General features: G+C 38.7%; 2 protein-coding genes across 2 annotated transcripts; both read left to right on the forward strand.

Moving 5' to 3' along the window:
* Nucleotides 1–1386: 1386 nt before the first annotated feature.
* On the forward strand, nucleotides 1387–26997 carry LOC120485884 (extracellular calcium-sensing receptor-like). The gene is made up of 6 exons (XM_089135428.1): nucleotides 1387–1603; nucleotides 4317–4402; nucleotides 4510–5295; nucleotides 5446–5667; nucleotides 5982–6105; nucleotides 25904–26997. Exons 1-6 carry the CDS (start codon nucleotides 1387–1389, stop codon nucleotides 26815–26817), a joined length of 2349 nt encoding a protein of 782 aa, XP_088991554.1. The 3' UTR covers nucleotides 26818–26997.
* A 9626-nt stretch (nucleotides 26998–36623) lies between these two features.
* LOC120486001 (extracellular calcium-sensing receptor-like) lies at nucleotides 36624–52496 on the forward strand. Its single transcript, XM_039681837.2, has 6 exons — nucleotides 36624–37226; nucleotides 37541–37835; nucleotides 38047–38832; nucleotides 38995–39216; nucleotides 45674–45797; nucleotides 51362–52496. The coding sequence occupies exons 1-6, from the start codon at nucleotides 36997–36999 to the stop codon at nucleotides 52273–52275; spliced, it is 2571 nt and encodes an 856-aa protein (XP_039537771.2). The 5' UTR covers nucleotides 36624–36996; the 3' UTR covers nucleotides 52276–52496.
* Nucleotides 52497–69980: the final 17484 nt, after the last annotated feature.

Here is a 69980-nt window from a genome sequence, read left to right on the forward strand (position 1 = left end):
CGCTTATTTAACAAAACGCGTTTGGAAAGTGACGAAATGTGAACCATTTGGCTTTCCATAAATTAACGCTCTGCTAACGCGTGCGGTGTGAAACTGGCGTGACAGTTCCGTAGAAGTCACGGATGGTGCGTTGAGTTCCGTCTTGGTGATTTGTTTAAAATATGCTGCAACCGTTTTCACTACACCAGTCACCGAAGCATTTCACTGCACATTGGTATATGTGTGGTTGCTAAGGGTGTTGCTAAGGGCGCAGTGATAACTAGAACCGTTGGGTGAAGCGGTCATTGCCGTGTTTTATCGTGAATAAAGCACAGCTCTTGACCAATCAGAATCAAGGATTGGAACTAACCGTTTTATAAAAATAAATTAAACCTTGAACCTTGACTATTTAAAGAAAAAAAAATGAAATAAAAATCTTTCACATGGGAAGGATATATTGTGTCACTCACAATTTCTCTCAAACATCATTCTTTTATCATGCAGACATGATCCCGGTCAAATGTCTTGCAGTGAAATTTACCAAATGTTCGTAATCACTGTAGTTTCTATGACAGTGACATTTTAGCCTATGACTGTGCCAGGGGGGCTTATTATTATTATTATTATTATTATTATTTAAATATTTATAGAAGAGAAACTGAGTTTAAACAACTTTTTTTGCTACATTTATTCAATATGATTTATGGATGCATTTACAGAATGCCTCACCATAATAGTGTGTCACTGAACGAATATCTTAAAAATAAAGGAAACAACAGATCAAATGTATAGCAATCATGTTTTCCTCATTACATGTCGATTTGGGTTGACAGCTGACCTTAATTAAGTCATAATTTATTTGTTTTAAATTTTGATACACTTATGAGAAACATTCCCCCACACCCCCACCTATTTCCCATCAGGTTGTTGGATATATAAAACAATGTTGACCTCACGTTTGGAGTGGCTGCTTGCCTAGCAGGAGAAATGCATGTTAAACTTTTGACAGTGGCGTGTGTTACCTGGCTTGTTCCTTCTGTGTGTGGGGTTAATTTAGGCACATGCATCCTCCAAGGTGACCCTCAGCGCCCTGCTCTCTTCAAGGATGGAAACTTCATCATTGGAGGGGCTTTCACCATTCATTACTATCTAAGGACAGAAAAGCACACCTATACTAGACGACCACAACCACTGGAGTGCAGTGGCAGGTTAGAATTTGACAAAAGTATAGCCTACAATCTAACAAGCTTGAATGGCCTAAATTGATTGCGCTGAAATTATATTCATATTGTCTTTTTTTTATCTAAACTGAGTTAATAAGAATATAACAAGCAAACGTTCAGATAGGTGCTTATATTTAAAAAAAAATTATTATAATATAGTTTTTCATCTGTGTACTTCAACAGCATGGACTTCAGAGAGCTGCGTTTATCTCGTGCCTTGCAGTTCGCTATCCAAGAGATAAACAACAGCTCTAATCTCTTACCGGGCATCACATTAGGGTATCATATATATGACTCTTGTGCTTCTGTGCCAATGGTAATGAAAGTAGCATTTCAACTTGCCAACGGACAAGATCTGTTATTTAACGACACTGATTCCTGTGCAAAATCTATGGAGCGAAGTATGTGCCTAAACCTCACACACAAACAAAACGTGTTTTACACACACCCAATGATTCACAAACAAACTCAGTGTGGTTTGTAAATACAAAACATCACTCACAAACTAATGCATATTGTTCTGCAAATAAAAAACGTACCTATCAAACAAATACAGTATGTTTTACATATACATAGAAACGTATTTCTTCAATGACCAAAATATCCTGCAAGTACAAACTAAAATCTTTGAAAGTACAAAACAAAATTCTACACGTACAAAACAAAATTCTACAAGTACAAAGCAAAATTCTACAAGTACAAAACAGAATTCTACAACTACAAAACAGAATTCTACAAGTACGAAAAACTGTCACGTGACTTTTGGCACTATTTTTCCGCGTCCAGGCAGAATCAGATTTTCTCACAAATACAGTGGAACGACTTCCTCTTCTAGAACAGTAGATGGCGCTAAGATAAGGGATCAATTTGCTCGCCTTTGCCCATGGGAAAATGAGCGGTGAACAGGTGTGTTTCTGTCTAACTTTATCTATAATTAACCTTATTGAGGTTTTGGAAAATGTTTATTATATAGACAGAAATCCACATTAGCACTTAGTAGTAACGTACTCCACTCTAGGATAAGGGAATCTATAAGCTGAAAGCTGCCATCATGTTGCTTTTACTTTTTGTAAAAATGTTTCATTTACTGAATGACTCTATTTCTTTCGTTCTCCGTAAATTAATGAGAACATTTCATTTAATTGAAAGGGTCCCACTTATTCATTAATTTTGTTGGAATTCAGTCAGCGTAACTGTTAATGTAATAAAATAATGAATGAACAAAACAATAAAGGCCTACAGTTGTTTCTTCCTTGGGATGTATTGTCCAAATTATTATTTTGGACAGACAAATGAAACCCTCCTTTCAATTAAATTAAATGGTCTCATTAATGTATGGAGAACGAAAGTAATAGATTCGTTCAGTGAACATAATCACTAATTTAGTCATTTTACACGCGTCTTATGTAGATTATTAGCCTAATATTATTTTTTTAAAGCAACATATGACATAGATTTCAGCCTAGATTCCCCTAGAGAGAGTGAAGTGCTAATAGCGGTAATATGGATTTTTGTCAAGAAATAATTAACATTTTGCAAAAGAAAACCTCAATAAGGTTAATTATATAAAGTAATACAGAAACACACCGTTCACCGCTCACTTTCCTCAGCTGTAGTAGGCAGTGTTGGGAAAACGTATTTCGTTACAGAATAAATGCCCCAAAATGTCATTTGTAACGTATTCCATTACATTAGCTACTCAATCTGAGGGATTACATCCGCATTGAATTGCCTTTTAGAAGTGTAAGAATTGTGGCCATCTAATTCTGTTTACTAAACTGGGCTATTCTGGTGGGTGCGGTGATGCGGTGGTGACGCGTGTAACATGTAGGGTGGCACTGCCAATAAAGCACCTTAAAGCGGTCACAAAGAACCGGCAAAAGATTATGAATAGGCTATGTAAAATATAGCAAGAAGATATTTTAATTGTTTATTAATAAACAAGTGTATCTTTGTCAGTGTGTCGGCTGAAAACATGAAGTTGACAATGCTGACTCGCGATCTTCGCCGTGAACGCGCCAGGATTAATAATCTAGCCTACAAGACGCGTGTGAAATGACTAAAGTAGTGATTATGTATACACTGAACGAATCTATTAGGCTACTTTCGTTTCGTTCTTAATAATGAAAACATTTAATTTAATTGAAAGGAGGGTTTCATTTGTCTGTCCAAAATAATAATTTGGACAATACATTACAGGGAAGAAACAACTGTATATTGTTTGATTTGTTCATTCATTATTTTATTACATTAACAGTTACGCTGACTGAATTCCAACAAAATTAATGAATAAGTGGGACCCTTTCAATTAAATGAAATCTTCTCATTAATTTACGGAGAACGAAAGAAATAGAGTCATTCAGTAAATGAAACATTTTTACAAAAAGTAAAAGCAACATGATGGCAGCTTTCAGCTTATAGATTCCCTTATCCTAGAGTGGAGTACGTTACTACTAAGTGCTAATGTGGATTTCTGTCTATATAATAAACATTTTCCAAAACCTCAATAAGGTTAATTATAGATAATGTTAGACAGAAACACACCTGTTCACCGCTCATTTTCCCATGGGCAAAGGCGAGCAAATTGATCCCTTATCTTAGCGCCATCTACTGTTCTAGAAGAGGAAGTCGTTCCACTGTATTTGTGAGAAAATCTGATTCTGCCTGGACGCGGAAAAATAGTGCCAAAAGTCACGTGACAGTTTTTCGTACTTGTAGAATTCTGTTTTGTAGTTGTAGAATTCTGTTTTGTACTTGTAGAATTTTGTTTTGTACTTGTAGAATTTTGCTTTGTACTTGTAGAATTTTGCTTTGTAGCTACTTGTAGAATTTTGTTTTGTACGTGTAGAATTTTGTTTTGTACTTTCAAAGATTTTAGTTTGTACTTGCAGGATATTTTGGTCATTGAAGAAATACGTTTCTATGTATATGTAAAACATACTGTATTTGTTTGATAGGTACGTTTTTTATTTGCAGAACAATATGCATTAGTTTGTGAGTGATGTTTTGTATTTACAAACCACACTGAGTTTGTTTGTGAATCATTGGGTGTGTGTAAAACACGTTTTGTTTGTGTGTGAGGTTTAGGCACATACTTCGCTCCATAAAAATCAGCAGCAGTTCTTGCATTAGTTGGAGAATCTGGTTCCACTGCGGCTATAACAACGTCAAGACTTTTCGGTTCTTTTGGAATTTCACAGGTGCTTTTTCTTGGTCTTCTATAAAACTTAGAAAAAAAATGTTGGCGCTGTTAACGAAAATAATATTTGAAACCATTTTTGTTTTTCTTCTTCACTCTGCACTTTAGGTGAGTCATTACGCAACATGCGCGTGTCTCAGTGACAAGCGTCAACATCCTACTTTCTTCAGGACCATCCCCAGCGATCACCATCAAGCGGCCGCACTGGCACGGATGGTCAAACGCTTCGGATGGACGTGGATCGGGACTGTGTGCAGTGATTCAGACTACGGGAACAATGGCATGGCGTCATTCTTGAAAGCTGCGGAGAACGAGGGAATCTGTGTGGAGTATTCTGAGGCCTACTACAGGACCCAGCCGCGCAGTAAACTGAAAAGAGTCGCTGATGTGATTCGCAGATCAACGGCTCGTGTAATAGTTGCCTTTGTGGCCGCAGGTGATATGAGATTTCTCTTAGAAGAGCTGAGTCAGCAGCCTCCTCCTCCGATGCAGTGGATTGGCAGCGAGGCGTGGGTTACAGATCCACAAATGCTGCGGTTTAATTTGTGTATCGGTGCTGTGGGTGTTGCAATCCCGCGGTCTGTAATCCCGGGATTTCGTAACTTTTTACTTGACCTGTCTCCAGAGCAGGCGCTGAAATTTCCCGTGCTCACAGAATTCTGGGAAAACTCATTTAGCTGTAGTCTAAAACGGCAGACAGGTTCTTCAACTGGTATGTCAGCATGTGATGGCACAGAGGACCTGCGTGCATTACAGAACCCGTACACAGACATGTCCCAGTTGAGGATCACTAACATGGTGTACAAAGCCACATATGCTATAGCTTATGCCCTACATGGCATTGCCTGTAACGAAAAGTATTGTGACAAAAACATCAAAATTGAGCCCCGTAAGGTAAGTTTTATTTGTACAATACTCGATTTAAAGAAAAAAAAATATCTTAATACAATCTTCCATTTGTATAGACCCGCTAAGCCTAACCACACCCAATATTTCAGATTATTCAGAAAATTACAATCTGAATTTTCTATGCCCTTCATGCAGGTTTTTGATCAGCTCAAGCGAGTCAACTTCACCAAAAATAATTATTCTGTTTCATTCGATGCCAATGGAGACCCCGTGGCCATCTATGAACTTGTGAATTGGCAGCTTCAGGGAGACGGTTCAGTTGATTTTGTTACAGTGGGTCAATATGATGCATCCCAGCCTAAAGGACAAGAATTCAGTCTAAACACAGCTATCATTTGGTATGATGGCAGTGAAAAGGTATAACTAAAGTGTTGCCTATAACGTATAATGTTGTCTATATACATCAGGCATGGGCAGCTTCCACCCTGGAGGGCCACTGTACTGCAGAATTTAGTTCAAACCCGAATCAAACACACCTGCAAGCTAATCAATGTCTTTTGGATTACTAGAAAGCTACAGTTTTTATCAGGGTTGTAGCTAACCTCTGGAAGACTGTGACCCTCGAAGACCGAATTGGCCCATCCCTAAATTAAATTTTAAATAATTATAAATAATATCTATTCGCTTGGTTAATTTTTGACCTTGATAGTCTGTGTTTCTGTCTCCTGCAGGTGCCTGTGTCAGTGTGCAGTGAGAGCTGTTCTCCAGGTTCTAGGAAAGCTGTGAAAAAGGGAAGACCTGTCTGCTGTTATGACTGCATTAATTGTGCTGATGGAGAGATCAGCAATGAAACAGGTACATATAACAGGTGCATCAATCAGACATACTACTGGGTCAATGCTTACATGAGAGTTTAAGATTAAGAACAATTATATTAAAAATGTTCTAAAGATCTAGTTTAAAATACACGCATAGTTAGAAATATTTGGCTACATTTTATTTATTATTAAGGTGTCACATGGAAGCTTGTTTCCGCCACAGAATAAAACATTGTAAATGATAATTGCAGACTTTTCATCTCAAAACTGAGTTCACAATTCTGGCTTTTTTCTCAGAATTGTGAGACTGAAGTCAGAATTACAAGATATAAACTCACAATTCAGAATTTTCTTCTCACAATTGTGAGTTTATATCTTGTTTATATTTATATCTTTATATCTTTTTTCTCATTGTGAGATATAAAAAGTTGCAATGGCTAATTATAAAGTCCAATTCTGAGGAAAAAAAGACTGACCTTTTTTCTCAAAATTGCACTCCCAATTCTGACTTTATAACATTCAATTGCAACTTTAAATCACGCAATTCTGACTTAATAACACACAATTGTGACTTTATATCACGCAGTTCTGACTTTATAACACGCAATTGCAACTTTATATCATAAAGTTCTGACTTTATAACACGCAATTACGACTTTTTATCAGGCAATTCTGAGTTTATAACATGCAATTGCAACTTTATATCATGCAATTCTGAGTTTATAACACGCAATTGCAACTTTATATCATGCAATTCTGAGTTTATAACACGCAATTGCAACTTTATATCATGCAATTCTGACTTTATAACTCGCAATTGCGAATTTTTATGACGCAATTCTGAGATAAAAAAATCAGAATTGCAAGATGAAAACTCAAGACAAAAAAGAATTGTGAAATAAAAAGTTGCAATTACCCTTTTTATTGTTTTATTTTGTGGTGGTAACAAGCTTCCATATGTTACAGTGTATTTATTAGTGGTGGGCATAGATTATTATTTTTTAATCTAGATTAATCTCACTGTAATCTTGGAATTATTCTAGATTAAAATTGCTCATTTGAATTCTGCCGAAGGCATTCAGAATATGTGTGCTACCCAAATAAATAACCTTGCAGGTAGTTTGTAAGATAGGCAGGGATGGAGCTTGACTCTCAGTACAGTGGGGGTGGAGCTTCATCATGGGGCTCTCTGCTACCAATTTTAAAATGAAAACCGTAAAAAAAATAAAACAACAACATAAAATATCTGATGAATGCATATATAATAATGTGTCACTTGTTGATCCAAGTAAGCTTATGTTAAAGGTGCCATATGTAATAATTGAGGTAACAATATCCGAAAAATAAGCTACACGCATCAAAAGAATGAGAAGAAATAAGTGCAATGATGTCATTAAAAAACTGACAAGTTATAGTGCTGCCGAGATATTAACCTGAATTAGCATGCTAAATTACTAGCCCCGGCCCGGCAGGTGTCGTAATACCAGTTCCGGCCATGGGAGGCGTATGCGGACGGGCAACGTTAGCAGCAGCCAAACTGCAATAGACGAGGGAGTCGCGCTCGCGCCGGCTTGTGTGTGTACTTGAACCTGATGTCAGTCGTATGGAAATACAGCCCACTACTACATTTCAGTTCAGGGAAGAGTTCAAAAAATGATTGGTCGACATTATGCATGAGGAATACATTTTGGTAAGTTGTAGCATACTGTATCTTTCAACAGAGTTCATGTCCTTTTTCTATTAGCTAGTAGAGACGATCGGTTCACGTGCGCTAGGGATCTGTGGTGTAACATGTACAAGCGCCAAAACGGTATTTATTCTTTGAATTGCGTAATATAATTGACAGAATCTGAGAGCTTAACTAACCTGCTTGCTAAGTGTCAATTGCGTGTGTCTCACGGTGAATTCACGGCGCTAGCTTGATCAACATCAGCGAATGCTGTCTGTCAAATTAATTCACTAACAATAAAAGTGTAATATGAACAAAACGAATACCATAAACTTCAAATAATTGCCCAAGCTTTTATTTTCCCATATCGTCGAAATGCACCAGCTTGTTTTTGAGACAGGCGTCTATGAGGCGGTCTTCATCATTTAGTGTTGAGATGTTGTTCATTGAGTCTCTGATCTCTAAAAATCTCCAAATGCTCCACGTGAAACTCCGGTCTTCCGACCTTTTACTATCATGTCAAATGATTTGAATAACATGCGCGATGGTAGGAGCACAAGTCATTTTCTGGAGGTATACTGCCCCCATCTGTTATGGAATATGAATAATATTAAATAAAACACGAAGGCTATCTCTCCATTTTCGTAAGTACTCTCTACATTACGCATTCGCACCTCACAGCACCCACTGTACTCCTGAATAGGCCTACATTATACGCTGTGTTTCGGTTCATTTATGACTCGCAAGACGAGCTCCAGTTCACGCACCAGTGCCTCCGTGTCGTGATTATCTATTGTCTGCTTTACTTCTTATTTATTAAATAAGAAATTTGTTAATGAAACATTGATTAAAATTAAGATACAAATGAAATGTCTCTGTGAAAGTTTTAAAGCAGTCTTTCAGTGCTGCTTTCAGAGCGGTCGCGTCCATAACTGGGAACTGTCACGTAACATTGTTTTTTCCCTCATAAATGCGTACATGAAAAATAAGACAAAATGAATATTTTAAGTTCTGTGGAGAGCTAACCCGTCTTCATCCCGTGGGTAGTATTACTTTTTGTACTTTTGCCACCTAAAAGTTTTTTTGTGTGTCATATCTGTTGCGGATGTGTATTTCCCTCATATTAAATATAAAACGCATAGACTGATATTTTTCTAATGTCTGGACTCCTTTATTAAGGGAGTATGGATAAACAGACGTTTCAACAGTGCAATTTGGCTAGGTATAGGTATATCTGCTCTAAAATATCAAGCTGAAACTCATCATAACTTGCGTAATATAGATCCAGCTCCCAACCCAACTTTGAGAATAGATTAGCAGTGATATTTTTTTTATCGCCGGAAAAGAGTTTCCTGTTAAGGCAGCACGTTAATTCAGATAATGGCCCACCACTACTATTTATACAATTAAAAGCTGAGTAATATCATTAAAAAAAAGTTTTGGATTTGGTTTAGGATTAGATGCTTCTAATTTTTTTATACTTTACCTTTATTTATACAGTAAGTACCTGTGTAACAAAGGCACTGTAAAATATGTTCTCAAATAATTTATACCATAACTTTTTAATATTGTTTTTAAAATACTGTAGAGTGGTGTATCCCCTACGCCTCATCCAATGGGAGGAATGATGAGGTGAGATCTGTAGTCAAATAATTCAAACTCAGATATCACACATCAATATCTGTGTTTGAATTATTCTGAAATATTGATTATTACCTCATTTGTCATGTGTGGACTATATTCCATAGGGTTGCACAACATCCCCCTGCTTAGAAAGTGACATCACTATTTTGGATTTACCTTTAGTACAAAGTGTGTGTGTGTGTAAAGCTGTTGACTTATGTTATTCATACAATACCACAAGAACATTTTGATAAAAAAACAAAAAATATTTAAAGTTGTAAATATATACTGTAGATACAATAACATGAAGATGAACACAAAATGCAATGTAAATGAATACAAACAGTTCCTTACTTTATGGCTTTTTTTTAACTGGAGTAACCATGTGATGGCAGCGTGCACAAGTTTTGGCTCCGCTCCTACCCAATGACATAGGCACGTAGGGTTATAAAAGATAACGTAAGAGTAAAAGATGCACGCGCGTGCACAACTATCACCCCTGCGCTGGGTTCGCCCCTTCCCCTTTAACCGAGGAGCTAATTTGTGTGCATCTGTGTAAAACACGCATAGAAAAAAAAGAACGACAGAAAGAACGGCTCCCCTCCAGCCGCGACTCGGCTCCCATCTTCATGTTTATGAGCCATTCAAAAGAATCGGTTCGTTCGCAAACGTCACAACTCTATCCCAAATAGACGCCTGTCTCTTTTACATGCCTGGTGTGGTTGCAGGTTTGGGTAAATAGAGGCCGGGTCTGTTTTTTTATTTTCGGGTAGTTAATCTTCTAAACCGTCAGATCGTCTGCTTTTTGGCGGCCGCCAAAACAAATTTTTGTCCTGCCAAAAAAGCCTATTTTGATGGTTGAGTGATGTAGAACAGAATGACTGCTGCGCACACACTCTTACGTCTTCAAACAACACGAGCGCTCCTGTCTTATTCTCGCATATTAATCAAATCAATTGACACGATAGTGTCACAGTCTTCGTCTTCACCTGTTCAGTTCAGTTTAGTTTATTTATCCCTTAGGAAATTGGTTTTGCACAGGTGCTACACATCACAAAACGCACATGGACTTACATGAAACAAAAAGAAACACACATGGTTACAGACTATTCAGCATTAAAATAGCAGTTGGTATGAATGAGTTCTTAAACCTCCTAGTTCTCCCCCCCATTACTCTATATCTGCGGCCAGATGGAAGGATAACAAACTCTTTATGCAATGGATGTGATGGGCAATTGATTATTGAAAAAGCTTTTTTGGCAACTCGTTTTTTAAAAATGAACCAGCCTGTTTGTCCCGTCATCTGCACCACGCTTCCCCGGCTCCTTTTGTCTCCTCTCCTGATCTCACTCCCTCATCAGCCACCTGTTCCTCGTCTGTTCATCATCATTTTCACCTGTTTGCACTCCAATTAGCCTTATTCCTCTGTGTATTTAGTTCAGTCCAGTTTGATTCAGTTTTGTCGGTCAATGTTTAATGTTACGTGGTGTTACCCAGTCTTCCTGCCTGTATCTGAACTTTATTATTAGTAAACCTTTTGTATTGAAGCATTTTGGACTCAGCCTGTCCTTCTGCCTGCACCCGCACCGTGACAGATTGACCGACCCAAAAGCAACATGGACGCCGTGATCTTCCGGGGGATCCCCTACCCGGTCCTGCGACCCCGGTTACGTCTCTGCGCTCACCGTCAGCCCTGCCGAGTCTGCGCTCACCGTCAGCCCTGCCGAGCCCGTGCTCACCGTCCGTCCTTTTGAGCCAGAATGCTCTTCACCGCTGGTTCCGTCCAGCTCTCCAGAGACTGTATGCTCTTCACTGCTGGTTCCGTCCAGCCCTCCAGAGACGGTATGCTCTTCACTGCTGGTTCCGTCCAGCCCTCCAGAGACTGTATGCTCTTTACTGCTGGTTCCGTCCAGCTCTCCAGAGACGGTATGCTCTTCACTGCTGGTTCCGTCCAGCCCCCCAGAGACCGTCCAGCCAACCCCAGGGACCGTCCAGCCTGCGCCAGAGACCATTCAGCCAGCGCCAGAGACCGTCCAGCCAGCGCCAGAGACCGTTCAGCCAGCGCCTGAGACCGTCCAGCCAGCGCCAGAGACCGTCCAGCCAGCGCCAGAGACCGTCCAGCCAGCGCCAGAGACCGTCCAGCCGGCGCCAGAGACCAGGATCCCACCCAGCCTCCCTCTCCCGCCTCCTCTCATCCGTCCTCGCTCTGCTCTCCTGCCCTTCTGCTCCCCTGACCCAGCCTGGTCCTTGGATCCCCGGCCTTCACCTCACACCTCCTCCTCAGAGACACTTCCTCGGGCCCCGGTCCCATCGGCTCCCCCGTGGCTGCTACCTCCCTCAGCTCCTCCATGGCCCCTCAGTCCACCAGCTCGTCCAGGCTCCCTCGCACCTCTGGATTCCCTTTGGTCCCTCATCACCCGTCCTTCACCTCTGGACTTCCATTTGTTTGCTTTGCCCCGTCATTTCACCCCCCCGCTTCAGTTGGATTCTTCACTCCCTCCAGTCACCCATCGGCCCTCACTCCCTCTGTCCTCACCGTGTCCCTCTGTACCCCTGTCAGCACTTCAGTCACCAGAGCCTGCGGTGTCCCCATGTTCCCACGGTCCCTCATCAGCTCCTCACGTCGTATGTCCCTCAGCTGCACCCTGGTCTCCTTTCCCATCTGCTCCGCCCCTGTCAGTCGGCCCCCTGGTGTTGTCAGCCCCACTACCATCGGCTCCACCAGGGGTCCTCCCTTCATCTGCTCCGCCCTGGTCTCGCCCTTCATCTGCTCCGCCCTGGTCTCGCCCTCATCCTGCCCCGCCCTGGTCTCGCCCTCAGCCTGCGCCACCCTGGTCTCGCCCTCATCCTGCTCTGCCCTGGTCTCGCCCTCATCCTGCCCCGCCCTGGTCTCGCCCTCAGCCTGCGCCACCCTGGCCACGCCCTCATCCTGCTCCGCCCTGGGGGGCTTCCTGCTCCTGACCACGTCCTCCACAGCCTCCAGGGCGCCCACCCCCCCTCCCCGTTGATGTTACGGCGTGAGGTCACGCCTACCGGGAGTGGGGAGTGATGTCACAGTCTTCGTCTTCACCTGTTTGTCCCGTCATCTGCACCACGCTTCCCCGGCTTCTTTTGTCTCCTCTCCTGATCTCACTCCCTCATCAGCCACCTGTTCCTCGTCTGTTCATCATCATTTTCACCTGTTTGAACTCCAATTAGCCTTATTCCTCTGTGTATTTAGTTCAGTCCAGTTTGATTCAGTTTTGTCGGTCAATGTTTAATGTTACGTGGTGTTACCCAGTCTTCCTGCCTGTATCTGAACTTTATTATTAGTAAACCTTTTCTATTGAAGCATTTTGGACTCAGCCTGTCCTTCTGCCTGCACCCGCACCGTGACAGATAGTAAAAGGTTGAAAGACCGCAGTTTCACGTGGAGCATTTGGAGATTTTTAGATATTATAGACTCTATGAACAACATCTCAACACAAAAATATAAAGGCTGGTCTCATAGATGCCTGTCCCAAATACAAGCCGGTGCAGTTCGACGATTTGGGCTATTATTTGAAGTTTTTCGGGTAGCTTGTTCTGAAATTAGCCTAGTTCTGCTTACCACAGTTCTCTGCACTCATTCCTTGCGTTTCATCTCCATCGCTCTGACTATTTTGACAGATACACACTGACACAGCTCACTCACTCAGAGTTCAAATGGGGGGGGGGGGGTGTTATTGGACCAGCCCAGAGTCAATCAAGAAAATAACCAATGGGCCGCTGATGTAAGCGTTTCATGTGCTGGTCTGTGAGAAAGTAAAAAAAACTACAGTATGCCGTGTCTAATGCATTACACCGGCACAAAGATTAGGGCTGAACGATTAATTGCATTTGCGATAAAATCGCGATATGATGAAACGCGATTTTGTAATCGCAAGAGCTGCGATTACACTGGTCACGTGACACGCGAGAGAAAAGCAGTCTGCAAGATAAAGCATCAACTTGCCACGCTACGCGGTCTGGCGTTCAGAAAAGAACAGTTTAATTTTAATGTATGTGATGTGTTATTTATTCTCTCCTCAACAATCCTGGATCGATTCAGAGAATTTCAGAATCGAGTATGAGCTTAGTTTTTAAACATGCGTGATGACGCTGCGCGTGCTTTAGAAACGAGCCTCTCTCGCTCTCTCTCTTCCTCACTCACACACACGACACCGCTCGAACCTTCCAAAACATAGTAACGTCATTTCATAAAGTTCGGGATTGAACCGAATTACAAGGACATTCGCGGGCTTCATTGAACAGGTTTTGCCGCTTTGCTTGGCGTTCTCTCCCGCGGGAATTTTCTTTACAAATGCTTCACAGAGGCATTATTTATGTCTTTTGGAAAGCAGTTGGCTTATATATTAAAACCATGAAAATCACTGAAGGCTGCTTTCATTTTAAAATACTAACGCGTGCTTTGTGAAGAGCGCTCGTGTATGCGGCCGTGAGCGACTCATTGGTAAATGTACTTGCATGTCAAAATGCTTTTATGACGCGAAATTAATGTAACACGGTCAGTTATATCTTAAACCAACAGGACAAACCACATTTACAATTTCAAAAGCGATATATGCATTAGTGTGTGAATGCAGCTTATCGTATCTAAACTGAGGGGAAATCACTCCAGCTCTTGAATGAAAAACATTCAGACAGCCTACTTTTAAATACTGAGAGCACTCTTTCTTTATTGCTTGTAATGTTTTTTTTGTTGTTGTTGTTGTTTCTCTTTATTTACTAGCTTTTATATTTTGAAGCTATATTATTTTATATAGCCTATTTAAAATTCTTAACATGTAATTGGTTTAATTAAATGTTTTTTATATTTATTTTTTAAAATGTGTGTTTTTACACATGTAATTAAATACATATTTTAAGAGTTATTAAGATTAATTAATAAGAAAAAAAGTAGATCGGATCATGAGCTATCTAAAGATTCCCATCCCTACTGTACAATGATTTATTGCTTGTCTTTGTCGACTAATACAGAAGGTAAATAACTTTTTTTTTAAATCGCATATTAAATCGCAATCGCAATATTGGTTAAAAAAATCGCAATTAGATTATTTTCCAAAATCGTTCAGCCCTAACAAAGATCCCAGCGCCGCCAATTAACCAAAACTAAACGCAATGGGCCACCGATGAGCGAGTTTTATAGGCCGTTCAGACAAAATAAAAAAAATAAAATAATTACAGTATGTATCGGCCCACAAAACACGTTGGCCCACCGGGCAAATGGTATGGCCCGGTATGCCCCGATGGCCAGTCCAGCCCTGAGCATTGATGATTAGAGGAAAGAGGATTACAGTGAGCGTTCTCTGACGAGACCACCTCCTTGGAGCCCTCACTCCTCTAGCGCATCGCAAACATGCTGAGACTTGTGTTTGTGGGTGGTTTATGCTCTCAGATGTCGATCGCTGCATCGGAGAGAGGACTCTCTGGAAATGATGATGCTGAGTTCCCACTGTAATGGTGTGTATGCTCATGCTGAATCAGGTTCAGACTTGACACACTTCCCGTGCTACTCTGGGGGCGCAGTGCAATACGTAATTGCCTTGCCCCATGTTGGTGCTGTGGAAAGCCAAACATGCCAAAATCTGCAAAAAGTTTTTTCCTCTCTCACTACCTTTACTGGTGGGGTGGGTTTGCTAATAGCGGACCACCTCTTCTCCACTACAAGTCTGTGTGAAGCCAAAACACGCAGTACACAAGGGTAGTTCTGAGTCGGGGTTGAGCTGTGCATATGGCCCACGGTCAGACAATGTCCACTCTTTTGGTCCAGGTGTGACACCTATGGCTCACCCTTGCGGATGTGGACAAGAATAGGTTCCTGAACTCCCCCATATCCCAGGGTGGCCTCCTCTGTGAGGTGGTGGAGAGCTGCGCCCAACAGTTTTCTGCTGTTCAGAAGCAGTCGAAGGTGATCAAGTATGTCATGCCACAGGGACGGTCTGTGGCTGCCCCCTCCCCACCGGCTGCGCCTCCGGCTGCTTGTCGCTGAGGGCGCCCTCCTGTCGCCGCCCCTGCCCAGCCAAAGCAGCAGCCAGCTAAGCAGCGGGATGTCGTCTGCAGGAGAAGTGCACAGCCCGCTCGGAGTTCATCTAAGCCCCCAGCAAGAGGAGAGGTAATCGACCCTGAGATGGGCAACCCGAGAGACGTGGTGGCTGCTCTTCGCTCAATTGCTCAATTGCCTCGCCGCTCCCAGTCTCTTCCTTCCAAGAGGGCCAGAATGACAGTGTGCACCACCACGTTGCCTCGCCACTCTCATTCCCCTCGCCCAGTGCTCAGATGGCAGTGACACCGCTCCGGCCTCGTTGCTCTCGTCTGTCGCTGGACATGGAGGCGCGGAAACCAGGACCGACGCCCTCAAGCCTCGCTCCTCATTTCCCCTCCGACCTTCGCCTCGGGGCAGTCAGCAGCCGAATGCCCCAGAGAAAGATGGGCCTTCCCTGCTGCTTGCCCCCCTGTGCCCTCTCCCAAGTTCTACAGCCCTTACTTCATTGTACCCATGAAAGGCGGTGGGTTATGACCAATCCTGGATCTGCATGTTTTGAAACCCTTCACAAGCTGCCATTCAAAGTGCTTACGCAGAAACGAATTTTCGATTGCATCCATCTACAGGATTGGTTTGCAGCGATGTCTCGATTCTGTCCTCCTGGACGCTGGCACAAGGTGCCTCGCTGGCAGATATCTGAAGAGCTGCGGGCTGGGCGACACCAAAAATTTTTGCCAGGTTTTATAGCTTATGTGTTGAACCGGTTTCTACCCATTTACCCTCTACGGCTAGTGACGTAAGGGAATATGTTCTGTCTGCTTGCTGTGCCACTACAGCCTTACGAGCCGGATCCGTGCAATTTTTTGCTCTGTTGGTTCCCCAACAAACGGCTAACCTTGTGAGTTCCTCCATCACCCTCCGGCACCAGGTGAGAAGGATCGCCCGGTGCCAGGTCTATTACCTCTCATAAGAAGTTGTTAATAGACTGGGTGACCTTCACGGTGGTTTCCACGTAACCACTCTCCACAATCCAGCTACCCTACGGGCTAGCTCCGTGTCTTCCCCTCGACAGATTCATTCTGTCGTCCTTCCTGAGTACGCTCCCACCCTATGGGCTGGGATTACCTCAAGGACTCCCGCATGTTTTACTACTCTATGGGCTAGTACATGCGTGTATTCCAGTGCCTCCCTTCGGGCGGGCCAGGGGCTCCACAATGTTCCCTCCTACATTTTCTCAGTGTTATCAAAATCCACTGAGTGTGTCTTGCGGAACAGCCCCGCCCTAAAGAAACTAAGAAACAGCTTGTTGGGTAGCTCAGCTGGGCACTGGAAGGGGCCAGCACCATGGCGTTTTATTTGGGATCCCAATTCGTTGGAAACTCCTCCGACGAGACGTAGGAGTTCCCATACGAAACAGAACGTCTCAGTTACGTATGGTAACCCTCATTCCCTGAGTAGGGAATGGAGAGATTATAAATGTTGCATATGTATTGCTAAAACATATTACAAAGACTGTGAACTGTCAAGTACTGAAATGTGGAGTTAGACCGTTTAACAGTTTTTCACCATTGCAATTTTACGGATTTTTTGGGCGGGGCTAAAACAGGGCTCCGTGACGCACTGGAGCCCATGAGCTCCTGGACAAGCCCCTATTTGATGACGCATTTTGCTGATCTCATCTCTCCCCTAACAATAGAGCACATTCCCATTCGCCACTCAATCGCGAGTGACTGTCAGTCCTATTAGTTACTACAGCCTACAGTTTTCTAGCTAGCTATGTGACACAGAAATGCATAGGCTATTACCTGGATGCGATCATGTACAAAACAGATCGGTATCTTTATTTAAATTCCCTAAAAACGATCACATCAAGAAGAGGTTTTTAGAGAGCCAACCTTTTTGATGAAGAGCTGAGGATCACTGCCAACACCCGCCTCTGTAGTGATCGTTTTACACTGGATCGTTTTATAAACTTTCCTCAGAGACAACTGGGATTCATTGATTATTCACTGATAATCCGCTGTTACTGGTGAACGGGGCGAAACGGCTATCTCCCACCTCAGCGTTCATCCTCCCGTCTCCAAAAGCTAATCAGCTAATATCACCGTCGACAGCCTTCTCGTGAGTGGGCGTGGTTTCCACGCAGCCAGCGGACACGCCCCCAGCGTATGAGAGCAGAGAATACTGCTCATATTTTCATGATTTTGATAGCTTATTTAATGTACTTGCCGGCTTTTTTATCATTCAAATTTGTCTGGATGGCTAATAACACATTTTTCTGTGGTGTGACAAACTCAGAACACATACTTAATTTTGACTTTACTGGGACTTTAAACAAATGACATCATCAAATCATCAATCACATCTGATTGGTTGGTAGATCTGTCGCTATTGGTCACCCTGGACCTTTAGAAATACAGGCTTGGGTAAACCCCACCCCAATAATAATGATTATTATTTATAAATTATATATATATATAATCCTGTATTAAAAATAAACCTCTTACTGGAGACTATATTCATGTGATATAGTCATATGATGTTACATTTTGTATTCATGTTAATAACTAGGACATACATTTATGAAGAACATGAAGAATTTCGGGGCAAATGTTGATTAAAACTTTTTTTATTAAAAAAAAAAGAAAGAAAATGCATATTAACAAGCAATAACAAAATACATCAAATGCACAGCTCGGGGATAAAATGTCTGTCTCTGTCCCCCTCTGGGCCATGTGGTGGTGCTTTCTGTCCGAACATGATCCACTATACAGACACCTGTGACGCATGCAGCTGGAAACAATATTTGTGTGCATTGTAAATAAATAGCGTGACCACAGCACATACATCAAAGACAATATTAACATAAAAACAATATACACACCCCACAGTAACAGATACTTACACACAATCGCATCGTCAACACCATACAATCCGTGCTTGCGTGCAGAGCTCTGACCAAAAACGATGTGACCGCTGCATTATAAGGCGAACACAGTCTGTAAAAACAAATGTGAGATTAAATAATAGTAAAAGAAATATGAATCCAAAATTATTCGCTTTCTACACAGTAGATCGCGTGCTTTGTATGAATGTCTTACCCTTGCCCACAGCATAGCGCGCCTGTGATTCGTCTCGGAGTTGTGCAGGCGACGGACGGCTTCCTATGAAACAAAATGATGCAGAACAAAAATAAAATACATTGTGAACTTACTTACTGTGAACACACAGTGATTCTTATTGTTTTTAGTTTAGAAATGACCATGTCTTACCACAATTTTCGGACTGTTCTTCGGATTCTCCTGCTTGACGCTCATGCGCTGCTCCTGCTCACGGTGTGAACGCACACATTGATTAACATGCGCGCCGAAAAAACACACGCTGCTCACGCGCCGCTCATGTGCTGCTGAAGGCTATAAACAACTGCAATAATGTGATACTGACCCTATTCATCACTATTATCATAACCGCGATCCTCAACTACAAGTTCATTGGCGAATTCCTCCTCCACTTCTCCCTCTCCGGCTTCCGCTAACAGATCCCACCCACATACGCAGGGCTCTCTTGCGTGCAATAAAACTGTCTAGAACAGACGATCTGACGGGTTTTAAAAGATTAAATACAACCCGAAACTAAGGCGGGCTGGCACACCAGGCGTGTAGGCTAAGACAGGTGTCTATTTGGTACTCGGCTATTATTTGAAGTTTTACTATGACATGGGTGACTTATAACCTTTCCAGACAATACATCATTAAACTTTCATTATTGCCTTAATCTTGGTCAAATATTTCCTCTATATTATATTTCATGTGCAGTCACATATTTTATGGAAAATATTACAAAGAATTATTTAAAATGAAAGAAAATGAAAATAAGTTACTTTAGTTAAAAATGTTGTAGTCACTTGCATGAACAAATCATTGTTAAAATGTAAGCATCTGGTTACAGAAAGGTAATCACACCTCCACCTCTGCTAACTTACTTGATTTGCATTTGTATGGCTCACAGCGATTTCATTAGGGTGGTGAAAGCCACCCCTAGACCTGGGGGTAGGGGGGTCATGGGGGCAACACTGACAAACAAAGCCCACCTTAATTCCTGGCAGTTCCTGACAGTTTTTGGTGCTGACCAAAAATTCCTGTTAATAGCCGTTAACCTCAAATTCCACGACAATTGTATGTGCCATTAATTGCCAAAAATCCCACTTTTCATGCAGTGTGATAGGTGGGATGCGGAATGCAAATCCCACATGCCAATATTTATTGGCTCGTTTTTATTCACTCGAATGCAGTTTGTCTCCCTAGCGTGATCCCGATTCATTGGAAACTCTTCCGACAAGACGTCTCTGTTCCCTACTTAGGGAACAAGGGTTACCATACATAACTGAGATGTTTCCTTTGGTGCACTTACAATAAAAGTTGCATTTTAGCCCTCTATAGAAGGTTGCATTACCTTCAGCTTCAAAACAAGCTGAAGCAAGCTCTGACTGTTTAAAGTGTTAGTTCGCCCGGAAATGAAAATGATCCCAAATCCCATAATAACTCATACTTAAAGGGCATATTGCAGGTTAGAGGACCCAACGAGTCAATGCATAGAAAAATAATGTAGGAACTAGAATTTCTTTAAAATATACTTATAAATACGCCACAGAAGCTTCTGGAGCCGTTTTTGAGAGAAAATTTTACTTCCGCGTCTGAAAATGGGCGTGGCGGGCGTGACGCAACAAGCAGAAGAGCAGTCGATTCACACAACAGGAAAACAATGGATCGCAATGACATTTCGGACGCTGAGGAAATACTCGTATGACGGACCAAGCCATAAAGTTATGAACCTGCTATGCTAAAGAGAGCAGGGACAGGCCAGGATAATGTTAGACAAAACAGTCAGAGACAAATTGAGTTGTGGTGTGAGGAGAACCAGTGGAGAACAGGACAGGTTTCTTTTGGTGAGACGTGCTTATACACTGTGCTCACAATATTGTACAGATTATTATGATCCTATAACATGCCAGCAGACATTAGTATGTTTAGGGTAGATTTATACTATTTAAATGTATAAAAACTATACTTGAGTATATTTCTATTGTACTAAAAGCATACAGGTACATTTTTAATACAGATTTTTCACCTGGGTTATAACATAAACAGAAAATGAAAGATTTGAGTATTTAAACAAGTTGCCTCTATTTAGGGCATGACTAAGTTACCTGTATCACACTATTTGATGCCATTGGTATAGTATACGACGATTAATATTCTTGCTTCGGCATCCCATGTTTGTCACGATACAATTTACAAAAGTGGAGAGGAGGACTCAAGTGCAGTGAAGGGATGATTTATTAACAAAATAAAACAAAACACAAAGCAAAAACCCACAAGGGGGAAAACATAATAAATGAAACATAAAACAACACTGAACTAGGAGAACAAATACTGACTATGAACATGACTACCATCACAGGGAAACTGGGGGGTCACAAAAGACAACGATCCGATAAAGACAGCAAACAAGAGGAGACTTAAATAGGGAACAAATCAAGAGGGAACAGGTGGAAGAACTCAAACACTAATCAGGTAACAAGTGGGAGGGATCAAACAATGACTGGGGCACATGGCCCAACATAACAAAACACCCATGTGCAACACAAGACAGGACAGACACGTGACAATGTTGAACTCCATCATATTGCCGCCGGGATGATAATCATTTGATCTGGAGTGAGCACTATACACGACCGCGTTTTCCGAAGCTGAAGCGAACAGCACCAGGAACGAAAGATAGGCTGCACTGTCCTTAACCTAAACCTTAACTTAACCTAAATTCAGATGCTATTTATTTTTTAGATATAATAATCAGCACACAACACATTGCATGAAAACATGTAAACTGAACATAAGGCAGTTTTTGCATTAACTTGTGTTTTTACTATAATTTGTTATTGAAATATAATAATTTACACAGTTGTCATTTTCATGAAAAATATTTTAAACATACATTAAATAATCAAGATATCATTAACAGGTTAAGTAAAATATAACATACAGGCTAACATAGTGCATTTATTTACTGCAAGAGTTCATTTATAGGAAGTTGTGGAAACTGAATCACTTGCCTGTTGAGCTAAATATAATGCTAGTGACAAGCTATGCTGTTTTATTGACGTCTTTCCGCTGCTGAAAGTGAAACACTGATTGAGCGATTACACGAGTTATGATGCCTTTCAGTAAGTATACTGTATCTTTCAACACACCTTCAGGTGTCTTTTCTGTAACTGAGGAAGAGATGAAATGAGGAGCCTACAGCGATCTGTCACGCTACATCAAAGAGCGCCAAAACGCCATTAATTGTTTGAATTTTGTGATCAAATAGACAGAGTTCGAAAGATTACACCTTGCTTATTATCGAAAGTAACAGAACACAGAGCTTGTTATTTGCTGTTAATGGTGGTTAGGCTACAAAACTGAATTCGTTGTGTACTCTATACATAAGACATGAGGTCCATTGAGCCAGGCTGGGCGGGGCTGGGGTAGCAGGGGGCCGGGCATGTTCGGTACACAATGGCTCTCATTCATGAAACATTCGTAATATACGAGTAAATATGAGAGTGATTTGCGCGTAAAGAGACCTTCCCGAAAACTCTTCTCCTGATTCACAAATACTTCGTAAACGTCAGATGTGATAGTGAAATGTGTGTTAATAAATTCTGTAAATGGGATGCGCGTGCACGTTCATTCTCAATTACCATAAATCCCGCCCATTATATCCAACTGACATCTATATATAGGCATATAATAACATGAATACGAATGAAAAAGAAAGATTTCTCGGATGCAGAAATTGAAGTTTTATTATCAGAAGTTCATTCAAAATGCCAATTTTATTTTCAAGCATACAAAGTGGCGTATCAGGTCCTAAAAAACGGAAGCTTGGCAGCATATTACAGATGCAGTTAATGGAGTTTCATTTGTTAATCGAACAGTCCCAGAAGTGAGAAGAAAATGGTTCGACATTAAGCTTGACAGCAAAAAACGAATTAGTTCACTTCGGAAAAATCGTATTCAAACTGGAGAAGGACCGCCATCGATCACCAGATCTGCTATTACTGGCTCTCATAATAAAAGTAAAAAGAAAAACCGTATGTAATTACTAAACATAATATTTTTTTCAAAATGCTGTGTGAATATGTACCCAATTATATGGTGAATTAAAATGCAGCCTTATTAATGAGCAAAATGTTCGGATGTTAAGTGCACCATTACGCGTGGCTGGGAGCAGGTGTAGATTTCTTGCGTACCAACTAACATTTGGAAAATACGAACATTTTAATAAATCCGAAAATTTACGGCAGTACCACTTTACACACGATTTACACACAAATTTGTTCTGCTCGTGTTTCATGAATGAGACCCATTGACAGTATCGGGATTCGAATCGTGAGTATCGCAGTTTTTCCGTTCGGTTCGAAAATCGTTACACCCCTAATATATATATATATATATATAGGCCGGAGTTTTTGCAACCTCCACAAACACAATAATTTACCATGACGATGATAAATTAAAATACAAAAATTACCGAGAGCACACTGACTGACGACCGCTCTCACTGAATACCAGCATACTCTTTACTGAGCCGAGGCTGAGGCCCCCTAACATGACGTAAAAATCATTATTAAGTCAAAAATCGAATAAAGTCGTTATTTTTGTTTTGATGACTTTCTGGGCCGTCAAGTTTCGATCCCTAAGGCAGCCTATGTAGCAGTGATCCACTTCTCAAATTTAATGAGTAAATTATGGGATACTTTAAAATTTTGGGTGAACTAACCCTTTAAAGGTAGTTGACTCTTTTATGACTACAGTGTAAATGCTATCCTATGACTGAGTATCATCATTTGCACTTAAAGGGCACCTATTATGGAAAATTCACTTTTACATGGTGTTGGCAGTGTGTGAGCAAAACCACCCTAGAACGATACAAATCCACCCAGTGTTTTTTTTACAATCTCAATAAATCATATGCACTGTCTCAGAACGAGCTGTTCTAAGATTCAGCTCTTTGTGACGTAGAAAGTGAGAAAGGGGTTTGATTGACAGTGTGGTTGTGGCATAGACCCCGCCCTCTGTGATCTGTACACACCATCCTCCATTGTTTCAACGACAGCCGGTAATATCTCTTGGAAACATAAATGTTCTGTCGTGGGTTAATCCTGTTGTTGTGGCTTAAAAGTTAATCCTCAAGTGTGGATCGTCGTCTACTGTTTGCGATCCACTGACACATCCAGTAACAGTAAGTGTATTTTATGAATTTTGAGCAAATAACTTAGTCTGTTCAGTCGATGTCAGCTAATTCAACAACAAATGCGTCTAAAGTTGTTGTTGTCGTCGTCCTAGGATGTCTATTTAAATAATTTAAACCTTGTTTGTATAGTGTGTAACCGTATATATATATATATATATATATATATATATATTTAAAGATATTGTATTAAAAACTGCATATATGTTGTTGTCCTGTAAGTTAGCCATCTTCTCACATTTGCCACAGAAGCACCTGTATGACAAGCTAAACATGTCGCAACAGGTCCCTCGTATAAATGTATTTCGCTTGTACATAGCAAACTTTATCACAGCATGTGTATGTAGTTTCAAAAAAGCCAGCGTTAGCGCCACCGTTAGTGTTTGTGTATGTCTGTGTGTGTGAAATGGGACGCGATTACAACTCTATACATAAATGTATCAAATAACCATACCAAGACGTAATGGTCCATTCTCATTTGTGTTTATTCTGCCGGAGTCTCTTCGTGCTATTTATATATTCCGATTCAAACGTACGCTGAATGACATTCAAAACAGCGCGCCTCTCAGCCCGTCTGCTTAGAGTGACTGCCGATCAAGTTACGCCCTCATCCAAAGACAGGGCGGGGATATGCAGCTCATTTGCATTAAAGTGGTATACCTCCAAAACAGCTCATTTTTAAAGAGGCCCCAAAATGACATTTTCAAATGGTTATAATAAAATAACTGTGGGGTATTTTGAGCTGAAACTTCACAAATACATTCTGGGGACACCTGAGACCAATATTACATCTTGTAAAAAGGGGCATAATAGGTGCCCTTTAAGTAACTATGCGGAACTCTTTTAAAAGCTTTTACTTGTGTTTTTTTTTTTACTGTTTTTTTTTTTTTTACTGTTTTTTTTTACTGGTTTAAAGGTTTAACTGGTTTTTTACTGTTTTTTTTTACTGGTTTAGCATTAAGCTTTGTATTAGTAGAAATCCTGAAGTATTTTCAAATTACGATGCTTTCCACCCTCATATCTCCCTGAGACGAGAGATTTATGTATTTTTTTGTCTTGAAAAAAATCCTCCAATGACGCAAAAATCATCACTTGCGCCATCTGAGGATTTTTTGGCCAGAGGCTATAGACTACAGTCAGTAGTAGGGGCTGTTCCGCATGTTCTCAACCCGCCCATAGAGGGTGGATCTCACTCAATCTACACATAGTGTCAGCCATCTTTTTTTGGAAACTAAGCTAGCAGGCTCTTGTTCTGTAGGAGAAAGGTGAGTAGTAGAGACATGTACTGGACATGTCCAGCCATCGAGATCGTACAAAATGTCCTGGATTTAGCTTTTGCTTTCTGCAGTCCCCATTCATTGTTTACATGCACACCTTTTGTTTCAATCTAAATTAATTCATGCCGATTGGTGAATCTGAATGTTGTGTTTACATGAATGCTAAACAAGGGATCGGTTGATGTGCATTTTAACATTGCTAAGAAAATTCCCGCTTCTCTGTGAGACATACGAGACTGGTGCGTCTCACAGGTGTCTCTCATCGGTAATCATGCCACCGGCCTCGCGCCATTCTCCCGTGGCCCTCACTCGTCCTGCTCGCCTCAGTAAACATAATGAATGGCGACTCTAGAACGCAAAAGCCGAATCCTGGACATTTTTGGGCGATCTCAAAACACATTTTCGGGCAGACTCACTAGTAGACTCATTAGACTTCTTGTTTAACTATGGCTCTGTTACCGGTTGGCGTGGCCTCCTAGGGCAGCGAAGCAAGTGCTTTCTGGGAGTTGTTGTCTTTTATCCACATAAGCCAAAAATACATTTTCTGGCTTTTCTAAGGCTAGAAAGCTCCAAATTCAAAAATAATTTCACATTTCTTTTACATAAATGACCCATTTTAAAGACACATTCATCTTTCCAGATGGGAAGTATCCCTTTAACTAATTGTGCAAGTGCTGATACAGCATCATATTTAGATAAACTCACACTGCATAAAAGGTTGCAGCGGTGAGCATTGTAGCCAATCACACGAAAGAAGCCATAGTGAAATGTATAAAACAAATAATATACTGCTACAATCACAGTTGAAAATAAACTGCCCCTTTCCAAAAATTAGCATCATATAATTTACCTTCTGAGTTGTTCATTAAACAGTGGAGTGTAGCCATTACTCTGGTTTAGAATCGCTCTTGTTCCTGTAGTTCTTAAATGAGTGTTGAACACTGATTTTTTTTTCTCTTTTTTTCAGATTCATTAGATTGTCACAAATGTCCACCTGAGTACTGGCCTAATATTGAGAAGTACAAGTGTCTTCCTAAACCAGTGGAGTTTCTCTCCTGGAATGAGATCCTTGGGATTATCCTGGCTGCTTTCTCTATTGTGGGCTCTTTAGTGGCTTTGAGCATGGCTTTAGTGTTCTACAAAAACAGGGCCTCTCCAATAGTAAAAGCCAACAACTCAGAGCTGAGCTTCCTGCTGCTCTTCTCATTGACACTGTGTTTCCTCTGTTCACTTACTTTCATTGGTCGGCCCACTGAGTGGTCCTGTATGTTGCGTCACACAGCATTTGGCATCACTTTTGTTCTCTGTATCTCTTGTGTTCTGGGGAAAACAATAGTGGTGTTAATGGCTTTCAGGGCTACACTTCCAGGAAGTAATGTTATGAAATGGTTTGGGCCTGCACAACAGAGACTCAGTGTTTTTGGTTTCACTCTTGTACAGATCCTTATATGTGTGATTTGGTTAAAAATATCCCCACCTTTTCCCTACAATAATTTGAAACACTACAAAGAAAAGATAATTCTAGAATGCAGTTTAGGATCAGCTGTTGGTTTCTGGGCTGTACTGGGTTATATTGGCCTCCTGGCTTTCCTTTGCTTTATTTTAGCTTTTCTGGCCCGAAAGCTCCCTGATAACTTCAACGAGGCTAAATTCATCACATTCAGTATGCTCATATTCTGTGCTGTTTGGATCACCTTTATTCCAGCTTATGTCAGTTCTCCAGGGAAATTTACTGTAGCTGTGGAGATATTTGCCATTTTAGCTTCAAGCTTTGGTCTGATTCTCTGTATTTTTGCTCCTAAGTGTTTCATTATTATATTTAGGCCAAAGCAGAATACTAAAAAACATTTAATGGGTAAAGTATCAACAAAAGTCCAGTAAGACACACTTATTCGATATCATCCATTATTAGATATTACGTTTATGCTTGTAACAGTTATGTTCTATTAGTTTTGTTTTCATCGACTTAGTTGCAATGGAGATGCTGGGTTTCAGTTCTCTTGGTCAGTTCTCATCAACACACAAATTTACAAAAAATAAATAAAATAAAGCCAATTAACAAAACAAATGTTATGTTGTGTTCATCTCGTTCCTTTTTAACTACGCTTAAGCATGCTGTATGGACAAATAAGTTTGGTATCTTGTGCAATTATTGCAAAACACATCTTGAATTTCATTCATAATTTTTTAAAATATGTTTTCTGTTTCATATACTAAGCATTGACATTATAATTGCACATATTTGCCTAACAGATAGCATAATATAACAGTATAATATAACATAATATAACAATATAGCAAACAGCATAATACTATTTTTGAGTTTTTAAACATTTTAAAATAAAACATTTAACATTTAAACACAACTTTATAATATTCTAACACTTGCAATGTTATATTCCCAGCTAGAAATGTTACGTTCCCAGGACATTCTCAGAACGTCCCCACTGGTGTCAAGGACGTCGCCTAGTAACGTTCCGGTAACGTTCGGAGACGGTCATGATGTGGAGTTCTTTAAAGGGTCGGAGAACGTTATTTTGTGACCTTCACGGAACATTCGGGACATTGTTTTATTTGGAAATGTGATGTTCCCAGAACGTTCTAAGACTGCCCCCAGTGTTGTCAAGGACCTGTGGGAACCAAACTAGAATGCAGAAACGCTTCACATTTGTTCTTGCAGAACCTTAATCAGGAATAAGCATGCGCTTAACGTTTAATACATTCAAAGATACGATACAAAGCAGGGATCTGTCATTCATTTGATTATTTTGTGTAAACAAAAACAGATTATGTATTAATATTAATGTGGTCATGCATATAGAATATGCGTATAGAAAATAAAGCAGCAGTAAATAAATTAGGACAGATTTACATTCAGAACACGTTCAGCATTTACAGAACATACAATGAATGACACTTCGGGGAACACACTTAGGAACTTTGGTAAGATATCTTTCGGGTCTTCTTAGCGCGTTATCGAGCATTATCAGGGGGGAACGAGTCAGCGTTATCGGGGAACCGGGCCCTTACTTTTCCATTTAGAAATTAAAAATGAGAAAACAAATTTTCCGAAGGTACACGGACAGACATTTTTCTGTTTATCGTTTGTTCTTTAAAAAGTTGCATGATGAAGTGAGAAGAAGAGAGAAGTTTTGAAAAGCATACTTAAAACAAATGGTGGAGGGCTGTCCCTATGAAAGTCAGTTTTCCTTTTCGGCCTTTCAGGCTGTAATTTGACCAGGCCTCATTGGTAGGCTACTTTTATCTTTAAAGTCCTTTTTTTTTTTTTAGGAAAAAAGCTCAGTAGCCTATAGAATAACCTAAAAAATAAATAAAATAATAATAACACAGTTCAAAAACTGTAAAAGATTTGGTTATAAGTTAAATTATTTTATGTTAAACATATCGGTGAACTCATTCATAGTAATAAACGCAAATAATAATTAACGTTAGCTATCAAAATCCATTTAGGCTACATAGGCCTATTTTATCCACAAAAAAAGAACAAAGCAATTCGTCAAATCAGTCTCAGACAATAATAATGGGCTAAGATTATAACAAACAAACGCAGCCGCGGCCGCAAACACTTCCTATCAACAGTGGAACAATTTAAAATAGGCTAATAGCATTTCTGGTCATACAGAAAAAATACATTATACATAATACAATTATTTGCTTCTACTTTTATTTATGTAAACTCACAATAACAAGAAAACGTTGTGTAGGCCTATTTGTAAAATAAAATATTTTTGTTTTGTTAAAAATATTGTTTATCAGGCGCGCTTTCATGATCTCCGGAGCGCGTCTCATAAATAAGCTGAAACAAAAGCCTATCTAAAGCTTGAAATGTCCACTTTTAAACGAACAAATTCGAATCGAAAGCAAATACCGTCTGATTAGGCTATACAATCCGAAAGGTGCATTTCTCTAAGGTGCATCTGCTTTACAGCGGAGATGGAGATCGCCCGTCACTAGAAACTGTTTGTAGCCTAAGCAATAAAAATCCATCGTTATTTTTCAGACACATTTATTATGATTAGCCTATAAATCATCTCTCTATGGTTCTAGAGACATGCTCTTGTCATTTAATGAAATATAGTTATAGTAAATATATAATATATGCCATATATTTTATAGTTATATAAAATATAGTTTTTAGAAAGTCTTTTTTTTTTGTTCATATTAATTTGCGAATATTTTAAATGTTTAATAAAGGCAAAAGTCAATGTTATTTGTTTTTTTTGTGCACAAACTCTTGGACATGCTTCAAAATCTTGTGTTTATTTGTGATAATCTCAGCCCTGTATTATTTTCTAACCTGTATTATGACTGACATTTGACGAATTGCTTTGTTTCTTTTTTTATCTAAATATGTAGCTAAAATGTAATAATAATAGCCTAATTATTATTATTAGGCCTATTATTTGCGTTTATAACTTTAAATGAGTTCACTTAAGACAGGGATATGTTAATCATAAAACAATTTATGAATGTTTTATTATTATAGGCCTAACTTTGTGTTTGTGTTATTTATTTTTTTTTTTGAATGTGAAACAATGTATCCTGCATCTAAACAGGAGGCCTGGTTGAATCATGCGGCACACTCTGGGGGACGAAATGCGTGAGTACGGATTGCGAAAGCGTGGTCACGGTTTATGAATTTGTGGGTACAGATTGCAAAAACTGAGGGCACGGTTTACAAATCTGAGAGCACGGATTAGGAACTCGTGGTTTATTAATCCGTGGGCACGAATTGTTAAACCGAGGGAACAGTTTAAGAATCCGTGAGTAGAGTTTATAAACTGAGGGGACGGATTGCAAAACCGTCGCCTCGGATTGTTTTTTTTTTCCCCATAGGTGACTTCCCGGGCTCCGTACTCAAATGATTGGTTATTGCAGATTCGTGTCTTATTGTTTATACTGTAATTCTCAACGTTTTAACTAATTTCAATAGTGATAATCGTCATAGATCTATTGTTTTATCCCCCTTGTAGAATATGCATTTTTGTCCATTTTGGAGGGACCAGGGCCCGGTTCCCCGATAACGCTAACTCTTAGCGCGCTAAGAAGACTCAAAAAGATATATCTTACCGAAATGGTTTAGGTTCCTAAGTGTGTTCCCCAATGTATCCCTTAGGAAGCTTCTTAACTCCCTCCTCTTACGTTCGACGTTACGAAGGCGCTGTCCCAAGTGAAGGTGCTGAATTAGCTGGCATCCATTGCTCAGGAATCGATTTTGCACTTCACGTGAAGGTGCATTACGGCGTTAAGAAAGTTAACACGTTCTATGCAAATGAAACATTCCTCAAATTATTTCAGTAACATTTATTTTACGTAACATAGTTTAAGAAATCAGTAAAATATAGACTATTAATTCAATTATGAAATTGTGATATGTCAAAATGTTTGAGGTGACCGATCAAAGCAGGATTTATGTTCACAGAAGCGCGAGCCGCGCACGAATCCCAACGCGACGCTTCATGAGATAAGATGTACGTGGCAAAACTAAACAGCTGTTTTATGATAGAAGTTTTAAACGACGACATAAATAATCAGTTTGCAAAGACTGTATCAATCAAAGCTCAGCTTCGGGAAAGGGACATTTACAGGTAAAGATAAAGAGACTGAGAGAAGAAGAACAAGAGAAGGAGATTTGAAGCTGCTTTGATACAATCTGTATTGTAAAAAGTGCTATATAAATAAATGTGACTTGACTTGATTTGACAAGATGGAGATAAGAGAGGAGAGCAAAAGCCTATTGCATACTGTGGCCAGAATGAGAATAACTTTCATGCAATGGATTCCTATTTAACACAGATATACATAACATAGCCTAAGTTCTTTGACAATTACAGTGGAAAAATAATATGCCCACGAACACTAGCACGATCACTTTTGGGACCTCTGTATTTATAAAACCCTGTGTATGGCTTTTGCACTGAATAGAAAATGACATTTTTCAAAAAAAATACAATGAATTAAAAGGCTGTACAGAAGAGTGCACTATTGCTGACTTATATACTGAGGTTTTCATTACATTATTTTAATATAGTCAGTCAGGAACTAAAGTGGGCCGGTCAAAGGCATAAAACTCCAGGGCTGAAAATGAGTCCCACTCCAGCCCTGAAACCTCTTACTCAAAGTGTAAACCTACACACCAAATCTTCAAAACCATAAGCTATTTCTCAGCCTTTGACTCAGTTTTCAATTGCTTAAATGTTTTTGGCAAAACACCTCTACCTAAAACACAAAAATCTAGCAGGAATTTACTTGCTTTCCTTTTCCAAAAACAACCAATCAAAACACTTATTCACCAGGTCACACACACACTCCTCAAACACTAATTGCTTTACTGATCACTAACCAATCACTGCTTTACTGTAGTATAAGCCTATAATAGGTCAAAGGTCAGATTACCAAAAAACAATGTTTACATGGTGTATCAAAAATGCACTATTATTAAATAAGTGTTTGCCATTTGATGCAAATGCTTCATTCTGACATGTGTTCATGGCATTTTGAATGCAGTGTTACATTTTTGAAGGAGATGTGAGGCATTTTGCATTTTGTGTGTGAAGTGTGTAAATGTGTAAGCAGTTGGAAAAAACTGTAATGGTAATTACATAATTGATTGGCAAGCAGCTGCAGTTACTTCTGTTTAATGTGGTATTGATTGCCATTGGTTAATGTTTTCAATAAAAAGCAACCTATCTACAATGAACACAGAGAGAGAGAGTTAGATACTGAATATGGTGGGGAAGCAACGTAAAAAAAGGGCACCAAGCTTCTCGTCAGAGGAACTTGAAGTTTTGCTGGACAAGGTGCACAAGGTGACACTGTTTTCCAACTTTCGAAATAACTTGTGCAACAGCAACAAAAAAGAGCTATGGAGCAACATAGCAAGGAAGATGGCTGCCTCTGGATCAGGCACACCAAGGTCCTGGCAGGATGTAAGGAAAAAATGGCATGATTTTTCAAGCCAGGTGAAGGTGAGATGTTCTGCTGTCCGTAGAGACCGGGTGAGGACAGGTGGGGGGACCAGTTCAGTGCAGCCTTTAACAGCACTTGAGGAGAAGGCACTGGCGATCATGGGGGACACAGTCTTTTTTAATATAGCCACGTCAGGCAAAATGTCAAAAGGGCTTAAGTTTTGCAGAATAAAAAAATTGACATGGACTAAACGACTCCGCGGCCGGCGCCGTCTTTGATTCAACACAAGGACACGTTGGATCGCTGCCATAGTTGATCGCTTACTGGACATCACCATGCTTACCCATTTATAGATCTTAGCCATTTAGAGCAAAATTGTCTACCAGATTACCAGATTTTAATTAGCCTATCAAAAGTGATTGCAAATTTAAACACTTTAATGACATTACGAAATAGCCTAGGCTAATTACCACCATATTAGTTCTTATACCAAATAAAGTCAACTTCATAAATAGGCCTGTATCAATTGCGAACATATTTTATTATTAGTCTTAAAATGTCCATGACATAAAATCATCGTTGAGCCACAACATTGTCAACATACCATAGTTGTTGACTTGTATTGCGCTGATGTCTAAAGACTGCTGCACAGTGGCGGCGACTAGCGTCTTGAGCTCAAACAGCACTAAGAGAGAGCTTACGAATGGTCCAGACCAACCTTACGAAAGTGTGACTTACAGAAGATATACTTAGCGTACGAACGTTTCGGGAACCGTGCCATAAGGTTAAGAGAGAGGTTAAGGAATAGGTAAAGAACTACTTGGAGATAAGAACTTTTTAGGGGAACCGGGCCCGGTATACCTTCTTACGTGCGACGTTACCAGGTGCTGTCCGTGGCGATGGTGCAGAATCTGTTGATATCGATGGCTCGAGAATCAATTATTCTCTCGTGGTGGGGCTACTTCTCTGCGTTATGTGAGAATATATAAATATATAATATGGAATATATCTACATATTTTAAAATGTAATCATGTAGGCCTATCACAATAACGTCATAATAATGGCCCATATCAAGTGTTTACGTGCTACTTTTTTTTTCATTTTTGTTCGGTGGAGTGAATTATTGTTCTTGTAAACTGAAGCCCTGCATTAGAGACTTCACATTAATTTTGGTGCCTTTTTTTCTTCTCCAGGTGCTTGTGCTAAACAATTTCCGAAAAACACGGAAAAGGAAATCGATCCATGTATAGGGGAAACACTCAAACATGTACCTCACCGTGCCAAGGTGGTCGCGACACCTGTAAGTTATTTTATTCAAAGATCTCTCTCTTTCTCTCCCTCTCTCTCTCTCTCTCTCTCTCCCTCCCTCTCTCTCTCTCTCTCTCTCTCTCTCTCTCGAATAACATAACTGCTTTGATTTATCTCTTTAGACACCAAGTTTAAAAGTCGTTGAAGTGATTGGTAATAAAGTTTGATTTTTTTTCAGGCAGTGGAAGAACAACTACTTCAGGCACCTCCTGAGGATGGAGACAGTGGGGACGTTCTGGGAACATTACATTTCCAAATAAAACATGGTCCCCTAAACGTTCCGAGAACGTCCCAAATGTTCCGTAAAGGTCGCAAAATAACATCCTCCGAACCTTTAAAGAACTCCACATCATGACGGTCTCCGAACGTTCCCAGAACGTTACTAGGTGACGTCCTTGACACCAGTGGGGTCGTTCTGAGAACGTCCTGGGAACGTAACATTTTTAGCTGGGTAGCTACACGAACCTGCCAGACATAGCCAGGCGAGCGTGAACGCGCATGACGTCACGCCCAGTCTCAGATTCGAGCCTGAATCCCTCTTATATATTTCACTGTACAGGATTATAGAGGTGATCGCAGTGATCAAAGAAGGGCTCATTCAGCTCATCAGGCGATTGTTTAAGCATGTACGGGTTAGAAAACGGCTATTTTTAACATGAAATGTTGCGCAATGCACCTTTAAATGTTAAACCTAAATGTTAAATCTAAATGTTAAATCTATATGTTAAATCTAAATGTTAAATATAGCCGAAATGTTAAATATAAATTTTAAATATAAATCTAAATGTTAAATCTAAATCTAAATATTAAATCTAAATGTAAGTTAAATCTAGGCTATAAATGATAAATCTAAATGTTAAATCTAAATGTTGAATCTAAATCTAAAAGTTAAATCTAAATCTAAATGTTGAATCTAAATGTTTCGAGTGAAACTAAATATTTAGCTAATATACAAATTGAAAATGCTGGTATCCGGAAAGCTCGAGGAGGTCAGTGTTTATAGTGTCAAATAACGAATAAAAAACGTCTCATCTGGGGAAATGGACTCTTGGACATGGATTATCGCGATAATAACTACCTAAAATAATATTTCGTTTGACATTTTAGCCGATCAGAAAGCAGCTCTGCTGGCCTTTTTGCAAGCGAACGTGACCGATCAGTCAAAGCGAGCCCCCTCGTGGCTGGCGATTATGACTACAGGTCATAAGTCCTGCACCTTTCATAAAAGTGACACTAAAACCTCAAAGTAGCCTACTTGTCACGATTCCTGTCTTGTGTTTTCCTTGTCTTGTGTGGACTTTAGTTATTTCCTGTTCTGTGCCATGTTTTGTAGTCCTTTGTAGTTTTTCTTGTTGATGAGTTCCACCAGGTGTTTCTGATTAGCCACGCCCCCTTGTTACCTTGTTTGTCTGTGTATTTAACCCTTTCATGCATAGTGGTCACTACAGTGGACAGCTATTTAAAAAGCATTTTCTTGAATTTGCAAGGGTTATGATGGGAAAGTTGCACATCAATCTCTTCAGTGGAGCTTGGTACATCATCCTATGCATTGCAACAAAGTTATAAGCCATTGAGTTTTGATTTTTTCCCCCCTCAAAACCAAGATGGCCAATGGCCAGTCAGACATGCCAAGGTGCTCCGGAATATCCACCTCCGGAATATAGTGGACCTCATGCATCAATGGCTATATTTTAGCTGCAATTTATACTATGTAGAAAATGTAGTTGTATTATTAGAATGTAATTTTCATTGACGTCTAAAAAAGTTATGTAATTACATAATTTGTGACTTGTAATGTATTACTTTACTCATTTCATCAATAAGTAATCTAATTACATAATGCATTACTTCTTAGATCAAAATATATCTGTTTACCTATGTTTCTTTACTCGTAACATCAAAAAGTAATCTGATTACACAATGCATGTTACTTGTAATGCATTACTTGTTAGATCAAAATTAATCTGATTATGTAATGCATGTTACTTGTAAGGCATTGTTAGATCAAAAAGTAAACTGATTAAATATTGCATGTTACTTGTGCATTACTTGTTAGATCAAAAAGTAATCTGATTATGTAATGCATGTTACTTGTAATGCGTTTCTTTATTCGTAACAACAAAATGTAATCTGATTATGTAATGCACATTACTTGTAATTAATTGTTAGATCAAAAAGTAATCTGAGTAGGTAATGCATATTACTTGTAATACATTACTTTACTCGAAACATTAAAACAAATCTGATTATAATGCATGTTACTTCTAACACATTACTTTCCTTGTAACATCAACCAAATAATCTGAATGCGTTATGCCTGGCCCAACACTGCTCATTTCAGATGAGATTTAAAAAAATGTATCACTAGGTTTTCTCAGAAGAGGGGCTATGCTAGAAATGTGTCCATCTCTAACATAATCAGAATTATCAGCTAATAAGGGTAAATTGACATACTCTGGCACACTGGAGGGAGCATCTGAGTGTTTCCACAGTTGTACATTGACAGGCTGTAGACATTTCTGATGGAATCACATCATCATGTTCTGATATCCAAGATACACAAAGTGCAACTTGTATGCAGGTCAATTGCCTTTGCAATATTTCGGATTTATATATATTTTTTCATATATTTTATAGTTTTCACATGATTTGATGTAATTGTATTGATTAGTTTGTTAAATACACATAATTTATCTGTTTGATTATTGTATTATGTTTAATACAGTATCTCTTCAGTTTAAACTATAAATGCATGCTGTCCACTCAAGTGGACATCTGAAAATCTCTTTGAAAAATTTGTTAAAAAAAAAAAAAATCAAATCAAATCTTGTTTTTCATGCCCTAAGGGCAATAAAAACACAAAGGAAAAAAATCCTGACTGAGGTTATCATAATTCATGCATGAAAGGGTTAAACCTCTGTGCTTCAGTTGTTGGGTGTTGGTCGTTTTTTAATGTTTGCTTTTTTCTAAGTTCCTGTTCTTGTTTTCTCTGGATTCCCTGTTTGTTTTATTATTATTATTAAAAGTGCTTGCATTTGGATTCCTCCTTGCCTCACCGTTACACTACTCTTCAAATACAGTTTCTGGAAAAGCTTTTATTATTATTAATCCATGTCCAAGAATGCATTTCCCCGGATGAGATGGTTTTTATTTGTTATTTGACACTACAAACATTATAAACATTATAAACATTATTAGACACTGATCTCCTCGAGCTTTTATTTTGGCACTTATTCCGGTTACCAGCATTTTTAATTTGCATATTATATTTAGTTTCACCCGAAACATTTAGATTAAACATTTATATTTATATTTAACATTTATATTTATATTTTTATTTAACATTTATATTTAACATTTAGGCCTAGATTTAACATTTAGATTTTACATTTAGATTTAATATTTAACATTTAGATGTAACATTTAACATTTAGATTTAACTATTTAAAATATCTCTATGTTGACAAATATAGATGTAAATGTTCTAAAAAGTGACCGTCAAAAATTCATACCAGTTTTTTTAAACACAGTTTGAAAGCTAAATGTGACAAAATGTTGCTGTTATTTTCAGCGTGAGCTGCTTTACAAACGGCGCCCCATACCAGAGGGCCTTAAAGAGGGCAAGTAATGATTATGGTGTTTTGATACACTTTATAATACACTGGAGAAATATTTTTATTGACTACTGTAATTTAAAATATTAGCCACACCCTCTTAGGTTTTACAGTAAAGAGTTATAACATACAGCAGTGGATGATGAGTATAAAACAAGGATTAATGCTCACATCACAATTGCAATGGTCACTTGCCTATAAGGAGAAATGAATTTTCATCTTTTAATGACAGTGACACTTCTGTATATTATTAGGCTTTGCCCTTCTGAATGTGGGGTTAATTTAGGCACATGCATCCTCCAAGGTGACCCTCAGCCCCCTGCTCTCTTCAAGGATGGAGACTTCATCATTGGAGGGGCTTTCACCATTCATTACTATGTGAGGACAGAGAAGCACACCTATACTAGACGACCACAACCACTGGAGTGCAGTGGCAGGTTAGAATTTAATTCTAAATTAAATGCAGCAAGAGTTCAGATGCAAAAGCCAAGTTCAGTAATTCAAGTTCAGTAATTTCACTTAAATGACAAATAAAGTGAAATTACTGAACTTAAATATACAAGCTTGATAAAAATGATCATTTTAAAAGAAAATTTCAAATGGCACTAGAGGCTTTTGCATCTGAACTCTTCATATATATATATATATATATATATATATATATATATATATATATATATATATATATTACGTTAATAAGCAAACAGGGTTAGCTCTTTTTTAACAGGAGGCTATGTGTGTGCTTCAACAGCATGGACTTCAGAGAGCTGCGCTTTGCTCGTGCCTTGCAGTTCACTATCCAAGAGATAAACAACAGCTCTAATCTCTTACCGGGCATCACAATAGGGTATCATATATATGACTCTTGTGCTTCTGTGCCAATGGCAATTAAAGTAGCGTTGCAGCATGCCAACGGACAAGATCTGTTATTTAATGACACTGATTCCTGTGCAAAATCAGCAGCAGTTCTTGCACTAGTTGGAGATTCTGCTTCCACGCCGGCAATAAGCATTTCAAGACTTCTTGGTCCTTTTGGAATTCCACAGGTGCTAATACAATTTCCGTGTCTTCTTATTTAAAAAAAAAAAAAGTGTCAAAGTGTAAAAAAAATTATTGTAGTTTTGACCATAACACTAGTGGACTTATCAACATGTTCTAGGCTTTCATGTTCATAATCTTATTATGATAATTATTTATGTTATTCGAGTCGACAAATAGTATGACAAATATGTTATTTGTCTTCACTCTGCACTTCAGGTGAGTCATTACGCCACGTGCGCGTGTCTCAGTGACAAGCGGCAACATCCTACTTTCTTCAGGACCATCCCCAGCGATCACCATCAAGCGGCCGCACTAGCAAGGATGGTCAAACACTTTGGATGGACGTGGATCGGAACTGTGTGCAGTGATTCAGACTACGGGAACAATGGCATGGCGTCATTCTTGAAAGCTGCGGAGAACGAGGGAATCTGTGTGGAGTATTCTGAGGCCTACTACAGGACCCAGCCGCGCAGTAAATTGAAAAGAGTCGCTGATGTGATTCGCAGATCAACGGCTCGTGTAATAGTTGCCTTTGTGGCCGCAGGTGATATGAGATTTCTCTTAGAAGAGCTGAGTCAGCAGCCTCCTCCTCCGATGCAGTGGATTGGCAGCGAGGCGTGGGTTACAGATCCACAAATGCTGCGGTTTAATTTGTGTATCGGTGCTGTGGGTGTTGCAATCCCGCGGTCTGTTATCCCGGGATTTCGTAACTTTTTACTTGACCTGTCTCCAGAGCAGGCGCTGAAATTTCCCCTGTTGACAGAATTCTGGGAAAGCTCATTTAGCTGTAGTCTAAAACGGCAGACAGGTTCTTCAACTGGTATGCCAGCATGTGATGGCACAGAGGACCTGCGTGCATTACAGAATCCGTACACAGACACGTCCCAGTTGCGCGTCACTAACATGGTGTACAAAGCCACATATGCTATAGCTCATGCCCTACATGGCATTGTCTGTAACGAAAAACAATGTGACAAAAACATCAAAGTTGAGCCCCGGCAGGTAAGTTTTCTGGAATATAGGCCTATGCATTTAAAATTCTACTGTAGCCTATTCCTTTACTTTTTTGTTGATCTTCAAGCTACCTATTTCAGTACTGATTATTCAGCAAAGAATTGTAAAAACAATTTTCTTTTTTTAATTTTTTATTTTTTCATCATGCAGGTTTTTGATCAACTCAAGCAAGTGAATTTTGCTAAAAATAATTATTCTGTTTCATTCGATGCCAATGGAGACCCCGTGGCCATCTATGAACTTGTGAATTGGCAGCTTCAGGGAGACGGTTCAGTTGATTTTGTTACAGTGGGTCAATATGATGCATCCCAGCCTAAAGGACAAGAATTCAGTCTAAGCACAACTATTATTTGGTATGATGGCAGTGAAAAGGTATGCAAATGCGTTGTTCTATTCTCTGTGGTTTTAATTAATTCATAATTTATTAATGTTATAAAGTAACCCTGGATTATTTTTTTTACTTACCATATACTAAACCATATAAACACACATTCTTTATTCGGTAACACTTTACAGTAAGGGTACATGAATTATCATGAATTCATGTATAAATTCATGCATGAATTATGCATTCATTCATGCATTAATATCTAATATCAGGAACCAACACAAGTTCAATATTTTTCATGCATGACTTCATGAATGAACAACACCTTGATTAAAACATTAACTAAGATGAGCACATCATCATGAATAATGATTTATTATGCATGATCATGATGTTTTCTTTGTTCTTTGTCTAGGTCAGACCTAGTCACCAATTTAGTTGAGGGGGCACACACATGATAAAGTCATTAATAGATAATGCTTAATTAATGATGACTTCTGTATTGGACGGACTCCAAAATAGACCAATCACAGCTCATAAGACACAAATTCTGTTAATCAAATACAGAAGTCATCATTAACTAAGCATTATCTATCAATGACTTCATCATGTGTGTGGCCCCGTAACTAAAGTGGTGACTAGGTCCTTTGAAACACTGATGAACAATGTGATATTACTGATTGGATAACTGTGAACAAAGAAAATATCATGATCATGTGTAATAAATCGTAATTCATGATGATGTGCTCATCTTAGTTAATGTTTTAATTCAGGTGTTGTTCATCCATGAAGTCATGAATGAAAAACGTTGAACTTGTGTTAGTTCCTCATGATTCATGAGATATTATTGTATAATTCATGCATTAATTTACACATGAATTCATGATAATTCATGGACCCTTACTGTAAAGTGTTACCCTTTATTCATGTCATACACTTCAATTAAATCAATTGAACAAAACAAACCTCTTCATATTTGCTTAGCATTCCACAACACGCCTCATTTACTCACTTTCAGAGCATTTTTGCCCAAAGCCTTTAATTTCTGACTCTGCTACTGTGCCCAATTCTGATTTGTTGCCTATATCCGATTTTTTCAACTGTCTGTTTACACGTTCTTTAAATTGTGACCCATATCCGATTCATGTGTTTACACTTGCCATATAGGCTACTATCTGAAACATATCGCGCATGCTTAAAGCGTTAAATTATCTTGCACAAATGGACGAACACGAAATATGCTTCATGCACTGCGATATGCGAAGTTGCAAAACACCACTTTTGAATAAGAAACATTGTCTATAAAACTCGTTAAAACTCCACGAATCACAGGCGCATCGGTGAGGACACATATACACCCGAACTTGACTGCACTTCACATGATTGACATTATTGATACTGCTTTCATTCGTACTGCAACGGACCAATCTACGGGACATTAAGCCTTAAAGGGATACTCCACTTTTTTTGGAAATAGGCTTATTTTACAACTCCCCCAGAGTTAAACAGTTGAGTTTTTACCATTTTCTAATCCTTTTAGGCGTTTTTTTTTTTTATATATATTTAGAAGAATATCAGTAACCAGACAGTTTCTGGTCTCATTGACTTCCATAGTATATTTTTTTCCTACTATGGAAGTCAATGAGACCAGAAACTGTCTGGTTACTGATATTCTTCTAAATATCAGAAAATCGGCTGAATGGATTTGAAAACGGTAAAACTCAAATGTTTAACTCTGGGGGAGTTGTAAAATGAGCCTATTTCCAAAAAAAGTGGAGTATCCCTTTAAAATAAAGGGGTTATTGGGCTGTTCACTGTTGCTGTAACGTGATGAAAATACGTATGTATTTGTACGTAAAGTGTCGTTCTATCATACGTATATATAATTACATTTTATATGCGCAGAAACGTATAATACTGACTGTGAGAAAGTTAAATTCAGGTTCAGTGAGGGTGATGGAAGAAGACAAGGGGTCGGTAAATACTGGAGCTTGTGTGCTTTATTTTCAAAATACTCTTTCCACAGTGCCTCAGCGCTCTTCACAATAAACTCAAAACAGTCACTGTAGATCAAACTCTTTCCCGCTGTTCACAGCTTTCCCATCACTGACGTGGCACTCTTCCGGCTGTTCACAGCTTCTTCAGACATGATCAGGGATCAACTCAGTTTCCAGGCACACAGACACACAAGCTCCAGGCTCTCTCTCAATGCAGCGTCCACCTGGCCCGCTTAAATGCGCTCTCCTCCGCCAATCACTGAAATCACAGACAGGTGTTCATCATTTGAACTTGACCCGTTTACCTCCCGCTCGGCTCCTCCCCCCCGCTCTCCCGCTGCAGACACCGCTGAACCACGCCCCCCACACCACACTGACGTTTTACAGTACTAAAACGTAAAATATTTACATATTGACAGCACAAAAACGTAATTTATTTACGTATGAACAAATCCACCGACGTACACATTTGTATGTATCACAATTTCTGCATATTAATATCGTAGCATTATGTTTTGACTCCATTGCATTCCACTGTCTTATTAATTAAGTTTTAAGTTTTTAAGTTTAAGTTTGTCTTATTAATTAAGTCTCATTTATTGATATTGAACTCATAAATATTAACATTTTGGTCGTTTCGCCTGCATGGTGTTAAACAATACACTATAAAACCTTAAAAATACATTCTTTAACGTTACTATTTTGTAATAATTTATTTACTTTGAGACACATAAAGCTTTTCTCACAAAATTCACAAAAAAACATCAATTTTATTAGTTTGATGTAATCCAAATCTTTTGAATCCATAGTTGTTTGCAAGAAACAACTCCTAATTCAGCCAGTCGTGATCTTCGTCTCCATTCTCAGCAGCAGGGGCGTAGCCAGGACATTATTTCTGGGGGGGCCAGCTTGTGCCAGTCTTTTATTTGGGGTGGCACTTGATTATCAAAAACTACTACTAAAACTCACACGCGGCTCGTCAGGCCATAAACAATGGATTAAACTCCCTTATGACACTAATAATGTCTAATTGATATGTGCGAGTGCAATGTGTCATCATTATGTGAGGGGTTAGGGACCTTAACATGAGACAGGGATGTTTTAGTGCAAATGACAGAAAGACACAATATGAATTGTCATATTAGGCGATAATTTCTTTAGGTAAACCATTGCATTTTAAGTGCAACATCCAATTTATTTGTGATAATACAACAAGTTACAACGGTTGCACAAATCATGACTAGATCATGTAGTAACACTTGAGTCATTACTAGTTAGTTCCAATGATCTTCACTTTATAATACGGATCCAAATAATTAGTATAATTCCCACAGAAGTATCTAACACTTTCATCTGTGAGCTATTACTTACTAATTCGTTAATAAGAGTTTATTTAGTTACTAGATTGTTAATAAACTTTTTCAGTAGTTCTCTGGGAAGTATTAAAAAATATAGAAGTTATTGATTACTTAATAGTGAACTACCACTTCCGTCTGTGCGCTATTACCTAGTTTGTTAATCAGAGTTTCTTGTTAGTTAATAATAGTTACTAGATTGTTAATATTGTGTTACTCATTGGTTCTTGTGTAGTTATTCATTAACGAAGGAACCGTATTTTAAAGTGTTACCCTGAAATGTTCTGTTCGCTTTGTGTCTGCTGTAGGCTAACAATTACACTCTTAGAAGAAAAGGTTCAATATAGAACCTTAAAAGGTTCTAAAGCGTTACGTATTTGGAACCCTTAAAATGCAATGCATGTGAATTATCACAAAATTCAATATATGGTGGTTAAAAAATTTAATTAATCAATATCAGACGAAGAGTGCCATTTCACTTTTTATCCTCCAAAAATCTGCACGATTAAAATGTGATATTAAGTTACTACAACAGTTTAATAAACAATAATTTAATAACAACTACAAATGTTGCAGAATAATGTAATATATGAATGAATAACAGCCTTTAAAAAACATTTGAGCCAAAAGGGTTCTTTCTTGTCAGTTTTGAACCTTAAAATGTGCTTCGGAGTTGATTAAAGAACCCTATGCTACATTATAGGGGCCGTTTACACCTGGCCACTTCATGCGTTTTCGATCTTAAAAAAAAACCTGGTGTAAATGCCCTCCGAAACGCATTCGAGACGGATTTGAATCCGATCGCTCAAACCACTTCAGAAGGTGGTCTGGGCCGCATTCCAGACGAAACTGGACAAGTGTAAATGCATCTGGTTCTTGAAACGACATATGTAAATGTTAATACTCCCAAAAATGCTAAAAAAAGAAACGCGTGAGAGCATGTTACAGGCTACATGTCATGCTATTTTAGTCAGATATGACGACGCTACTGCGACGCGCATCACCTCAGATGAGCGGCTGAACGCAAGCCAACGCGCCGCAATCTATCGCAAATCAAAGTGAAAGTAAGTCGCAGACGATTAACACTACCATCTTCATTAAAAGTAAAGAAACGAAATGATCTTACCAGTTCTGTTGCCGCTCTCTCTTATCACCGTCTTTGCTGATTTTGAATATAGCCGATTATCAATAAAATCCAGCTCATATCTGTTGGTTTCGGTGACGTGCACTTCATTAAATCCGCATATAACGCGGGAATTGAAGATCGGATTTATATCCATTTTGCAAAAACACATTTATGTGACCAGGTGTAAATGGAATCGTTTTGATAAATCAGATAGCTATCCGATCTGAGAAAACGCATGAAGTGGCCAGGTGTAAACAGCCCAAGCGCTGTCAGAATGCAGGCACGTTATGTCTCGCACTGTTGATGGGGGCGAGACCCAACATGTTGCTAATATGGGGCTTATAGCGTAAGTGACAAATCAATGACTTGATTAAAAAATGCATACATTTCAGCTTCCTTTTAAGACCGTTACTGGAGTTTTTATTTTTATTTTTTATTATTATTAAATTTATTTTCCCGTGAGGTTGGGAGGGGGGGCCGACAGGGGGGCCGAGCCTTGACCAATGGTGGCCGTGGCCCCCCCTGGCCACCATGTAGCTCCGCCCCTGCTCAGCAGCGACCGTACATTTCAAACCCCGCGCTGGTGATGAATTCAAATTCAAAAATTGCGCCCTTGAGAAGCGATATGTCATGTTTTACGGCAGTGATATCAAACGTTCATTGGCTCTTCCCTGCTTCGTCACAGATTGTGACATGAAGGACTGTTGGTGTAGTTCATATGAAATGGAGAAGCGCGAACCCAAGCCGGATTAACATTTTGATTAGTAATTTAATTTCTGCTCTGTACTTCATACAAAACTATTACAATTACTGCCAGAGAAGACTGCGACTGCAACGCTTCATCATGAACGGCTTTTGGTATCGATTTTGACATTTTCGCAATGTGTAACTCGTCTGTTAGTTATGTTTTTCTTCATAATTGTAGTTTGTTACTTAGTTTTATTGTTATGGGTAGGTTTAGGGGTAGGAGTAGGATTGGTGGCTCAAAAATCTTAATGCTATATTGTTAATAAAACTGCCCTTTCCCAACACATCTGTCCATTACGTTTTATCCTTTTTTATATGATGTATAAAATGGGTATGTTTAGGTTTGTGATTAGGGTTACGGGATCTTACATTTATCTATAAAATGGTAAAAAGAGAAATTATACAGATATGTTTATGATTTAAGATATAGGCCTACGTAAATACGTTTCGTAGCTGTAAAAACGTAATAATGTTACGTTTAAATGTTGCAGATACGTCTATATTATACGTTTCAGCATTTATCCAAACGTACTAAAAAGTAAGTTTTCTATCTTTGCAAAAACGTAAAATAACTACGTATTAACAATGAGACCAGGCTGGTTATACAAAAAAAAAGCCTGCAAATAGAAATGAACACAAAAAACTGCCTAGAGCCTGCAGGCTACTTACAACACTGACAGTGGAGTTGCGCTCAGGAGTAGAACGGGATTTGTGGACGGGTGTGGATTTTTTTTTCTTTTTTGAGTGGCTGCGGATTAATTCTTTCTATACACGCACAATATGATGTCACACTCTAGTCTGCGCATATGTTTTAAAAATATAATTGAGCATGTTTATAGTCCTAGCATGTTTTAAATGGCCCACTTAAATAAATTACTAAATGCTTAAAATAAATGTAAATGAACAATTTCGGCACATTTACAATCCTGTGAAAACATCTCCCCTGTCCACATTCCTCTCCTATGACACAACGTTTCGTCAGCCATCCGTCCCTGTTCAGAAGTGCGTCGGGGGTTTCTCTCGTCATTAAACTACGGAGACGTCGCCTAATGCCTCAGAAAATGCCTGTTTACATGACAGTTGCATTGGCACATATCCGATTTATTTCCACATATGAATGAGGCCTGAAACCGATCTGGAAATATCCGAATGCATGCGTTTTGTTCCTGTTTACACTGTCATAGAACACATCTGATCTGTGTCACATGTGAGCAAAAAATTGGAATTGGGTCACATTTCACTGACAGTGTAAACTAGCCCTGTGTGTCCTCTGCAGGTGCCTGTGTCTGTGTGCAGTGAGAGCTGTTCTCCAGGTTCTAGGAAAGCTGTGCAAAAAGGAAGACCTGTCTGCTGTTATGACTGCATTAACTGTGCTGATGGAGAGATCAGCAATGAAACAGGTGCATTGTCAGGATATTCTTATACAATATAGAGTATAATTGTAATATTAGACAATTTGTAAGGGATAATTTTCCACACTGAAAGCACATGACAGTAGACAAATATACAATAGACAAAGGTACAATAGACAAATATATTTATAAATGTACAATTAAAATTTTAAATGCAATTTTTTTCCGTGTTGTTAAATCAATTATTAGTCCAGTCTTAAAGGATTAGTTCACTTTTGAAAAAACTTTTGCTGATAATTTACTCACCCCCATGTCATCCAAGATGTCCATGTCTTTCTTTCCTCAGTCGAAAAGAAATTTAGGTTTTTGATGAAAACATTCCAGGATTTTTCTCCATATAATGGACTTCAATGGGAACCGGATGGTTCAAGGTCCAAAAGACAGTTAATAACTGTTTCAGATGCAGCTTCAAATGTCTTCAAACGATATCAGACGATGAATAAGGGTCTTATCATGCGAAACGATCGGTTATTTCAAAACTTATTCCAAAAATGTAACTTTTCTAAGGACAAATGCTAGCCTTGCTCTATTCTGTGAGGCGCGTTTGCAACGTCACGTATTACGTAATTACGTTCAAAAGGTCACGGGCGACGTAGCCAAAAGTACAGAGTCAGTGTTTACAAGTTGAACGCATAGGTTGAACGTGCAAACTAGCTCCAACACCGTTAACAAAAAAAGGAATTAAAAGGAAAAACAACGATGTCGGACGATTTTGATTCTGTACTTCCGGCTACGTCGCCCGTGAGCTTTTGAACGTAATTACGTATTACATGACGTTACAAACGCGCCTCAGAGAATATAGCAAGGCTAGCATTTGTCCTTAGAAAAGTTACATTTTTGGAATAAGTTTTGAAATAACCGATCGTTTCGCATGATAAGACCCTTATTCATCGTCTGGTGTCGTTTAAAGACATTTGAAGCTGCATCTGAAACTGTTATTAACACTATCTTTTGGACCTTGAACCATCCGGTTCCCATTGAAGTCCATTATATGGAGAAAAATCCTGGAATGTTTTCATCAAAAACCTAAATTTCTTTTCGACTAAGGAAAGAAAGTCATGGACATCTTGGATGACATGGGGGTGAGTAAATTATCAGCAAAAGTTTTTTCAAAAGTGAACTAATCCTTTAATAATCTCAATAATCATTTAATATTATTATAAATGTTGAAAACAGTTCAATTTTATTTCAGGATTATTTGAAAAAAAAAAAAAGAAAACGCTCTAAATTGCATTGGAATAGCAATAGCAGTGTTCCTCACGGGTTGTTTGTTAAATCAAATTATTAATGTTTGTTAAATCAAATTAAATGTTTGTTAAATGGTCCTTGGGCCTTCTAGGGGGATTCTGGGCATGCCCCCCTTTAAAAAATGTTTGTGCATTTTAATGTTTAATTCATCAATCTGGTGCACTTTGACAATTCAAAATTAAAAGCTCCACCCATATTCAGTGTGCAAATTAAACAAAGTAAAATTAAAATCTCTTTTAGTTGTGTCTGTTTACATTACACTACTACATAATAGTTATAATATTAATCCCATGGCAGTAATAGCCATATATTGTAAAACAAATTCACTGAAAAATAAAGGACGATCATTAAAGCGGGAATGTTTGCACGTAGGTTTTATTACTCATTCAGGAGAGTTTTGCAAGAAAATACTTACATTAACCTAATTATTTATTTCGAAAAATAAATAAATACAATCCTGATTTTTCATGAAAAATTATGTTAGAATTGTATAAATACAAAATACCTAAAATACCTTGGGATGAGCTGGTTTTTATCAATGGTATATACACTATTGCAATTAATTTGTTTTTATTAACAAATTAATTAATATATTACCAAAATGTGATTACAGAATACATTTAAATTATCCATCAAATTGTCATTTTCTCCTTACTGTTTTGCGAGTTAACGAAAAATGCCTGACCAGTAGGCTAAATTACTTGAACAAATAAAACATTTTGGCATTAGGCATTGGGATTGACAATGCCTACAAATGTTTTTAAAAAGTTTTACCTTTTAAAAAGAATTTAGTGTGAATGGGAACATGACTTAAAAATATGTTTCTTAAGTCAATACTTTTCAATGGCTTGTCAACTTTTCATTCCTCCACTGCGTGATTCTAGTTAGCGTTGGATTCTAGTTGTCAAAAATTTAATTTGTATTTAATACAACTCGTCAAAACTCATATCGGCATATCAGCCATTTTAACAGCATACACACACCCAAACTTGACCGCACATTAGGGGTGTGCAAAGCAACGGTATCTGTATTTGTATTTGTTGAGGGGAAAATATATTTGTACTTGTGGCTATTCGAGTAAAATTAAAAAATAGGCGTAAAATGTTTTTTTGTGTTAGCCTACACATCTAATTTATGACAGTGTAAGTATTCTTTAATTATATCCATTATAATAACTATGGATATGCAATATTGATTGATGTTTTTCTATAAATCCAGCAATGAATATGTAAGGAACGTCACAGAAAAGAAAATAGCATTACAGACCCCATCCATGGTTAAATCCGTTTATTACATGGCTACCTACCAAATAAATCAGTAATTTAAAATGTTGCTTTAAAAAGGAGTTTATTGATTTTAAAACAATTGCATTGCTTCCGCTAAAAAAAAATCAGTTACGTCTCTACTTTTAGAATCCATGGCAACGCTTGGTTTTCCATGGCACCTGTGTTATACTTTGCGCGGTCTCCAGACGTCAGTGCAGTGTATTGGAATAATCTCCCGATCAAAGTAAGCTTCCCGAAAGTTATAAACTGCCTCCAGAACCCAGTTAAGCTACAAAAATCTATTCAACAAAAACAGTGATGCAGTTCAGTGTTTTTTCGCACAGCCGAGCCTTCTGTGTGGAGCAGCCTATCAGTCACCTCTTCCTGAACGTCACTCACACACTGCGGTCTCGTGAGGAAATGCAACTTTTAATAAATAAGTAGGCTATTCGTAAAAAAAAAAAAACACAAATTTTTTTAGAGTGGAAGAATGTTTTTTTGTTTTGTTTTGTTTTGTTTGTGAAGATTTTTTTTCTACCCGCACCCTAGACACGCACAGACAATATGATCTCACAATCTGCGCATATGTTTTACAACATAATTTAAGAGATATAGTCCTAACACTTTTTAAATAGCCTACTTTAAGTGTTTATATATCCATCTATAAATTGCAGGAACGTCTGTCTGTGTTTGTGTGTGTGTCTGTCTGTTAATCGCATATCTCTCGAACTGTTAGTCCGATGGATCTCAAACTTCACAAGTGTCTTGCTATGGGCACTGAGTAAGTGCAGTGCCGAGTTTGAAGTTCTTTGGATTAGAAATGCAAAAGATATCGCTAAGTATATCGCTAAAAGAAGCACACATTGGCTTTTGCCACTCTAGCCGCTGGCTACTCCCCCTCTCACGCTGCACACTGACTGAGCACAGTGCAGGACCAGAGACAGAGGGACGAAGAAAGCAGATTTGATCCCTGAATCATCGCGCTTATTCATTTGAGCACTCAAACACACCAAACCAACAATTGCCAAAAACACACGGGCATTATATTGCACGGGCATTTTTCACTATCTATCTATAAATTGCAGGAACGTCTGTCTGTGTGTGTGTGTGTGTTAGTCTGATGGATTTCAGACTTGACGGGTGTCTTGCTACGGGTGCAGTGCCAAGTTTGACGTTGTTTGGATTAGCTACGCACAAATAAAAATGTCACTGAACTTTTGCTGTGTAATTGTAACAATGAACACTCAAACACACCAAACCAACAATTACTTAAAACACACAAAAACTGATTTTGCATGGGCACTTTGCACTAGTTACAAATAAATTATCAAATGCTTAAAATGAATTAAAAGTAAATGAACAAAAATGAGCGTTATATTTAAACTCATGAACGCCCCCCATTAACACCTGAACGCCCCCCTTTCAAAAATCTTGCTTCCAACGTTGTTCTCTGAACGTACTGCCCCCATTGAGAAGCACTAATTTATACGAAATATAAAGCTATTAGTAGTAGTTCTAATGATACACCATGTGTCAAAATGATTTATTGCTTTTTGATTGACAGGGGGCGGGGCTGACCTTTGCCCTTCCGGATTCCATCTTTGAAGTAGTCAAACCTTTGACCTTTCGCATTCCATCTCTGGAATATCGATTAACCTTTGACCTATCGATCAATCAAATGGACAGGTGGTTGTTGACCCGTTGACCTTTTGCATTCCATCTCTGGAATATCGATTAACCTATGACCATTTCTAATCGAGAACATGTGTGGGATCATTCTGGTTTTGACCTGATGACCTTTTCTAATCCAAAAAACATGTGTGGCTACATTCTGGTATTTGACCCGATGACTTTTCTAATACAAAAAACATGTGTTGGTACATGGTGGTTATCCAGGAAGCGATCAATCAAAAATGGACAGGTTGGCCCTTAGTGACCCCAGGAAGCGATCAATCAAAAATGGACAGGTTGGCCCTTAGTGACCCCAGGAACCGATCAATCAATTGAACATTCTGGTATTTGACCCGTTGACCTTTCTAATCCAAAAAACATGTGTTGGTACATGGTGGTTATCCAGGAAGCGATCGATCAAAAATGGACAGGTTGGCCCTTAGTGACCCCAGGAAGCGATCAATCAAAATGGACAGTTTGACCCCTGTGACACTCTCTCACGGCTACATAAATGATAAAACCAGACATCTGTCAAAGAGCTGTGAGAGAGTGTCACAGGGGTCAAACTGTCCATTTTGATTGATTGCAATATTACTGGGTTTTTTTGATCAAATAAATAAAGCCCTGGTGAGCAGAAGAGACTTGTTTAGAACATTGAAAAATCTTACCGTTCTAATAAGTTTGGCCACCACTGTACATATATGGACATGTATATATATATATATATATATATATATATATACACACCTAAACAGTCAAATACACACAAAATAACTTCAAAATGACAGTCTTGGCCAGTTATGTGAATGTAACATAGTGAACGTAAATAGTTGAGAAAGAAAACCACTAGCCACAGTGGCTGGTGAGCAAAAAGGTTAATGTCAAGCCCTGTGTATATATTTTTAAACGTAGAAAGTACTTTTTTCAAATTATTTCATCTTCACATTTTTGAGGAACTGAGTTACATTTTTTTTTAATCTTGCCTTTCATAAAAAAAGTTAAATCATCTGATATTTTAAAGGACTTATTGACCTTGATACAGCTATGAGAGGCACAGCTATCAATTTTTTTATGATGGAATTTCCTAATGAAGTTTTTTTCTGCATGTTTCTGCATGTTTGCTACTTTACATTAACTACTTAAGTTTAGTAGACACGCCACCCCCCCCCCCTTTTTTTAAATACCACTAAGCAGTGAAGCACTGTTGTTAAAAATATTTTAATAACAATATAACAATATTTTAATAAACTACTTAATGTATTTCTTTTAATTATGCTTTTTGAAATTAATATAATTGTATGCATAAATATATGTCTAAAAATTGTTTGTTATAAATGGCTGTTAAACACTGATTTCTTCATCTTCCAGATTCTTTAGAATGTCATAAATGCCTTCCCGAGAACTGGCCCAATATTGAGAAGGACAAGTGTCTTCCTAAACCAGTGGAGTTTCTCTCCTGGAATGAGATCCTTGGGGTTGTCCTAGCTGTTTTTTCTGTTGTTGGCTCTTTAGTGGCTTTGAGCATTACTCTTGTCTTCTACAAAAACAGGGCCTCTCCAATAGTAAAAGCCAACAACTCAGAGCTGAGCTTCCTGCTGCTCTTCTCATTGACACTGTGTTTCCTCTGTTCACTTACTTTCATTGGTCGGCCCACTGAGTGGTCCTGTATGTTGCGTCACACAGCATTCGGGATCATATTTGTCCTCTGTATCTCCTGTGTTCTCGGAAAAACAATAGTGGTGTTAATGGCTTTCAGGGCTACACTTCCAGGAAGTAATGTTATGAAATGGTTTGGGCCTGCACAACAGAGACTCAGTGTTTTTGGTTTCACTCTTGTACAGGTACTGATATGTGTGGTTTGGTTAACAATATCTCCTCCATATCCTTACAATAATATGCAACACTACAAAGAAAAAATAATTCTAGAATGCAGTTTAGGATCAGCTGTTGGTTTCTGGGCTGTACTGGGTTATATTGGCCTTCTAGCTTTCCTTTGCTTTATTTTAGCTTTTCTGGCCCGAAAGCTCCCTGATAACTTCAATGAGGCTAAATTCATCACATTCAGTATGATCATATTCTGTGCTGTTTGGATCACCTTTATTCCAGCTTATGTCAGTTCTCCAGGGAAATTTACTGTAGCTGTGGAGATATTTGCCATTTTAGCTTCAAGCTTTGGTTTGATTCTCTGTATTTTTGCGCCTAAGTGTTTCATTATTGTCTTTAGGCCAGAGCAGAATACAAAAAAATATTTAATGGGTAAAGTGCCATCAAAATCACTTTGAGATACTATTTTTACATGTTTGTGCTACATGTGCAAATATGTTATGTATATTGTACCATGGTTGCAAAAAAACAAAAACCAAAAAAATCATTAAATATATTAATTTTAAAATCACAATAAATATGCTTTGGTATAGTTTTATACTTAGACTTGTTGGTCAAATAGATGGTGTGCAGTACATTTACAACTTGTGTAGTTCATTAATACTGCTATATTTTAGCATGTTTCTGTAGTTAAGAAGTAAAAATAATTAAAAAATAATTCTCTGTCATTTAACATTGTTTAATATTTCACGCCTACCCATTCTTACTCCTAAGAGCTCTGTGCATCACTATACAGCAGGGTTTTTTTTATCAACCGGTATGTCTCAGGCAAAAGTCGGTCACAAGACCGCTTTGAGTGTTTTCCATAAACCATGTGTTGTCAAAGAAACAACAACAACAAAACGTATAAATGTTTTACTTCACGTCAGACTTGGGCCGGCCAAAACTCTGTCATGGCGAACCCTTTCTAGAACTCCCAGAAGCTGAGTGAACAGGTCTACTTCCATCATACCTCTTCCAAATCAAGAACACTTACGGGTTGAGTCCAAGGGGGTAATCCATCGCCCGGAAGTTGAAGCCTCACGGGAGCTGCCATCTTGTAGCAGAACTTCACTTGTGTTAGCATTTCCATTGACTCCCATTCATCACTTTGACAGCGAATAACTTTACATCTGAGGCGTTTGAAGACCCCATTTGTCCATTATTTATTTCTAAAGAAACACGACAATGTATAAAATGCCCCATTACCTTGTAGCTTATGTTATGGCCCCGTAGGAGCAGTTTTTTGTAAAACTAACGATTGTGTCATAACAAGTGACTCTCTGTCGCGCAGTAGAGGGATTACCGTATGGCGAGGAGGAGAAGCTCGCGGGCAATCGGGGAAACGAGGAGACAAAATGACGAAATAATTAATCAGAATACCTAGCAAAAGTTTCTCCTCCTCCTAGCTCATGGAAAGCTCCTACTCACACTCTCCGCCTCTGCAAGTTTCGGAAAGGGAATGATTCAGATTTCTCATGCCACAGCCACTAGAAGACAGACAGTTTGCTCACGTCACATCTACGTCGCAAAGCTCTGTTTGAGTCGGTTTGAGTCTGCGCGTCAGGAACGGAAGTGCTAAAAAATTGCCAAAAACGGGCTTCACTTGTCTCAATGGAGTTCCAATAAGATGGCTCTGTCCACTTCTTATACTGTCTATGGTTGAGTCTCCATTCCCCGGGCCTCAGCCCCCACCTAGACAGGATGTAAGCAAACATTAACTTACACTCAGATTCACTCGATAGATTCAAATCGCTGGTTAGTGTACTACGTGCTGCTCTCAGGGCAGGAGTACAAATCACAGTTATTTTAGTGCATTACCAGCTTCTCCCAGGGCAGGAGTACAAATCGCTGTTATTTTAGTGTACTACACGCTGCTCTCAGAGCAGAAGTTCAAATCGCTGTTATTTTAGTGTACTTCCCGCTGCTCTCAGGGCAGGAATACTCAATAGATTTAAATTGCTGTTTAGTCTACTACACCCAGATAGCACACGTCTGGCCGACATCGGCCAAACATCGAGCGTCGGCCTCCCTTCCTATAACGTCGCAGAGGCATCGGCCAGGCATAGGTAGATCTCCTGTCAGTCAGTGCTCTATTTCCCAGCTCCGTTACAGTGGCTTTGGGTCGGCCCACCATATAGCAGGCCGACGTTTGCGCGGGTCCGCTCTTTGCATTCAAACAACAAAAATGTATTTTAGAATTAAACATTTTGATAAAGGATTTGATATAAAAATGAGAAATGGCTGGTCTTTTTAGACGTAGTAGAGCTGTAGGCTGCACAATTTAAAACTCTCAGTCTCTCAGACATGCTCAGCACTATTTATCGTTGCACGCACTGAATTACATTTTCATTCATTTAGCAGACGCTTTTATCCAAAGCAACTTACAAATGAGAACAATAGAAGCAGTTAAACTAACAGTAGGACAACAAGTAGGCTACTATAACCCCTCTCAGTTTAATTTTAGTGCAGTTTTAGCGCAGAGAAAGCGTTAGTCCTAGTGAATCCAGTGCTGCCAAAAGAATGTTTTGAAGTGACAGCGCGAATTAAAGGGTAACTAAACCCCTGGTCAGAGACTGACTCCACCCACTAGCAATATTTGAAAAATGCTGAAAAAATGGGCAGACCCCAGCGGGGCCAGGGGGCGTGCACCTGAGACCCTCCGTGAGTGACAGCTGCTGTCAGACTCTAAAATAGAGAGAGACTGGAGTGACGCAAGTAGCTGCCTTTGCAATAGAGCGGCCATTTTAAGTCGAGGACTTTTCTCCCTCACCTTCACCGTCACCTGAAGTGGATGAGGGTGAATTGTATGTAGACACAGGACCAAATCCATTCGAGCCGCTGGCTCAAACTGCGGTCTTAACTCCCGCATCGCGACCGCATCTGATGAGTTTTGTCGTCGAGTTGATCTCAATAGCGCACGCTCTGTGGGCATGTATTCATATTGATATTCTGCCGCTATGTGAAAAAATCCAGCAAAATGCGCCGGCTCGTTTGTCGACCCCAGAGGATTAATTTCATCCTAACCATAAATTGTAATTAAAATATCCATGATCACTCACATCAAGAGACGCCGCTGCGGTGGAGGAGTCCATGCAGGACGAGCAGTGTCTGGCACTGCGTGTGGAGCTGTGTGGAGAAGCCCATGTCCACCTCTATTCCGTTACTATCCTGATCACTGTACTAAACACTGATAAATCTATGCTAACTTGAAGCTATCCTAACTGTACTATGCTACTAGCTACACAAAATAATCTAAATTATCTATATAATGCTATGCTAAATAGATGCAACAATACTCTATCCTGATCGTTTTCAAAAATAATCTAAATAACTATATAAATGCTATGCTAACTAGATGCTAATATATGCTATCCTGATCGTTTTCAATACTCATAAATCCAACTCCTGACTCGCTACAGTAGTTTTGACGGAACCAGATGCTTTTATACCAGGGGCTGCCAAGGGCGTGACAGAGTGGCGTCTGAGAGTTCCCTATGTCAGAAAGTACCCCTACTGCAGGAGCTTTCCGTTTAACCTGAAGAGGGCAGCACTCAGACGTTTTTACACCATATATTTGAAAATCAAAACACTTTATACTCAATTGTCAAAAAATGTACTCGAATCAATGAACAGCATTTATGAAGCTCCATTCTTACAGATCATTAACTAAAAAAAGTTGTTTTGGTGTTTAGTTACCCTTTAAAGTGATAGCGCATGGTTCCTGGTCAAAATGAACACATATTGACATGAAAATGTAGTTATCTCAAAATAACTGAATTGAATTAAATCATACTAGGCCTACTTTTTTTCACAGACATATTTTTACTTAAGCCCGCAGGGAAAAGCATTAACACTTCCCAGAAGTAGGCTAGGCTTTAGCAAAAATAACTAATGTGGTCAAAAAAGTTTTTGTATGTATTTTATATTATTAATTGTGACTGCAGTTTGTTATGTGTGGGCATATGCCATTGCACATATGAAAGAGTCATAGATCTCCAAACTTAGTTTTAAATTAAAATTAATATTTGAGTATTTATGAGATTTTTATTTTAGTACTGTTCTAATTATAGATATTTATATTTGTAAATGCTGCATGATTTGACGTGCTTTAATCAATGGCCGTGCTCGTGAACTTTTGAGTCGCTTTCAAACACTGTTTTCACTGTTGCTTTCATGTAAGGTTATGCCGTGTTCCAGGCAAACTGTAACTCGTGTTTTTCCACCCGTGACTTCCCACCCGTGAACTCGTACAAGATCGATGTACTCCCAGTTACGAGTTCTGATGTCGCATAGCCCGCAAAACCATACAAAACAACAATGGCAGCCCCTACGGATGCAGTGTATCTGCAGGCTGTACATGGTGAGAATACACTTTAGGACAATATAACGTTGCAGTCAAATTAATAATATAATAATAATAATAATAATAATGATAATAATTCACACACGATTACAATGTTATGTGTCTGAAAAAATAAGTATGTATATTGCACTCAGGTAGTTTGGCGTGACTGGCCTGGAACGCTACAAAGTCGTGAGTCATGGTTTGAAGTTGTGATGTACGTGCTTAAAAACCTGCCTGGAACGCAGCATTAGTCTCTAAAATGCCACAAATAATACACACAACTGTTCTTGACACCCCTCTTACTTGTAATTCACACGCTTTTGGTGAATATTTTCTTTAAAGACATTTAGTGTCTTCGGAAGAAGTCCGTTAGCATCTCAACCATTTTCAGAATAGCAGCTAGGTAAGTTAGGTATCTAACGTTAACTCGGTTGAGCTTTTGTTTTTGTTTTGTTTTTTAATTTTGGGCTTATTTGCAACTCTTATGTGCAAATGAGAGTTTTCATAAAGGTTTTACTTGGAAATGAACTAATTTATTTGACGTTAACATAAACGTACTGTTGATCGGTGACGTCACTTACATGGAGCTTGAACATTGGCTGAAACTAGCTGCTCAATGGTAAGCAAATATTGATAAAAAAAATGTTCTGTGATTTCAGCAGCAACAAAATAATCCGGGGAAGCTCCAATTTTCTTATTTCTTTAATTTCTCAAATTTACAGTTTTAATTTGTATGATTTATTTTAAGAAGGTGTTGACATCCAAAAGTAAATGAAACTGTATGAGCAATAAATGAATAAGCAAACCTATAAACAAATTATTTTATCTTAATTAAGAAATTATTTTCTGTATATTTTTTATATTCTTTCTCTTTTCTACATTTGCCCTCTGCTGTAGCTTTTTTTCCCCTTTTAATAAACCTTGCATTGTATAATAATATTGTTGGCTCTGTGAAAAATGGTTTGTTGTGTTCGTAGATCCTTCCACACTGATGCCCTGCACCATTGCAGACGAGTTTATTGTCCTGATCATCATCTCTAAGACGCTATGAACCATATGACTAGTAAGTAAAACTTCAAACATACACTAATATCAACACACACTAATTGTCTAAGTACAAATTTGAATGTTTTAAAAATAATTCTTATGTTCACAAAGAGAGCATTAAAAACAATAATATTGTGAAATAGTATTATTATTATTATTTTAATAGGTTAACTGTTTTCTGTGTGAAAATATTGTAAAATGTAATTAATTCCTGTTATCAAAGCTGAATTTTCTGCATCACAGCTTCACATTATCCTTCAGAAATCATTATAATATGATTTGATGCTCAAGAGCATTTATGATTATTGTCAGTGTTTAAAACAGTTGTGCTGCTTCATATTTTTGTTTTTCTGGATTATTTGATGAATAGAAAGTAAAAAAAAAAAACAACAGCAAAATTCGACTGCTTTACGGCATACATCACTTCCCCCACCACTTCCTCAAAATGTCTGTGGCCATTGCAGACATCCTAAGTCTCCCAGGAGTTTTCCGCGTATTGATAGCATCTCCTCGATGCCCGCAAATTACTTCAAATCTCCCGGAATCTAGAGCGAGCATGCAAGACAGAATATACTGCGCACATAGCGTGCGCACGTCAGAGAGGGAGAGAGTGAGAGACCTTGCGAGTGTGCCTCATGAAAGCTTGTCAACCTCTCCGTCAACAATCCAGTCACCAAGATATACCTCCCTGAAATGACTATTGCAGGTTGGTATGTCTGCCACTGTTGCAGCGAGCGTGCAACAGTAGGCTGAAGCAGGCTAAATTATTTATGACAGCGGTAATGAACAATACCGCTTCCAACCCGTAGGGTGACCGCAGAGGAAAAGTTCCATGGTGTTGCTTTAATCTTGTTTACCCCAAACTTTTGAACAGTAGTGTTAACTACCGTTTATATGTTTAGGTTCTATTTAACAATTAATCCTGGAGGGAAAAATAAATGGTTTAAATTGTTACTATGGTTTACACACACACAAAAAAAACATTAATCAGCACAACTGTTTAACCCCTAGTTGCTCCAGAGGCATGTGACCTCTGACATATATAGCAATTGTAAGTTGCTTTGGATAAAAGGCGTCAGCTAAATGAATAAATGTATTCATTCAATAGAATTTGAGGGAATAATATGGTGGCTTCACGTCATGAGCAATCAAGGCTGCATTTCCCGATAATGTTGTCTCGGCACGCTATGAAGACTCTTAAGGTATAACTTAACTAAAGGTGTAACATTTCTAGGCGTGTTCCCCGAACTATACCTTAGGAAGTTGCTTAAGATATACCTTACATGCGACGTTACCAGGTGTGGTCGTGTGTCCGGGGCGATAGTGCTGAATTTGTTGATAACGATGGACAATCAATTCATATCACTCGAGAATCACTCGTGCAGGGTCTGCTTTATTTGCATTATGTGAGAAAGTGGTATTCTGTATAAAATAAACACTTCAGAAATAGTTGAAATTGCATTAATGAAGTATTATAAAAAAAATAGACCAAATTATAGCCTTACCCAGGGGTTCCCAAACTTTTCTATGACAAGGCCCCCCAAATACCACTAGGTTCTGGCCAAGCCTCCCCTTTTGCGGGATGTGTTATTGAACCCATCGACAATGCTACGGCAAATAAATAAATAAATCATCTAGGTGAACATCAGATTATGTAATGGTGTTTGATACCAGACAATCAGAAAGATTATAGAGATGCACTGATTACAATTTTCTAGGTTGATTCCGATTTTTCATTGAGTTTGACCTGCCGATGCAAATTTTAGCCGATTCCGATTTCATTTTTTCTAACCACTTTATATATTATACACAAATATTATTATTTTTATAAAATACCATATACTTTTACCCAAACTGAATAATAAAAACAAGTTTAAATGGTTAGATTTCCTTTGGGTAAGTATTCATTTTCTTTTCTGACATAGCCTACTCCAGTTCTTGTTAAAACACAGGCACTTTTTGTGTAAAATCATATTTATTTTTCCCATCCAAAGTGTGCTTTCACTTAAATGACCCTAAGCACCGCTGCAAAAAGAATAGACTTCGATTAAAAATAGGAGCCGAAACCCCTGCTTCGCGATCTCTAAAAGATTACCATTAAAAGTATAATGTTTGTATATTGTATATGTATAACGTATAATTTTTACAGCTTTTTCTTTTTCCAACTTGCTGCGGCCCCCACTTTGAGGCTAGCCTATATTTTAAAATGGTATTATATTTTACTGCCGCAATAACAACCTATTTCAAATGTTTACATGCTTTCTTTCTCCTTTTTTGTTCGCTGAGGTGGAGCTGTGATGAAATCTTGTTCTTTTAAATACTTTTCAGCATTTCAGTAATAAAATTGTAGGCCTACATCGTACGTACGGTGCTCAGCAGTAATCAAAAAGGATTAAAACAGTGAAGTTTGAAGTGATCTCTTATTGTAAACTTAGAGATTAAATTACTTACACACACACAACCTTGGTGTTTGTCAAAAAAACAGTAAGTGATTTGGCCACAGATTTTTACACGGGTTGGGTGAAAAAAACACTGACATTATGGATTCACATACTTTCTCCATGTAAATGTTACCATTAGTCAAATAGACTATTAAGACTTTAATGGTTTGCCAGCCGATGTACCTTTGGATAATGAAAAATCTAACAACAATTCAGTGCAATGACAATTTTATTCTTAGCATGAAAACACTTGAATTAGTCTAATTAAACACTGTCTGGGTGTATTAAAACTTAAGAATTGTATTCGTAGACCTGCAACAGTGATAAGGTAAAGCTAAGAGTGGTCCAGACCAACCTTCCGTACGTATGACTTACAGAAGGTATATTTAACTATGTTTCCGGAAACACGTATTAACAAAAACGTACAGCTTAAAGATGAACTGAACTGAAATTTGAGAAAAGGTGATATAACATATGTATTTTATTTATTCTCATTGGTACAATTTTTTTTTCCAACAATATATTTATTTGTCTTTTTTGTTTTTTATAACATACAAACAACAGAACCCCTCTCAGACACAAAATACAAAGTTACCATATATAAAATGTTATATCTGTGATATCCTTTGACACAAGTTAACAGAGACCAACTATCACCCAGTGAGCAGGTCGCGGACTGTAAAAATTATTCATGAGCACTCATTGGTACAATTTTTAAAATGACAGAATTTGTTAAAAGGGATAAAATGGTACATTGAAAGTGTTGTTTTTGTTACACGGGCGCCACCATGTTGGATTTCAACATTTGGCTAAGTCACTGGCATGGTAAGCTACTCCGTTGCCGCACCAGCAGAGCACCTACCCGCACCAGCAGAGCAGCCTTAGCTTGTGAATAGTCTGAGGCTAGCTGACATTGCTGAGGAAACAGAATTTTTAGCGACACACTATTTAGAGATATGTACTTTCATCAATGAGTACATGAAATGTCTGACAATGTCTGAATCAAATGTTTTATTTACACAAGTTACAAGTTCAACGCATTATGTTAACGTTACTCAAATCCTTGATATTCGGCTGAGGGGAAAAGTTCCCTGATGTATAACGTTAGTTCACTGTAAAGGATGGGATTCTCCTTCCTAAATGCACCCTCGCCCATAGAGTGAACTGCCAGTACGCTGTTAATCTAAACAGTCTGAGAAAAGTGTAACAAGTTAGCCCAGCCTAGTCACCTATTCGTAAAATAGGGGAGCGCGGGGCACAACCTAACGCGGGGTTAAATGTAACACGGACCGTTTACATAGTTCGTCAGGATCAAACAGGTTGTCTTTCCGCTATTTTTCTCTTGCTGGCAGAAGATGGCCTCCCGCGAATTTGCGGAAAGTTTTGATTATATTTCGTGAAAATACTGGACAAAGAGTGTTTTGACACCATGAAAGTAATTTTTTTTCATCATAGGTTTTTTTTTCGGTTTCTGAGTTGGGTGTATACGTTTCCAAATCTAACTTTATATTGCCTTAATCACTGTCTTGTTGGCTCAAACATAGCACCGTTTTGAAACATGTCAGCAATTCCTAGCGACTGTTAGCTAGGCTTAAAGGGCACCTATTATGGAAAATTCACTTTTACATGGTGTTTGAACATAAATGTGTGTTGGCAGTGTGTGAGCAAAACCACCCTAGAATGATACAAATCCACCCAGTGTTTTTTTTTCAATCTCAATAAATCATATCCACTGTCTCAGAACAAGCTGTTCTGAGATCCAGCTCTTTGTGACGTAGAAAGTGAGAAAGGGGTTTGATTGACAGTGTGGTTGTGGCATAGACCCCGCCCTCGGTGATTTGTACACACCATCCTCCATTGTTTCAACGAATGTCTCTTGGAATCATAAGTGTTCTGTCGTGGACTCGTGGGTTAATCCTGTTGTTGTGGCTTAAAAATTAATCCTCAAGTGTGGATTGTCGTCTACTGTTTGCGATCCAACGTCACCTCTAGTAAGTGTATTTTATGATTTTTGAGCAAATAGTCATTTCAGTCTGTCAGTCAATTCAACAACAAATTATGCGTCTAAAGTTGTTGTCGTCAGAGGATGTCTGTGTATATAATTTAAACATTGTTTGTATAGTGTGTAACCACACGTTTATAAATATATATTTAAAGATATTGTATTAAAAACTGCATGTTTGTTGTTGTTCTTTAAGTAAGCCATCTTCTCACATTTGCCACAGAAGCACCTGTATGACAAGTAAACATGACGCCACAGGTCCCTCGCATAAATGTAATTTCGCTTGTACAAAGCAAACTTTATCACAGAATGTGTATGTAGTTTTAAAAAAATGCGCCAGCATTAGTGTTTGTGTGTGTCTGTGTGTGTGTGTGTGTGTGTGTGTGTTGCACATCCATACTTGCAAAAAGACGCGATAACAACTCTATAATTACATAAATGTATCAAATAACCATACCGAGACATACTGGTCCATTCTCATGTGTTTATTCTGCCTGAGTCTCTTCGTACTATTTTTATATTCCGATTCAAACGTACGCTGAATGACATTCAAAACAGCGCGTCTCCCACTCTCCCCTTCTGCTTACCGACTGCCATAGGTATCAAGTTACGCCCTCATAGAAAGGCAGGGCGGGCATATGCAGCTCGTTTGCATTAAGGTGGCATACACCCATAACAGCTCATTTTTAATCAGGTCCCAAAATGACATTTTCAAATGGTTTTAATAAATTAACTGTGGGGTATTTTGAGCTGAAACTTCACAAATACATTCTGGGGACACCCGAGACCAATATTACATCTTGTAAAAAGGGGCATAATAGGTGCCCTTTAAAATATGTAATACACAGCGGGGTTTGTGGTAACAGCGTGTCTCAACTAAGCCGCCAAGTGTACAATGATAATCAAATGAAAACGGAGCCACACAACTTTTCAGGTTTGAGTATACATTTAACTTTGTTAGACTTTCACAAACAATGTTGTGTCACAGTCTGCGTCTGCACCATCCTGTCTGCGTCTCCTTCACTACACTTCCCATGATCCTCTCGTCTGCACACCTGAACTCACTCCCTCATCAGCCTCCCGTTCAGCGTCCTGTTTCATCTGTCTCACCTGTTTGCACCTCGTTATGTTAATTCTTGCCTGTATTTAGTCCAGTTCAGTTCAGTTAGTCTTGGTCGGTCAATGTTGCATGTTACCCGGTGTCTCCCTGTCTTCCTGCCTGTACCTTAAATTAAAATATTATCCTCGTGTGAATCTGGACTCCTCCTGTTCCTTCTGCCGGCTCCACACCGTGACATGTTGGAATTTAAAATGTTTAAAATTTAGTGTACTATGAATGATAACTTGTTTATTTATTAAAAAATATGGCCTGTTTTTAATGCAATAAACCCTTTATTTTTTTATTTTAAGCTCATTTGTATTATTATTACTGTTATTAATAATAATAATAATAATTGTACATGCAGCTGCCACACACAAAGCTAATTTAATTGCAATTACAATATTTATAATTTTATTTATTATTATTTATTGCAAGACTATGCAACCCTTTTCTATGTCTCTATCCATGATATTGATCCATAATAGAAGGATGATTAGAAGAGAGATGGATGTATGGATATCTGTCTATACAGATGCACAAACAATATCAAACAATGCAAATAAAGTAGTACTGAATTATGTGTGTTACACACAAGTGTTACAACTAACCCCTCTATCTGTTACAAAAGTGGCATGAAGATGGCGCCAGTGTGTGTGGCATGCCGTCTGTCACTGTCGTTGCTGTGTGTGTTTTTGCTGTTTGTTTGAGATATATCCAGCTGCAGACCCGCAGCACCACCAGTTTCAGAACCCCAGTTTCAGAACCCCAGCGCCAGAACCGGAAGTGAGGGAGGGGCGGAATTATTATTATTGCATTATAATTATTTTAGCAAGCATGTAAGGACAAAACGGGCCTTGAGTTCCTCATTTGATACATTGTAAGTTAAATTTAAACAAAATTGTTGTGATAAAACAGGCCTAGCTTGGGTTGAATTGGTCATTTTGTATAGATTTTTAACAAAATAATGCCGAATTTTCTCTCTCTTTTTTTTATTTAGATTTTGACATTATTTTACACGAAAAATGCATGCTGCACATGTTCTTGTGAAATAAAGTATATTTTATTAAAAATACCCATGCTTTTTTTTTATTAAACAATCAAAATCATCTTAAATACATCTTCAATATCAAATCAATTTAAGATTTTTGTAAACACAATAAATAAATAAATAAATAAATAGAACATAAAATATCACAGAGGTCTAATAATGAGTTATCAGATTGTGTATAATTTCGAAAACCTCCAATGATTGTCTTGTTTTATATCTTTCAAAGCTTTATTATACAAAGTTAACTCCCTCATAAAAAACAAAAAACAGGTCTTATCTTCCGGTTCTGGCGCTGGGGTTCTGAAACTGGGGTTCTGAAACTGGTGTGCTGCAGGTCTGCAGCTGGATACTATAGTCATAACGTGTGGAGTTTAAAAACAAGTCCCGAATTGTGATGGCCAACATGGCATCATCCATCTTCATCCTTAAGATCTTTGGCAGATCAATCTTTCCAGTAAATTACTGTTGGCTCTCTTCCACCCACTCACAGGCCAGCTGAATATTTTTCATCACTGCAGAGGCCTGTGTGCCATATAATAATTCCAATAATAATGTTATTAATGAAGTGCTGCTCATAAACACTTTTATGAAACAGGAAAGCCAAATGTATAAATAAACAAATTTCGCAATAGATAAACATTCCCTCAACATACATAGATATCTGGTGTTGGGGTGATCTCCATGACATCCGACATCCGAAGGTGGACTGACTTCCATGTCAGCTGGTGGTATTTGTTCCTGGAAAGGAAGAATATTAGTACAAGTTATAATACAAAAATACTTATGACAATTACTGTAATAAGAACACATTACCACATTCTCTTGTGCTGGTAAATAGTCAACATCCCACATCCTCCTGCCTTGGTTTGTTTTGCTTTTTGCCCGGGATGTCGACTCTTTGCTGGTGTATGATCGCCAAACACTGCTGGATCTGCGATTTTCGGTTGAAAATTTAGTAAAATTGGATGATGGTGGACGTGAAAGTTTGCCCCCGCTCCTAGCGAGGTTCCCCAAGTACTCCTCGCTGCAGACTGTAGCGCGGTGACGTCACGTATCTACCATACGTCACGTACGTACGTCAGGTATGTGTTACCGCGCATGCGCCAAATCGCGGTGACAACGCATGCGCGTTACGTGGTTACGTCACGTGTTTTGACGTCCCTGTCTATGAACTTGACATATCAAATATATATGTTAATGTATTAAAAACTCTAAAGTAATAATGAAAGCAGAAAAAAGAAGTACAGCACGCATCCATAGTTTTAACTATGCCTGATTTAAGGTAAACTTATTTGACATTTCAGAGTGAATATTGAGTAATATCTGTGTAGTATTTTATTTAAAGTTAATTTTCACATTCTGTTGCACTTCACTTTGAAAATGACAAAATTATTGTAAACACTGGCACCTTATTTCTTATTTTAATCATTATTTACTTTTGATAGTTATAATGGTTTATTTTTGTGCATTAGGCTATCATAAAACATTAAACTAACTACTACATACAGTACATTGTCAATCTCTGTATCCAATTTTATGCATGCCAATTCAAAAAAATAAACTCATACCAGTGATAACTTTTATTTCAAAACAAATATAATTGTGTAAAAGAACAATGTACAAATACAGATAATCTCATACATCTGTACAGACAGACACACAGAGACAGACAGACACACACACACACACACACACACACTATTCAGCTTGAATTTCCCCTCCATCAATGAAAAAAAAAAAACAATCAACTAAGCAATTATAGCCCTCAATCTCCTTCTCGGAATAAAATGCACGCAGGACTCCTCTTCTGCCATCACACAGACCGAGCTGGGCAGTCCTCGTATATCACAGTGCAAGCACAGAACCAACGAGTAGCGCACCCTTCGGAACTCTTGCTTGTATTGTCTGGAAAATGCATTAAAACACCTAATTTTGATAAAATACAGAACAAACAATATTGAACCATTTCGAAGAAAGACATTAACATACAGAGTCATACAATGATTATATATATATATATATATATATATATATATATATATATATATATGTGTGTGTGTGTGTGTGTGTGTGTGTGTGTGTGTGTGCAGTCATGGTCACAAATTCACAATTGATATAATATGTTCAAAACTAGCTGTAAAAAAAAAAATGTTTTTCTCCAAAACCATTTGGCCACAATTATTGGCACCCCCAGAATATTTTACAGGTAAAATATCTCTGAAGTATATTCCCATTAATATTCACCTTTATTTAGCACACCAGGGTGACTAGGAACATGAAAGTGTCCAGCCATGACTTCTTGATTCACAGGAGTTTAAATATGAAGAAGCACAAAGGCCAAATCCCCTTCATCATCCACAACAATGAGTAAAACCAAAGAATATAGTTCTGATGTGCAGCAAAAGATTGTTGAGCTTCACAAAATAGAAAGTGGATGTAAGAAAATAGCTAAAGAGCTGAAAATCCCCATTTTGACCATCAAGGCAATAATTAAGAAGTTAGAATCAACTAAAGATGTTAGGAATCTGCCAGGAAGAGGATGTGTGTGTATATTTTCTTAATGGACAGTGAGGGTGAAAGTTTGAGTGGCCAAAGACTCTTCAAGGATCACAGATGGAGAATTGCAGAGATTAGTTGAGTCTTGGGGTCAGAAAGCAAAAAGTAAAAAATTCTCTGATCTCAGGTCAGGTGTTCTCAAAACTCATCAGGCATTACAGTAGAAGACTCTGGTATATTGGCAAAAGGAGATTGCAAAAAGCATTTAATAAACAGGTGCCAATAATTGTGGCGTGTTTGAGAAAAACATTTATTTCATAATGTGATTTACCCCCACTTTCAATTATTTTACTTCAATGAAAGGTATGTATATCTATATAAGTTTGAAATATGTCTTCAAATAGAGCAGAAAGACGTAAATTAATGAAGTAATGAAGTTGATTGTTACATCCATTGCAAAAGAAATGTTGTTATATCAACATTAATCAGATCATACTGTAAAAGTTACATTCATGAATGTAGTGCATACTACAGGTATATGTTATTTTAGTGAACTATAACCTTAGTTGTTTTTATCATTTAGACAGCATAACTTTTTTTTTAATTAGTTTATGTTGTTCATAAATAAAGAAAAGTCTCTTTACAGACAAAGCCAATAACTCAAAGTTATCGGCTTTGTCTGTAAAGAGACTTTATTTATTCAACAAAGTTATTGGCTTTGTATGTAAAGAGACTTTTCTTTATTTATGAACAACATAAATAATTTAAAAAAGTTATGCTGTCTAAATGATAAAAACAACTAAGGTTATAGTTGACTAAAATAACGTATAGTATTCACTACATTCATGAATGTAACTTTTACAGTACGATCTGATATTAAGGAACATTTCTTTTGCAATGGATGTAGCAATCAACTACATTACTACATTAATTTACGCCTTTCTGCTTTATTTGAAGACATATTTCAAGCCTTAATTTGTTTAATGGCGAACTAAGACTTCTACATATCACTTTAAGACAATTCAAAGCCATTAACTCAAAAGAACAATTGTCAAAGCATAAATAATGCATATCGACTTACTGGCATCGAATCCATCGCCTGAAGTGATTGTAATGAACTGCGTGCGCGTGCGCAAATGCCTGTAATTTGCGCGTGCGCACATGCTTAGTAACACAAACGTGACGTACATACGTGACGTACATACGTGACGTGCATACGCGACGTCACCGCGCTACAGTCTGCAGCGAGGGGTATCTCAGGTTCCCGGCTCACCTTTGGCACGCCCCGACTCCACCTTCTCGGCGAGAGCGCCGACGAAAACGCACCCGCCGCCGGGGAAAACGTAGTGGCCGGCTGGTGAGGTTGAAGACCCGCCTTGCATGGTGTTCGACGCCTTTGTGGAGTGAGCTTGGAGACGTGCCAAGCCTCGTTATTTCTCGACGCTCGCTGGACCCTGTCGGCGCCTGGCTGATACCTGTCGTCGGCCCCGAAGAGGTGTTCCAGCCCCGCGGCCCCTGCTCTCCTCGTCCCCGCTGGCGCGGAGTCGATCACAGCAACTTGCGGTCTCTGGGTCGGGTTCCACGAACGTCTAGCGTCGCGGATCCGCCGGTTCCTACCAGGTTTGGGCTGGTAAATGCTAGAACTCTAGCAAAAAAGACTTTTGTCTTAAAAGAACTTTTCACGTCCCGAGGATTGGATTTTCTCTGTGTAACTGAGACATGGCTGAATGATGGTGAGTCCAGTGCTTTCACAGAATTTTTACACCATGATTGCTGCTACCTTAACTCCCCGCGAAAATCTGGCCGAGGATGAGGAATAGCGACTGTATATAAGAGCCATTATAAATGTAAACAGATAATGCTGTCATCTGCTTTCAGCAGCTTTGAGATGAGTTTATTTGAGATTGGTCGCTCTCACACAGTGCTGTGTGTTGTGGTCTATCGGCCCCCCAAGTACAACAAGGACTGAATGAGTTTGCTGATTTTCTGGCTGAAATCATGCCTAAATATGATCGTGTTCTTATTGTTGGGGATTTTAATGTTCATGTGTGTTGTCCTGACAAGCAAATGACAAAGGGTTTTCTAAACCTCATCGAGTCTTTTAATCTTGACCCACACAAGAACATGGACACACACTTGATCTTGTTTTATCATATTTGCCTGTTCTTAATCTAGAGATATGTGACGCGGTGTTTTCTGACCATATGCCTGTGTTATTTGAGACTGATCTTTCTTGTCATACACTATCCACAAGTTTCCGAGGGGCGCTCCTGTAAAAAATAAAGTGGGTGAAACTTCCGGTGACGCGGCGGAAGTAGCATTCCAATGGTATTTTGTGTGTTAGTTAGCGAAGAGGCTAGCTGTTTTTTTTTTCGGAGAATTATTTCACTATTTAAAGACGCAAATCTTTATGAGAGATGTCGTTACGGAGCTCAGGGACAACATGTGCTGTTCGCGGTTGTATGTATAGCCGGACTAAACTAATTTAGTGGCTTAAACGGGATTGTTTTGAACATAAGCTGAAAACGAAATCAGTCATCCTGCCAACTGCCAACGACTGTAGTTTCCATCACCTCCCAAAAGACGACGAATCTTCCTGTGTACATTTGTTTAAATTCTAAATGTTCAATAAACTCTATCCAGTGTTTCCCCTACAATGTATTCAGCAGCGGCGCAGCGCCGCCGCTGGATTTTCAGCGCCGCTGCAAAATCTTTTCATGATCAGCAATATCATGACATTCACTTCATTCACTTATACGCCGCCTTCACGCCGCCTTCACACTGGCAGTTGAAATCAGCTCCGATGCGGCTGCGAAACGACCGGAAGTCATTCATTTCCTATGGAGATTCGCAGACCGCATGCGAATGGGTCCGAAACGGGTCCGACCGAGTGCGGTGCGAAGAAAATCGTGTCCGTTGGTCATCCGGATGCGTTCAAAAATTTGAACTCTTGCGAAAAGCTACGGACGGTTCCTATCCGACAATTCCAGCGGAAGTTGACCGTTGCTATGGTACTGATAAACAAACCTGAATTATTAACTTTTAATAAAATAAATATTGATTTATAACGATAAGTTGTGATGTCATTTTTTATTTTCATGACTTTCTAACGTTTATAAGGGCAGTTAATACAATTAAATTGAAGGTAGACATTGAACTATTGACCACTATATCACATTTTTTAGCCGACCTGACATGTCAACGTCCTGAGCAACTTTCCTCACGCAGCTTAACCCTAATCAGAGAGATCATACAGAACTGACAGAATCAAACTTTAATCTCTCCGCCATTTTTGTTCTACCCGCGTCCGACGCTTTTCACTGTCAGGTACGACGTCCGCTGGGAACGTATTGCGTATTACGGAGCTGATTTCAACTGCCAGTGTGAAGGCAGCGTCACACTGGCAGTTGAAATCAGCTCCGATGCGGCTGCGAAACGACCGGAAGTCATTCATTTCCTATGGAGATTCGCAGACCGCATGCGAATGGGTCCGAAACGGGTCCGACCGAGTGCGGTGCGAAGAAAATCGTGTCCGTTGGTCATCCGGATGCGTTCAAAAATTTGAACTCGTGCGAAAAGCTACGGACGGTTCCTATCCGACAATTCCAGCGGAAGTTGAGCGTTGCTATGGTACTGATAA

This window comes from Pimephales promelas, chromosome 10 (assembly GCF_988280905.1).
Source record: "Pimephales promelas chromosome 10, fPimPro1.hap1.1, whole genome shotgun sequence".
Taxonomy (NCBI): domain Eukaryota; kingdom Metazoa; phylum Chordata; class Actinopteri; order Cypriniformes; family Leuciscidae; genus Pimephales; species Pimephales promelas.

What these genes read in the sequence shown, in the direction of transcription:
- LOC120485884 (XM_089135428.1), top strand. Translation starts at nt 1,387, where the DNA reads ATGGACTTCAGAGAGCTGCGTTTATCTCGTGCCTTGCAGTTCGCTATC. An exon ending in TGCAAAATCTATGGAGCGAA is followed by an intron (nt 1,604 to 4,316) that starts GTATGTGCCTAA and finishes CATAAAAATCAG; the next exon opens with CAGCAGTTCTTGCATTAGTT. An exon ending in AGAGATCAGCAATGAAACAG is followed by an intron (nt 6,106 to 25,903) that starts GTACATATAACA and finishes TCTTTTTTTCAG; the next exon opens with ATTCATTAGATTGTCACAAA.
- LOC120486001 (XM_039681837.2), top strand. Translation starts at nt 36,997, where the DNA reads ATGAATTTTCATCTTTTAATGACAGTGACACTTCTGTATATTATTAGG. An exon ending in GGTATGATGGCAGTGAAAAG is followed by an intron (nt 39,217 to 45,673) that starts GTATGCAAATGC and finishes TGTCCTCTGCAG; the next exon opens with GTGCCTGTGTCTGTGTGCAG. An exon ending in AGAGATCAGCAATGAAACAG is followed by an intron (nt 45,798 to 51,361) that starts GTGCATTGTCAG and finishes TTCATCTTCCAG; the next exon opens with ATTCTTTAGAATGTCATAAA.